At 37.4% G+C, this 72,089-nt stretch overlaps 1 protein-coding gene and 2 non-coding genes across 3 annotated transcripts; all 3 read right to left on the reverse strand.

Moving 5' to 3' along the window:
- Positions 1-3,669: 3,669 nt before the first annotated feature.
- LOC118485570 (vignain-like) lies at positions 3,670-59,825 on the reverse strand. The gene is made up of 5 exons (XM_035981799.1): positions 59,759-59,825; positions 52,826-52,870; positions 52,359-52,541; positions 3,854-4,041; positions 3,670-3,774 (listed from the first exon to the last, which is right to left on the reverse strand). Exons 1-5 carry the CDS (start codon positions 59,823-59,825, stop codon positions 3,670-3,672), a joined length of 588 nt encoding a protein of 195 aa, XP_035837692.1.
- Positions 54,059-54,131, reverse strand: TRNAK-CUU. The gene has a single exon. It is a non-coding gene; the product is annotated as a tRNA-Lys (tRNA).
- TRNAK-CUU lies at positions 56,831-56,903 on the reverse strand. The gene has a single exon. It is a non-coding gene; the product is annotated as a tRNA-Lys (tRNA).
- Positions 59,826-72,089: the final 12,264 nt, after the last annotated feature.

Raw genomic sequence — 72,089 nt, forward strand, 5'->3', positions numbered from 1 at the left:
AATCTGAAAGGTATATGACCAAAATCAGACTGAACTGTTGACAGGACAATTGGTCTATGATCCGATGCACCTCTGTCTAGGGCTAGAACTGCTGCATTAGGCCACTGCTCCCTAAACCCCAAACACACCAGGAATCGATCCAGCTTACTAAGCTTTTGCCCATTGTCTGATATGTATGTGAAATTGCCCCCGCCCATGTTATATTCAACCAACCCAGCGGAAAGAATGAACTGATTAAAAGCTTCAGCGTTTGCTTCAGAGAATTCTGAATTCATACGCTCACTCGCAACCCGCACCTCATTAAAATCGCCCATCACAACCCATAGACCTTGTATTGCATTTCTTACACCCAAAATTTCTGACCACACTGACCGCCTACTTGCAGCCTCATTAGGAGCATACACATTTATATAATTAATTCTACAACCTGAGGGCAACAAATAACCAGAAACCACGATAAAGAATCTATTTCGGATTATGTCAACACACCTGAATATGGACGGGCACCATAGACATGCGAGACCACCTGATCTACCTTGTGAATTTACCGTAGCTAGATGAAACTCGGATCTACCCCATAACTGATTGAACATGAACGAATCAGAATCTTGCAGCTTCGTTTCCTGTATGGCAATGAAATGTAACCCATGACTAGTCTTGAGTCCCCGAATCCATTCCGACTTCCGACTGTTCCTGACCCCCCTAATATTGATTGACATACAATTCATCGAAAACCATTTTGAGCACCTTCATCAACAATAAGCGTCTCTGTCTCCGCCATGAAACCGTTCAGATCCAAACCAATAAGGGCCCCAACCTTAATTGTATCCTCTACCTCTTCATCGAAATCCGGGTTCGGAACGGGTATACTTGAATCTTCCTCCTGCCCGTCTCTCAAACCGTTACCCTCTGGCTCCATGTTACCCGAAATCTCCCGATTAGGAGTATTGAGATCTAAAGGTTCACCGTCATTAATTCAAGAATGATTGAAAATACGCTGTGAAGGACCCTGTGTTGACCCAATGGAGGGTGGACTTCTTTCACCTCTATTTCTTTTACCCAGGTTACTTACCGACATTGGGCCCAAGTCTTCCAGCCCATCATCTGGGCCATTATGATTAGTATCAGCACCATTAACAAAAGGCCCAGAGTTTTGCATACCCTCAATAACCTCACTTGGCCCACCACAATTTATTTTGGTTGACTGATCAGAAGTCGGCGCGTGTGAAGCATCATCATTCCGCACGTGCGCCTCCCCCATCTCTTCCCCATGCAATTCTTGAAAACCCACGTCTGCATTAAAACCCCCAGACCCTTGGACTTCCGACGACTCCTGCTTTCCAACTGTTTGGTCTCCGATAACCGGAACATCTTCCGGCCGACCACTCCTCCGATCATCCTCCTGACTCCGATCTACGTTCTCCGTTTCTTGCCTTAGCTCTCCCTCCTCCAATTCCTCCATATCTTCTAAATCCACGTCTTCCGACTCCATGTCTGAATCCGAGTTTGAATCAAAATCATTATCCTGGGAATCCATTACAGAATCATCATCCTTAGCTGGCTGCCAATGGTTAGTAGACTCCACTACCCAGATTGCGGTTGTTCTATTATTCCACTTAATGACCACCGCTTCTTCTATCTTGGATGCTTGGGACGTAATTACCTTAACCGATGCCAGGGAGTTATCCTCATTTTGCCACGAAAACGACGATTTTCCTACTACTTCCCCAAACAAACCCCCTATGTTATCAAACAGAGTATTATCTCGGATTATGAACGGTACACCAATGATGTTGAGGGTCACCATCCTGCTAAAAGGGACATCCTCCCCCAACCATAAGTGGTATTTTGAGAACATTTTCTTGAAAAAACTGACGTATAGATCCATGCACGTATTGGCCATTACTTTATCCCTGAAAGTTAACAAAAAGGTCACACCACCAGCGAACGATAATCCCACTTCCGTCATACCTTCATCCTCCATTGCCTGTTTCATTTTCCTTAGTGACATGACTTCTTTGGCATACCCGATTACTGACCTCCCAATACAATGGAGGGGATATAATGAACCTTTCCCTTGTACAGTAATAACTTTACTCCCATGACATTCTTCCACAGGTTTCCCTTTAAACAAGTCAGCAAATGACCTACCCTCGTGAATACCCGATGCCTGTTTAGGCTCTTGATCAGCTGACTGTTCAGGGTTTTGGGGGCATTCTGCATTCCTATAAACTCCCGAGTTGTTCTTGTTGCTCTGTTGCCCATTTTTCGTCCTCCATTCACATCGACCCATCACGTCTGGGGAATAGGTTATCTTCTTGTGCTCTTTGTCATACTTAGCCAACGAGACTATAACCTTCATATCAAACATCCTAACAGTATTCATTGACATCAGTGTTTCTTTCATATTCACCACGCCAATGTAACGTACAAATCCAAAACACCTGCCTCTGGAGTCTCTTTTCCGTGCCACGTAAACATCCGATACAAACCCAAACGGTCGGAATGCCCTCCACATGATATTTCTTGTTACTTTATCCGAGATATTTTGCACTAAGAAGGTCCATTCCACACCATCTCCCCTACTTCGGTTGTTCTTCCGGTTGTGAACATCATGCCACGGACCACCATAATCTCGTTCTTCCCCACCGTCTTCCGGCATCGCCATTTTGATTCCAACACAACCAACAGAACAGAAAAAGCTCCTCTAACACCTCAAAAATAACAAACGAAACAATGGCACCTTGACCCTAAGGGTGTTAATGGGATTCGAATCGATCTAGCTCAACTATACTCAGATAGCCGCGACCAATATCAGACCCGCTAAGCCCCGAAGAGATCCAGAAACCACTGTGGGAAGAGAGGGTAGAGAAGGTTTAACCACGTGCTCGGAAAAGAAAGGAAAATGGCCGAGTGGAGGAGATGCAAGGTCAAGATAGAAAGCAAGGTGCAGACCGAACCTACCGGGGGAGATTCGGGACCTCACACGCTATGTCGACGGGCAAGCTCCGGTAACACTCCGGCGACGGAAAAGTAAACAACTAGTTGGGGTCTATGCATTATTCGTTTAGTTCGTTCATATCTATCAAGAGTTTATAGGAAATCACTAAATTATATCACTCGTATGTTTAATGACTTAAATGAAAATGGTAAGAATTTCGTGAAATATTTATTCTCTTATGTAATTGTAAAATTTATAAAATAGTAAAATATTCGTGATAGATAATCTTTACTCGTGTAGTTATTCCTTTAATCAGTTATTCTATATTCAAACTCTTGTACGAACCTATCAACAAGACATAAATTTTCTAGACTTATCAAAATTTAGGATCTTTACCTAGCACTTGTATTCATTTTTTTATATCTTGTTGTGTGTTGGTAAGAAAAATCGTATGGAAATAATATAACAAGGATATTCAAAACATGATGGTGTTCCTAATGAGTAGCGATTTGAGATTGGATAACAAATTCAAACACTACATAAGCTGATATGAGTTTGGTTATTCACTTATTCTAGAGTTCATCCTTGGTCAATGGTGATCCATAAAGGTTTGTATGAGAGCTCTTAACAGGATAAGAAGCTTCCATTGCTATGCCACAGAGCTCATTCTTATCAGGAACGCCACGTTGCATTCATATGTATCCATTATCACCCCATTCGCCTCCCCACTAGTTCTTCATTATCCAGTACTTGAGTCTAGTTTCACTCGTATCATAGCCGACCATTGGTACACCATGATTCAACTCCGTTCCACACTTTTCGGTAAAAACTCCCTGTTAAATCGTGTAAAAACCGCTAATCTCGGTTTTTGAATCATGGTTCAGGATTTAATTTATATAAGTTTCGAATCACCTGTGAGTAAAACTGTAAATCAGAACCTCCAGCATCAATGGCAACAGATACAGGCTGGTTTGCAACTGCTTTCATTAAAGTATCTTCATCATTTACAGGTACATCTTCATGTCCATAAATTAATATAGTTTCATCACCCTCCTGCTTCCATCTCGAATATCGCTTGAGTGGGCTATCCAACAAACCTCCTAGCATGCATCAAAATATCTCTATATGAGTTTTCAATGTATATTGGTTTAAAATGGGTGGATCGTCAACCAAATTTGCACTTGTATCGCAAATGCATGTTCATTTTATAACTAACTAGTAACAAGACCCGCGCGTGTTGCGGCGCGAGTACTTAGCAAATATCGAACGGACTAGTCCAACCGTTATGTGATGCGTTAACCATATGAAAACGCACGTTTTGACGTATCCGATTGAACCCAATGTATCCTATAGTTGCATTGCGATTGGATCAAAACGTAACGTAAATCGAATTTATATCGTACAATCATAACGTATTATACGCGACCCGACTAACTTGAATTTATATCGTCAAGCCAAAAACTCTCGAGGGGGTCAAAGTGGCATTTACAAAGTTGTAACACCTCGCAAAATCACGTCCAATATAATAAAGACACGTGTCATGGACTTTAAACGTGTAAGGAATTGATTCCGAGGGACGAAAATTGTCAAGCAATGCAAATATGTGAGTAAAAGGATCCAAAGTGTCAACATGCCAATCTTGTGCCCTTGATTGACCTCACACGACGTTCGTATTCTTTAATGAATAATTGTCGAACATAGAAAGTCGTTTGTGATTAAAATGAGGATTTTACAAAGCGTAGGGGTTAAAAGTGTCAACATGTTAAAAGTTACCTCTAAGTGACCTTTTAACGAACCCAAAAGTATTGTAATATTTGTATATTTTGCCCTCAAGAATATTGGATAGTAATCTCATGGAGTTTCGATGAAAACAAGACTTTTCAGGTGATCTTACAACTAACCGGGAGCTTAACGGAGTTAAAATGTGACCCAAGACACTTGTTACTTAACTATGAGGGTCAATAGTGCAATAAATGGAAGTTATTTAAACTTATTATGGACCAGGGACAGAAAATGCAAAAACAGCAAACTTTTTACCGGATTTACAGGTCTTCGCGGGCCGCGTAGACCTTAGAGGAAGTCTACACGGGCCGCGACAGAAGTGCCAGCGAGCAAAAAAAGGGACAACTGCATGTTGCAGCCTGTTCCACCGCCATTGCATGGCTGATTTCGATACCAGGGTCTGAGCAAATGGTTTTTCATGCACTAGGGACACTTGGGAACATCTGAAAACAACATAGGGACAAATGCAATGATCCTAGAACCTCTAACTTCCTATATAAGAGCCTTGCTTTCACTTGTTCTTGCACACACTTGAAATTTTACTCTCAAACACTTCTCTGGAGCCTCCTGGACTTCTAGAGATTGTAGACTTTTGCTTTGACTTTCAGTCGCAAAAGTAGACTTTTGCTTTGACTTTCAGTTCTGACCCGAATTAGCTTAGTTTAGATATGCCTTAGGGTTCCTTTAGGACCATATTACATGTTAGTATAACCCTATGAGATTGTACTATATGGTTCCCTTGAAATCTGAATCATTTGCATGTTTCCGTTAAATGCTTAAAAGTTGACCATTATGCCCTTTTGATATAAAAATGAGATTTTTGAAAATGTGAGAGGACAAAAACCTTTATTACTGATTTATAAGTATGTTCTAAAAGTTTGACATCAGTTTCTGGTCTAAATTAGGAGTTATGCAAGATATCGTAAATTGGAAGCTTTTTATTAATTAAATGGCATTGTTCGCATAAATCATGTTTAAACCCAAATTTTGACACCAAACTTGCTACCCACTGTTATAATATAATATTTAGGGACTTTTGGAAATTTTTGTCAAATTTTATACTGATCATATTATGGAGTTCTAGTGTAAATTCGGTATTGACGAAATTGCCCTTTTCATTGATAAAATGAGTTTTACATAACATTTTGATACCAAACCTTTTCCTACTGATTTCATATGGTAAATAAAATATTTTAAGCTTCAGAAACTGATAAGGACTTCAAAATTTTATAAAAATTTCAAATATCGTCAAATACCGACTTTTACGCCTATTAAGCGCATAATATGGTTTAAAATCATATTTAACGCTTAAGACTTATTACCTACTGATTTTTAAAAATAATTTTTTATAGTTTAAAGTAAGCTTAAGTCTTGAACTCAGATTTCCAAATTTGACCCTTTAAGCATATGTAAAATGACCAAAATGCCCCTACGGTGCATAGTTTGGCCATAAGCGATTAAACACACATATGTATGATATGTCGCTGTTATAACCACATAAAATAAATATTTTCACAGAAGGTTTTGGACCAGTCTTCATACTTGTTGGATCTAAATAAAATTCTAATCTGGTCTTCGCTTAATCTTGCGTTTTGATCCGTATACCTTTCTTTAAAACTAACCTGTCTAAGTTGTAACTTAAATAAGACCCGTTAGGAATCTAATAGGTTATTAAAACCTTCATTCCAGATTAGGAGCCTGGTAAAAGCTACTGTACTTGCTGATTTGATATACGGCTGAGATTAAATTTATATTTTAGCTTAGGTAAATACTTTTAACTTATTTTCCCTAATACGGGCTTGGGATACGGTATTTAATAATACTGCTTGGTCGGGTATTGAATCTTTAATCGATTAGTGGTCAAACCATAGAGATAACCCGTTTTAATCTGTTTTGTTTGATCTAAGCCTTTGGGGGGTTAATGACCATATCCTGGATATCCTCGGCTCATTCATTGAAATGGCCACGACTTAAGCACGGGGTGTAGGTGTCACACCCCGATATTTGCACGTATTATCGGTGGGCCCGGTGGGGAGTATCGTGACGTAGTTAATATCATCATAGTCAACAATCACAGTTTAATGCACAGTGGAAGTCTAAAAGTAATAATATTACAAACCGAATGAAAGTAACATGAGTATTACAACGGAATGTAAAAGGATCCACAGGCGGATCAAAACAAAGGAAAATATTGTTCAACAGATTTTTAAAGTGATAAAGCTTGCATAAATCATTATTTAATTCACTCAGGAGTAGCCAGCCTATTCCGCCTAGTACCTACACTTAACATTTTGGGAAATACGTCAGTTTACACTGGTAAATACAATTAACTGACACTTTTTGAAAATGTTTTAAGAAAATTGATTTAAATGCACAAGGCACAAATAATCTTTTATAACTTGGGATAATCATTTAAAAATAAACTTGTAAAAGAATTACATGTTCGTAATACGTTCAGTAGCCCGGGCTGAATACCGGATTAAAGATTAATAGACACACCACATAATATATCCCATGGCGAGTTATTCTCGAACAGGCGGGTACATTATTTTTACATACGCATCGGCAGGTGTATGCCTACACCCCGTGCTTAAGTCGTGGCCTTTTCAATTGAATAAGCCGAGGATATCCAGGACGTGGTCATTAACCCCCCAAAGGTTTAAAACAAACAATACAGTTTAAACGGGTTATCTCAATGATTTAACCTTCATACGATTAAAGATTCAATACCCGACCAAGCAGTATTTTATATACTGTACCCCAAGCCCATATAAGGGAAAAATAAGTTAAAAGTATTTACCTGAGCAAGTTATACAAATTTATCCCAGCCGTATACAATCAGCAAGTGCAAATATCTTTTACTGGGCTCCTGAATCTAGAACAAAGGTTTTTAATAACCTATTAGATTCCTAACGGGTCTTACTTAAGTTTAAACTTAGACCGGTTAGTTTTAAAGGAAGATATACGGTTCAAAACGCAACATTAAGCGAAGACCGGATTTGAATGTGGTTTAGACCCGACAAGTATGAAGACTTGTATAATATGGGTAAACTAAACTCGTTCTGGATTTTGAGGTAAAAATGATAAGGTTTGACCCGTTTCGGTCAATTTATGCAAACTAGTCACATAAAACGTACCGAACGTGAAAATGCATAACGGGTAACCAAATGAGTCATGTACAGGTTCCCTAAGTTAATATGCTTAAAATGTGTTGTGATATCAGTAGGATACCTTCCATTATGCCCAAATCGGATTTAAAACCAATTTATGCCCCGAAGGGGTATTTTGGTCATTTTAAGGTTATAAAACAGATTAAATATTAATCTGAGGTTCTGGTCTGAAATGATCAGTAAAAATATTTATTTTTGCAAGTCATATCAGTAGGGTATTGCATATATGTGAAATTTACCATTTATAACCAAACTATGTACCGTAGGGGCATTTTGGTCATTTCACATAAGCTTTAAAGGTCAAATTTGGAAATCTGAGTTCAAAACTTTTACTTACTGTTAAAGTATAAAAATTTACTAAAAACATCAGTAGGTATTAAGTCTTATATGACAAAAATAGTTTTAATCCATACTATGCGTTTAAAACGCGTAAAAAGTCGGTTTTAAGCGATTTTCAGGTTATATAAGGAAAGCTGAGATTTTTATCAGTCCAGAAGGCTTAAAATATTTTATTTAACATATAAAATCAGTAGCAAAAGGTTTGGCATCAAAATGTTATGTAAAACTCATTTTATTAGCAAAAAGGGTATAACCGTCAATTACCAAGTCAAAGCAAGAACCCTATGTTATGATCAGTTTAAAAATAAATAAAAATCTTCAAAAATCCCAAAATATTATATTACATCAGTGGGTAAAAAGTTTGGTGTCGAAATTTGGGTTTAAATAAGCTTTATGCTAAAAATGCCGTTTAATTAATAAAAGAGTGAATTGCAAGTTTTGTCCTTTATCTTTAGGCCATTTTGCAAGTTTTGTCCTTTATGTTTAAATTTGACGAGTTTTGTCCTTTATGTTTGAAAATCAAGCACGTTTTACCCTTTGGGGCAAAACGTGCTTGATTTTTAAGGACAAAACGTGCTTGATTTTTTAAACATAAAGGACAAAACGTGCTTGATTTTTAAACATAAAGGACAAAACGTGCTTGATTTTTAAGGCCCAAAGGGTAAAACGTGCTTGATTTTTAAACATAAAGGACAAAACTCGTCAAATTTAAACATAAAGGACAAAACTTGCAAAATAGCTTAAAGATAAAGGACAAAACTTGCAATTCACTCTTAATAAAAAGCTTTCAAATTACGATATTGAGCATAACTCCTAATTTAGACCTCAAACTGATGTCAAATTTTTAGGACAAGTTTATAAATTAGCAATAAAGGTTTTTGTCCTCTCACATTTTCAAAAATCTCGTTTTAATGTCAAAAGGGCATAATGGTCAATATTTAAGCAATTAACGGAAACATGCAAATGAATCGGATAATTAAGGAACCATGTAGTATAAACTCAGAGGGTTTTACTAACTTATAATATGGTCCTAAAGAAACCTTAAGGCATATCTAAAACAAACTAAATCGGGTCAGAACTGAAAGTCAAAGCGAAAGTCTTCTTTTGCGACTTTCGGTTCCGAACCGAGCCTAAACTCAGAATTGTCGGGTTGAACATGCTTAGACATATTCTTACATTATTTACCAAGTTATTTTAGTGTTAAAACAGGTTTCATAGCTTCTACATTACTAGTTATTAATTTATTTGCAAAATAGCTTTCTGTTGACTTTTTAATATTAAGTTTGACCCGACAATTGACCAAGTTAGAGTGATAATCAGGGGGGTGCCCTTTTAAGGACTTATTACCCACATAATTACCAACTCATAGCCACTTTCAATTCGAAAAATGACTGGACCATTAGTGATTAATCACTAAGTCAAAGCTTAATTACGACGGCTTTGACTTTTGGTCATTAAGCTAATGAAACTTGAACTAGAGAAGCTAAGAATGCTTACAAAGGCTCTTAGCACGAATTAGGAACTTAACAATGCTTGCTTGAACTCCAGGAAGTTCCAGAGATGAGTTGAGAATGATTTTTGAGAATGTGCCATGAACTAGCAAACAAGAACTCCTTATATAGGATTTTAAATCTCACAAGATCATTCCACCAAAGTCTACAAGTGATTCCTGATCATCCCAGGTGTCCCCTATGCATGAAATACCACTGGTTCAGTACCTGCATTCGAAAACCACCATACAAAGGCGGTGCAACCTGCTATACATGCACATGTCCTATTTTTCTGCATCTGGCAGTCGGACGCGGGCCGCATAAGCTCCTCAAGGAGTCTACGCGGGCCGCGTAGACCTTCTGATCCGGTAAAAACCTTTGCAACTTTGCAATTTCAGTCCCTGGTCCATTTAAACTTTATTTAAGTTCTATTTATTGCACTTAGGACCCCCATAGTTAACTTTTAAGGGCCTTAGATCATTTAGCTAACTCCATTAAGCTCCCGGTTAGTCGTACGATCACCCGAAAAGTCTTGTTTTCTTCAAAACTCCACAAAATTAATATCCGACATTCATGAGATCACAATATACAATTAGTACAATGTTTTTGGGATCGTCAAAAGGTCACTCAGAGGTTACTTTAACATGTTGACACTTTTAACCCCTATGTTTCGTAAGATCCTTATTTTTAACACAAATGACTTCCAATGTTCGATAATTTATTTGTTAAAGAATACGAACGTCGTGTGAGGTCAATCGGAGGCACAAGAATGGCATGTTGACACTTTGGATCCCTTTATTCACATATTTACATTGTTTGGCAACTTTAGTCCCTCATAATCAAATCCTTACACGTTTAAAGTCCATGACACATGTCTTCATTATATTGGTCGTGTTTTTACGAGGTGTTATAGTAGGCATACACCTGACAGTGCATATGTAAAAAGATATACCCGCCTGTTGAGGATAACTCGTCATGGGTTTATATTATGTGGTGTGTCTATTAATCTTGTTCCGGCTTCTATCCCGGATCCTGAACGTAAGACAAACATATAAATCTGTATACAAGATTATTTAAATAATTGTCCCAAGTTATAAAATAATATTTGTGCCTTGTGCATTTAAATCATTTTCATAAACACTTTTAAAAAAGAGTCAGTTAATTGCATTTACCAGTGTAAACTGACGTATTTTCCAAAAAGGTTAAGTGCAGGTACTACGCGTAATGGGCTGGAAACTCCTAAGTGATTTAAATAAAGAGTCTTGCAAGCTTTTATCACTTTAAGTCTCTTGAACAATATTTCTTTTGTTTTGATCCGCCTGTGGATCTACTTTACAACCGTTGTGTAATATTTTATTATACTTTCAAATCGGTTTGTATTATTATTTTAAGACTTCCGCTGTGCATTAAACTCCGATTATTGACCATGATGATATCAACTACGTCACGATACTCCCCACCGGGCCCACCGATAATACGTGGAAACAACAGGGTGTGACAAAAGTTCATAAAAAGTTAAGTGGTTAAAAATTGCATTTCCTAAACTTAAGGGCTAAGAAAGGGTAAAGATAAAAGTTGATAATGTGACAACTGTCAAAAATCCAGGTATCCGTACAATTAATTAATCATGATTAGTCCTTAATGACTGTGCTGAATTACAATTAACTGCTTTCTGATTACTGCCTTATACATACATGTGCATCATACATTGTTTAATGTCATACCAATATTGCATGAAAGCTGTATTGCCTTAAATGATGCATTAAGTACAGTTAGCATAGTTATCTGATAAATCAGGAAAATGCTGACAGAACTCAGCACATAGACAGATAGTGCATTGAGACACAGAAGGAGCTAGAAACTAAGTACTACACTAGTATATAGTGTGTAGGAAAGTAAGGATCATAAAATTGCCTTCCTAGTGATAGTTTAGGTGCCGGAAAGTGCCTAAACTCACCCAAGGTGCTAAATTTAGCAAAAATCAGCAAATTAACACACTAATATTATGCAGAAAAATGGTAAAATGGTCCTGAATTCTTTCCTAAGTGTCGGGAATCAAAAGTGTCACAAAAAGATACATAAAGCACACTAAACTTCAAAGTTTAGCACTTTAACGAACCAGTAACCAACCGAACAACCGGACACTACCCGAAACATCAAATTTACACTAGAAGCACTGTTTTAACATTACCAAGCTAGTTATGGTCCCCGAATACCATAACACCTCCTAAAAATATCTAATAACTAAAACATGTAACTAATACTTGGATTCAAACTAGATTGTAACTAAACTAGTTAGAACCTAGTCTACTACCCCCCCCCCCCCCACCTATGGACAGCCAACAAGGGCCCCACACTAAGATTATATCTTGATTTTATGTTGTCATTTTAGTGAACCTTGTCTCCCCTTTTATAACACATTATACATTAGGTTATAAATGATGGCATGTTATAAGAATGATCATAAGTTCATAACCTTCATACTTCTTCACAAAAACTCACATCCTCCCTCTCCCTCTTACCTACAGCCACAATCATCCACCACCCTACCACCATCATTCAACAATCTCCATTCAATCCACATATATACAAAGGTGCAAGAAGCTTGTTTAAGGAGCTTGGAGCTTTCGGAAGTTGAAGGACCTTCATCGTTTGCTTTTATCCACTTGTTTTCTCCTCTTGATCATCCCTAGCCTTGTGCTAGTGGTAAGCACCATGATCTTGCTAGTTTACTTCTCTTTTAAGTGGTTAAAAGATAATACAAGATGATTATCAAGAAGAACACTAAGAAACAAGAAGATGAAACATGAACATGAACATAAGCTTAAAATTATAGGAAATCATGAAGAAATCATGTTATTTATGTGTTGTTATACTTGATGATTGTTGTTTGCTTGTGTAAATGATGTAGATCATAATATGATCTTGCTAGATCATGATTAAAAACATGATTTAACAAGATAAGAGGATGATTATGTTAAGAAATCAATAGATCATCCTTATGTAAATCATGAACTTGAAGTATAAATTGTTTTTCATGTAAAATGATGATCAAAGTAAGTTGTGATACTTGTAGATCTAGAAATTTTATGGATGATTTCTAAAGAAACCAAGTTAAAAATATAAGTTTTATTTAATTTTGGTTCTTACATAAACAAACCTCAATTTTGATGGGTAAACAAGTGTAGAAACACTTGTGTAACAAGAAGATTTCACAAAGAAACATTTTTAGAAAATATAAATACAAGTTGTAAAGATCCATATTCTTTAAGAATGAAGTTTTTAAAAAACTAATCACACTTTAAACGATAACTAGGCTTACTAAGAACACTAGTAATGTAACAACTCTCACTAAAAACATTACTTAGTATGTTAATTGTCTCTTAAGAAAACCCTAATTGAGAAACCCAAGTAATTCTGCATAAACCCTAAAATTTTCAGAATCATCAGAATCAGGATCAGGGCCCCTAAAACTCAGGGCGGTAAAACCCTAGTTACGATTATCTTAATAACTATCTGTCGAATTCGAATGTTAAGAATCTGTCAACTCAGCAAAGCTACATGCACAAAAGGCTACCCTATGGAGTAGAGTGACCCCTCGCGTCACGCGACGCCCATAGGGGTACCCCTCGCGTCACGCGACCAGGGTCAAAATTCGTGTATAAATAGAGGGGGTTGGCAATCGAATTTTGGCACAAAAACGACGTTAAAATTCAAATTACACACGGAGATATCGCCTGTATACTACACAAACACACACGATTCTCGAATCGCTGCCGCTATCAGGGTAATAACTCGATCGCTATTACGATTCAACGTCCGATCGATTGTAACTATCCAAAGATTGTTTAAGTGCTGCTGAAATTGAGTTTATACTTTGTTATTCATCGTGATTTCGACTTGAATGTTTGAGTGCTGTTCGAACTCGGACTATACTCTGTCATTCGTTGTGAATCCGTTGAATTGTTAAGTATTGCACCTTATTAGTCGTTGTGAGGGTTTAATCTCGTGAATTGTCGTAACTGCTGTATTAGTTACTAACCCGTTTGTGTGTGCATTGTTATTTAAATTAGGTTAATCAAGGCTAATCAGTAGGCTTATACTCTGCTCGTTAAATCTGCAATGTGAGTCATTCTCTTTTTATCAAACTGTTTTACAATACTCCAAATTGTTTTCAGAGTTATAATTACAGTGATTAAGTTTATGTAATCACCAAATTACAGCCGGTATGTGGGGTATTGTGCACATTACTACTGTTGTTATCACTTTAGGTGGGCGAACCTAATTAGTGATATTCGTCACCATTGGGGCAGCCAATGGGGGATATGACCACAGTCACCGAAATGAGTCGAGTGACAAATACTGTGGGTAGTTGGGTTGATATCAGAAACATTGTAATCTCTCTTAATACTGTAAATTATAACAGATGAGTCGTTTTAGTAAACTGAATGATTCACTCAGTATTTCCCCGCTGACAAAACCTTTTTCAAACATGTTTCAGGTGATCTGTTGTGAGCAAAGAAAAAGTGCCGTGGAGCACTACAAGCTTAGAAAAGTGGCTCAATGTAAATAAATAAAGAAACATGTTTTGAGAAATAAAGATTTCCCAGTGAAATCACCTTATTGTAAATTATGGGATTTATCCCTAAGTTATGAAAACGGGCAGTTTTAATATTAAAAGATCCTGCTTAAAAAGACTTCCGCTGTCGTTTAAATTAATACCACGGGATTTCCTGCCTCGCGGCTCTGGACCGGGTCAAACCGGGGCCGAGGGCCGTGACAGGAAAAAGGTGGTATCAGAGCCACTGATTTAAGCTTACTATTGATTTTAGCCTATTAAAGTAATTGAAAAATACTTAGTAATTTCAATTACCATTCTGTGAATATATGTTTTATTAACTGATTAATTGTTAAGTTACAGTATGGGTAAACAAAAGCTTTCTGCTATCTACCACAAATTAGATACTGCACCCACAGAAAAAGGAACCTCTTCCTCCAAATACCCAGCAGATCTGAAAGAAGGGATTTTTGTCCGGAAAGCACAATATGAGAATCCTCTTACCCCAGAGAAAAGAAATTCGATTATTAGAAAAGGCTAGAAACCCCAAGTCAAGAAAGTGAGGTTTAATCCGGAAATCCAGAAATAGGTAATAGTCCACCTTGGGAAGACAAATTAGATGAGAAATGGGCAAATCTTTATATGCTAGCTACTGTAGCAGAGAATGCAAACCTTTAAACTACCAATAAGCCTAGTCCAGTAGAAAATTACTACCCAGTAAATAAATAAATAAATCCTAGTGTGTTCTCTTTCCTGTTGTCTTTTGTACAAATTAGTATGCAATAAAACTTCAATGTTTATTTGTAAAACTTTGTTCCAAAGTTTTAACTTAGCATTTTTGTGCATTTTGCATATATGCTATACAGCATGAGTGAGATATCGGAAGCATTTCAGAATCTCAACCTCTACCCAGTACCAATTGAAGTCTCCCACGACTTTACTGGTTATGTTGCTGACATAGAGGAACCTCTGGAATTCTAAGCTCCACCGCTAGAAAAAGCAAAACCTAAAAAGAGAAGAAGATATGTAGGATGGAGGAAAGTGCGCAGGAGAAAGCCAGCCACTAGGAAACTCCCCAAAGTAGAAAACCTTATAGACAAAGGAAAAGGAATCGAAATCGGAGAGAGTTCTAAGCCAGCGGAGATAGAAATCAGGGAAAATTCTAAACAAAAAGGAATAGAAATTGGAGAGAGCTCTAGACAACCTGAACAAATCACATTTTAAGACGAAATAGACCGTCTACTGGCAAATTGTGATGTCATTGAACCTATCAACGACAATCTATACCCTTACCCGGCCGAAATCCAACTTCCCGTAAATCTAGAACCAGCTATTCCAGACCCACTAATCCACACTCGACCTTTAGGCCAAATGGAAGAATGGTGGACGAATGACTGGCAATTCCAAAACATGATTAATAGTCCTTATTCTTTCCTCCCACAGTTTGATCCAGAACCTATCCCCAATCCTCCAATGAGCAACGAAAACTTAGCCGAACTTCGTCAGTTTAGTGAAGAGCTGATAGGTACAGGGAATAGGATCCGGAAAATGGGGGAACAAATCTCCTGGAAATACGACGAAAGGGAGCGTCGCTACTAAACTGCCAGTTGACCAAAGAATAGTGGGGTTGGGAAGAATGTCTGTATAATAACAGTAGTAGAAAAATATAACTCTGTAAAATGGGAAATAAGACCTTGTAAGATAAACAGTGTGTATGGATGCCTATATAATCTATAAAACAAAATAGAAGTCGAAACATCGACAATTTTGGCTATATATATGTATTGTGAAAAAGATTTATGTGATTACTTGCCATTGTTTTATTTACAATCATTTGATACTAACAGTTATATCTATAATAATTATCAGATGGAAAACGCTAGTAATGAACCAGTTAATGAAGGGAATCAATCTGAGCAAAATCAGGAAAACCAATACATGACTAGACAAGATATTGAAAATATCATCACTCAAGGGATAGCTAATGTTATTCCTGCAATCATGGCTGCTGCTCAGAAACCTGTTGAACCGCAACAAATCATTCCTAGTAAACGTACTCAGGAAGACAATTTTAGTCATAGTGTAAATGGAGGCGGCAATCATGACAATAATAATCCACGACAGGCCCCACTTCTTAAGAAAATGAAAACTGCAACGCCTGGTTGCACTTACAAAGAATTCCTTGCCTGTAAACCAGCAGAATTTGCAGGTAACGAAGGAGTAACTGCAGTACTGCATTGGTTAGAGAAAACCGAAGCAGTAATTGCAATAAGTAAGTGTGCCGAAGAAGATCAGGTCATGTACGCTTCAAATTTGTTCAAAGAAGGGGCGCTAGAGTGGTGGAACACTGTATTACAAGCAAAAGGAAGAAGGATGGCTTATGCTATGAATTGGGAAGAATTTAAGAATCTTGTAGAAAGAAAATTTTGTCCCGAATATGAAAAGGAACAAATGACGAATAAGTTCCTAAGCCATCGTATGGTAGGTGTAGAGTGTCGCGGTTATACTTCGACATTCTTTGAGTATGCTAGAGTGGTACCAACCCTGGCTTCGCCAGAACCGGTACTCATTTCTCGTTACATTTGGGGACTAATTAGTGAAATCCGTAACATCGTTAAGGCTGCGAGACCTCGTACTATTGACGATGCTGTGGAATTAGCTAATACCCTAACGGATGAACTGGTGCGCACAAGAGAGGAAGATCGAAAGAAGGATTTGGCTCAAAAGATTACCCAAGGATTTCGTATGGGTACTACAAAGAAAAGAGGAACAGGGCAATCCTCAAATCCTCATTTTTGCAAAAATTGTAGGAAGAAACACTTTGGAAGGTGCAATGTAACCTGCAATTTTTGCAAATCTGTGGGACATAGCGAAGAAAATTGCAAAAAGAAAACCATAGTCTGCTATAACTGTGGAGAAACAGGACATTACAAAACAGAATGTCCTAAATTGATCAAAACCACAGACAATAAAGGCAAACCAGTTAATAGAACAACAAAGAAGAATGCCCGAGCATTCCAGCTAACCACCCAGGAAGCAGAACTCATTCCAGATGTGATAGCCGGTACGTTCTTAGTTCATGACGTGTTTGCAAAAGTATTATTTGACTCTGGTGCAAACCAAAGTTTTATCAATACTTCATTCTGCCAAGCTCTTAACTTACCCTTAACCACCCTTAGGCAGAATTTTACAGTCGAAACGGCAGATGGGAATTCTATTAACATAGATAAGGTTTTGCAATAAGAAAAGATAGAACTATTAGGTCATAAGTTCTCTGCAAACCTGTTACCTATGAAATTAGCCGGATTCGATGTGGTATTAGGAATGGATTGGTTAGTAGCCAACCATGCTCGAATCCTTTGTGATAAGAATTTTGTAGAAATCCGTACCCCCACAGGAGAGGTAATTTTAATTACAGGAGATAGACCCCAAAAGCCACTGAAATTCATTTCAGTAATGAAGTTGGCTAGTTATTCAAGAAAACAAGAAATGGTGTATATAATTTCTGTAATCATTAACACTAAAAGTAAGGAACTCCAGGACATCCCTATAGTCTCACAATACCCAGATGTCTTTCCAGAAGAATTACCTGGGTTACCACCCGATAGAGAAGTAGAGTTTAAAATTCATCTAATTCCGGGTACTCCACCAATACCCAAGGCACCTTATCGATTAGCACCCACCGAAATGCTAGAATTGAAAAAGCAGTTAGACGAATTACTAAGCAAAGGATTTATACAACCTAGTTCATCCCCTTGGGGAGCACCAGTGTTGTTTGTGAAAAAGAAAGATGGATCGGTGAGGATGTGTATCGATTATAGGGAACTAAATAAAGTTACAATTAAGAATCGATACCCATTACCTAGGATTGACGATCTTTTTTATCAACTTCAAGGCGCTAGGTATTTTTCTAAGATAGACCTCAGATCCGGATATCACCAGCTGAAAGTACAAGAAGAAGACATACCTAAAACTACTTTCAGAACTAGGTATGGCCATTATGAGTTTACAGTCATGCCCTTTGGACTAACAAATGCCCCAGCAGCATTTATGGACATGATGAATCGGATCTGTAAACCATACTTGGATAAATTTGTAATCGTATTCATCGACGATATACTTATTTATTCCAAAAGTCAGGAAGAACATTGTAAGCACCTGCATGCACTCTTAACTTTGTTAAGAAAGGAAAAGTTTTATGCCAAATTCTCGAAGTGTGAATTCTGGTTACAAGAAGTACAATTTTTAGGTCACATGGTGAATCACGAAGGAATTCACGTAGATCCTGCTAAAATATAAGCAATCACCAAATGGAAGGTCCCGCAAACAGCTATGGAAATTAGAAGTTTTCTAGGCTTAGCTGGATACTACAGACGATTTATTAAGGATTTCTCTAAGATAGCTGTACCTTTGACTAAGTTGACCTGTAAAGCCATTAAGTTTGAATGGGGACATAGACAAGAAGAAGCTTTTAAGATTTTAAAGCACAGATTAACGAATGCTCCAATTTTAGCTTTACCCAAAGGAACAGAAGATTTTGAAGTATATTGTGATGCTTCAAATTAGGATTCGGATGTGTGTTGATGCAACGCAAGAAGGTAATTGCGTATGCCTCCAGGCAGTTGAAAAAGCACGAGGAAAATTATACGACTCATGACTTAGAATTAGGAGCCATAATTTTTGCCCTTAAAATCTGGAGACATTATCTGTATGGAAGTAAGTTTACTATTTATACAGATCATAAAAGTTTAAGGTACATATTTGGGCAAAAAGAGTTAAATATGAGGCAAAGAAGATGGATGGAAATCCTAAGCGATTACGACTGTGATATTCAATATCACGAAGGAAAGGCAAACGTAGTTGCAGATGCCTTAAGTCGTAAATATCATGAAAAACAAAAGTGAGTTCGTGCTCTTAGGTTAAATCTACAATTAGATTTAATGGAACAATTGAAAAATGTACAAGCTACAGCAATCAAGGACGATGCTGAAGGAATGAAAGGTTATGTAAAAGAACTAGAGCAAGGAAATGATGGAATTTGGAGATTCCACAAGAAAAGAATTTGGGTACCTAAGCAGGGAGAATTAAGAAATAAGATTTTAGAAGAAGCTCATAAATCTCGGTATACCGTACATCCAGGAAACTATAAGATGTACCAAGATTTAAGAAACAATTTCTGGTGGATAAGAATGAAAAAGGATATAGCTGAATACGTATCAAAATGTCTTACTTGTTCCCAAGTTAAGGCAGAACACCAGAAACCTTCAGGACTACTACAACAGTTAGAAATGCCTGTATGGAAATGGGAACTCATAACAATGGATTTTGTTACTAAGTTACCCAAAACCAGAAAAGGTAATGATGCGATTTGGGTAATTATGGATCGATTAACCAAATCAGCTCATTTTCTACCAATGAAGGAAACCTTTAGCATGGAAAGGCTAGCCAAGTTGTACGTAGATGAAGTAGTATCTTTACATGGAGTCACACTCTCCATTGTATCAGACAGGGATAGTCGTTTCACTTCCCATTTCTGGACTAGTTTCCAGGAAGCAATGGGAACCCGACTCAACTTAAGTACTGCATATCATCCTCAAACAGATGGACAAAGTGAAAGGACGATACAAACCTTGGAAGACATGCTCCGAGCATGTGTAATTGATTTTGGTGGTAATTGGGATAACCACTTACCCTTAATTGAATTCTCCTATAACAATAGTTATCATTCAAGCATCGAAGCTGCTCCATTCGAAGCACTGTACGGATGCAAGTGCAGAACTCCAGTTTGTTGGGCAGAAATAGGAGAAAGTCAATTATCAGGTCCAGAAATTGTACAAGAAACCACAGACAAGATAATGCAAATCAAGGAAAGACTGAAGACGGCTAGAGATTGCCAGAAAAGCTATGCAGACAATCGCCGCAAGCCACGAGAATTTCAAGTCGGAGACAAAGTACTTTTGAAAGTCTCTCCTTGGAAAGGAGTCGTACGATTCGGTAAGAAAGGAAAGCTGAGTCCAAGATACGTAGGGCCATTTCTAGTAATACAACGAATAGGACCAGTTGCTTATCGCTTACAACTACCAGAAGAATTAGCGGGAGTACATGATGTATTTCATGTATCCAATCTCAAGAAATGTTTATCCGACGAATACCTGGTAGTACCTCTTCAAGATGTAGAGGTAAATGAAAAACTGAAATTTGTAGAGAAACCACTACAGATAGAAGATAGAAAAGTCAAGTTTCTCAAACACAAGCGACTAGTATTAGTCAAAGTCAAATGGGATTCAAAGAGAGGACCAGAATACACTTGGGAACTGGAATCAGAAATGAAGCGGAAATATCCTCATTTATTCCAGTAAATCTCGAGGACGAGATTTTTCTTAAGGTGGGGAGGATGTAACAACTCTCACTAAAAACATTACTTAGTATGTTAATTGTCTCTTAAGAAAACCCTAATTGAGAAACCCAAGTAATTCTGCATAAACCTTAAGATTTTCAGAATCATCAGAATCAGGATCAGGGCCCCGAAAACTCAAGGGGGTAAAACCCTAGTTACAATTATCTTAATAACTATCTGTCGAATTCGAATTTTAAGAATCTGTCAACTCAGCAAAGCTACATGCACAAAAGGCTACCCTATGGAGTAGGGTGACCCCTCGCGTCACGCGACGGGGGTCAAAATTCGTGTATAAATAGAGGGGGTTGGCAATCGAATTTTGGCATAAAAACAACGTTAAAACTCAAATTACGCACGGAGATATCGCCTGTATACTGCACAAACACACACGATTCACGAATCGCTGCTGCAATCAGGGTAATAACTCGATCGCTATTACGATTCAACGTCCGATCGATTGTAACTATCCAACGATTGTTTAAGTGCTGCTCAAATTGAGTTTATACTTTGTTATTCATCGTGATTTCGACTTGAATGTTTGAGTGCTGTTCGAACTCGGACTATGCTCTGTCATTCGTTGTGAATCCGTTGAATTGTTAAGTATTGCACCTTATTAATCGTTGTGAGGGTTTAATCTCGTGAATTGTCGTAACTGCTGTATTAGTTACTAACCCATTTGTGTGTGCATTGTTATTTAAATTAGGTTAATCAAGGCTAATCAGTAGGCTTATACTCTGCTCGTTAAATCTGTAATGTGAGTCATTCTCTTTTTATCAAACTGTTTTACAATACTCCAAATTGTTTTCAGAGTTATAATTACAGTGATTAAGTTTATGTAATCACCAAATTACAGCCGGTATGTGGGGTATTGTGCACATTACTACTGTTGTTATCACTTTAGGTGGGCGAACCTAATTAGTGATATTCGTCACCATTGGGGCAGCCAATGGGGGATATGACCACAGTCACCGAAATGAGTCGAGTGACAAATACTGTGGGTAGTTGGGTTGATATCAGAAACATTGTAATCTCTCTTAATACTGTAAATTATAACAGATGAGTCGTTTTAGTAAACTGAATGATTCACTCAGTATTTCCCCGCTGACAAAACCTTTTTCAAACATGTTTTAGGTGATCTGTTGTGAGCAAAGAAAAAGTGCCTTGGAGCACTAGAAGCTTAGAAAAGTGGCTCAATGTAAATAAATAAAGAAACATGTTTTGAGAAATAAAGATTTCCCAATGAAATCACCTTATTGTAAATTATGGGATTTATCCCTAAGTTATGAAAACGGGCAGTTTTAATATTAAAAGATCCTGCTTAAAAAGACTTACGCTGTCGTTTAAATTAATACCACGGGATTTCCTGCCTCGCGGCTCTAGACCGGGTCAAACCGGGGCCGAGGGCCGTGACAAGTAAGTTCCTACAAATTTTTACAAATATTCAAGTTCATGAAGTAGTAGAATAAGCATGATTTTGGCAAGGTTGGTAAGTAAAGGATGATTATTATTATTATTATTGGTGAATTGATTGTGCGGATTTTTACAAAAGAAAATGAAATGCTTAAAAGCATGGAAACCTCCATTTTTAGGGGAAACTATGGAAAAATTTTCTAAAAATATAAACACTTAGAAAAATATTTTTAAACAAATATTTACAAGTGTATTTTAAATCATGAGTTTCCTATAAAAACTTTGCCATAATTTTTGTCACAAAAATATAATTATTGGAGGTTGGTTTTCATAAATAAAAGTAACTATATATGTATTTGGGAAATACATATTTAGAAGACACCATGTGTGTGATTATTTGTATATTTTGTGTATTAGTTATATTATTTTAGGACATGAAACAATATAACGCATCAAAATACTAAGAATTACAATCCAAAATATTACCAAAATTCCAAGGAATAAATTTAAGCTTATATAAATTATTGATGAAACCTAACTATGAAATATAGGACTTACGAAATATTCCGGAAAATTTATTAACAAAGGATATTTTGGTAAATACTATTTTGGACACCAAGGAAGTAAAAATATGATTTTTACAATTTCTACAAGAATATATCATATTTTTGACAAGGGAAAATATATTATTTTTGACAAGTATGAAATATACATTTTCTTGAAATTTTTAGAAGATATATTATTTTAAGAAAAGTATATTTTCTTACAAACACAAAATACAATATTTTGAGGTGAAAAATATAATTCCTCAAATAAATATGAAGACTATCATTTTTGGAGAAAAATGAGTGGATATATATATATATATATATTCTATGTTGGACATGAAAATATATTATTTTTGAGACTTATGAGAAAATACAAATATATTTTTGCCAAAAGAAAAATTATAAATAAATTTTCTAAATAATATTTATTACAATATATATTTTGGAAATATATATTGAATCCTTGTTAAAGAAAATATTCCGGAATAACTAACAGAAAACTAAGAATAAAGGATACTTAAGTAATACCGTAAAATACGTATTCTCATACGCATAAATACACACCGGAATACGACCCGAAAACATGACAAAATATACAAGTATAAGATACCCCATCCTTGGGGAGGAAATACAAGCATAAATACTTGGGAAGTATTAAGTTAAAATATATTGTTTTAACAATTATACCAAAATTTAATAAATACAATTTAAGTTAAAATATTAATTATTTTAACAAATAATTATATACATGGAATAATAATGAAGACACTTTGAAACGTAACTCAAAGACACTAATTAATACTAAGACAAGGCATGAACCGCTCGTCTAATGGACCGTAGTACGCATGTAGGTAATCGTGCGTTCTAGAGGAAGCTTTGAGTTACATCGGATACAAGGAACGCAAAACTGTGAGTTCATGTCCCCCTTTTCTTTAAACTGTTTTTGTTTTATAATTTCGGGGGTGAAGTACATGTTACAAAATGATTACATACAATTACAAATGGTATGGTTAGCTTTGGAAAGTACAATAGATCATGTGAATGGGTAGGCACACTCTTAGGACCATTAATCCTCATTCTAGGACCGAGGGGAATGAGTGATAGATCTATTTGGGTGTAGCGAGCCCCACCCATGAGTCCGTCGAGTGGACCATGAGGTGACTATGTCTTACAGCCGAGGCCCGGTGCAAAATCTGCTAGGTTTGAGTCTTCCTGCACCATGTCACGTATATTTATGTATTAGCTACACATTAATTGATCTGTTTCCTTGTTGCTTTCATACAGGGTTTTCAAGTACATATAAACATAATTACAAAGTTTCAAAGATTTATTCACAAACACACACATAAACTCGCTCAACTTTTGTTGATGTTTTCAAACTACATGTATTTCAAGAAATTAAGTATGGATCTGGCGGGCGTTGGAGTTTACAAGTCATGTCTCTAATAAAAGGTGTCATCCGAAGTCGAAGGGTTTGGGTTATGTATGTTATCTTGGACAAGATACATGGCTCGAAACCTATTTTGTTCGTGTCTTCTGTGAAGTCCAGTATGGAACTTTAAGCTTTGGTTGTCATGAGATCTAAATTTGAAGTCTTAGTTTGATGTTAAACAATGACGGTTATATTATTTTGAAAACTATATATGGATGAACATCTTGGTATTATCATATAGTTGTTTGTTATGGTTGAATGCAATGATATTAAACAAGTCACACCAAATCACGCTTTCGCAAAAGTCAGGGTGTGACAGTTTGGTATCAGAGCTTCGATTGTAGCGAACTAGGATTCCTTCTCGAGTCTAGACTACAATCATTAGGGCTCCCACGAAAATATTTTTCCAACATGTTTTCATTGCATACACGAAACGTCCAGATCCAAGAAAACAAACATTTTTCTAAAAGAAAATACACGAAACACATTTCAAGGTCTATGTTTGTGGTTCAGTCTGAGAGACTGGGTGTTTCAGTCTGAGAGACTGGGTGTTTCAGTCTGGGAGACTGGGTTTTTCAGTTTAAGAGACTAGGTGTTTCAGTCTGCTATGGGGTCCCAACTTAATCTGAGCACAGCTTATCATCCGCAAACGGATGGTCAATCTGAAAGAACAATCCAGACACTGGAGGATATGCTTAGAGCTTGTGTGATCGATTTTGGTGGTAGTTGGGATTCGCATTTTCCATTGATTGAATTCTCCTACAACAACAGTTATCACTCCAGCATCAACATGGCTCCTTTCGAGGCTCTCTATGGTCGAAAATGTCGTTCACCAGTCTGCTGGAATGAGATTGGCGAGGCTCAACTTACTGGACCTGCCCTCATTTTAGAGACAACAGATAAGGTTAAGAGAGTTCGTGAGAACCTTCAGATAGCTAGAAGCCGTCAGAAGAATTACGCGGACTTAAAACGCAAGCCCTTGGATTTTCAAGTAGGTGATCGTGTATTACTTAAGGTCTCACCTTGGAAAGGTGTGATCAGATTCGGAAAGAAATGAAAACTTGCACCTAGATACGTTGGACCATTCAAGATCGTCGAAAGAATCGGCAAGGTAGCCTACAGACTTGAGTTACCTCCTGAACTTGGAAATGTTCATCCAACTTTTCACGTGTCCAATCTCAAGAGGTGTTTAGCTGATGAGAACCTCCACATACCGCTTGACGAAATTCGTGTTGATAAAACACTGAAATTTGTTGAGAAACCGGTGGAAATCATGGAACGTGAAGTCAAGTGGCTTAAACGCAAGCGCATTCCTTTGGTCAAGGTTCGGTGGGAAGCTAAACGTGGACCCGAGTTTACTTGGGAACGCGAAGATCAAATGAAGGCAAAATATCCGCATCTTTTTCCACGAGTTTCCTCTAAATAAATTTCGGGACGAAATTTCCACAAGTAGGGGAGACTGTAACATTTGTGCTTGTAATCATCATGAACAGTTCTATTATCAATAAAATAATGTTATTTGATCCCAATGTTTGTTTGGTTGTGTTTTACATTTTTCACATTTTGACTTTTGTTCAATTTCAAACTCTACATCGCTTTCTGGAGAGTTATACGCTAACTGGTGCTTAAACGTACTCAGTTTAATGCGACAAATACTCCGGAACATCAACATATACTCAACATACCTTAAATAACCTTTTCATAACTTAGAAATAAGTTTTGAAGGCTTTGGTATAGCAAAAACAAGTTAATTCGCTTACAGGGACTAAACTTGACAAACTGCGAAAGTATGCCAATTTGAACTGTAACGAACATTCCGGAACATGTCCATAAGTTAAACATACCATAAATATCCTTTACATAGCTTAGAAATAGGCTTTGAGGGGTTTGGTATGCTAAAACAAACTTTTGGATCATTCAGGGGCTAAAAGTGTCAAAAAGTGCACAAGTTTGCACTTTCGCGCATAACTTACGTTCTGAATACATCCGGACATCCAAAAATTTATGTAAGCATCCTAATATTATGCCTTAGTGTTTGGCATAAGAAAAATCCATTCGTCGCGTCATTTGGATCATCTTTCGCGCTTATGCGCATTCCGTCGTAATTAACCGAACATCGCGATCGTACGGCCAAACGAACCAACATCCGACACATTTTTGAGCATGTTTCATGTCCACAATGTTTAGGCACCATTTTAGGGCCTTAAAGTTGGCTTTACAGGCCTTAGAAGGGCTGAAAATGGCTTAAATACGCAACAGGGACCAAAAGTGTAAATTCTGCAAGTGGTGCAGATCAGAAGCCTCAGGCGGCCCGCGTGAGTTTTGCCTGAATGTTGAGGCGGGCCGCGTGGGACTGTCAGACAGAATAAATGTTGCATTTAATGCAGTTTGGCCTTTCGATCGATCAAGGGGCGATGCCCTTTCACCCAATCAAGAGCCAAGGGGCATTTTCTGACTTACCACAACATTGCGACAAGTGTACTCACGAGATCGTGGCACGATATTCGATAAACGATCCTAACGGTTCCACTTTTCCTATAAATACCCCCCCTTGTTCCAAAAACCCACACAATCTGATCTTAAGGCTCTAAGTTGGAACCATTGTTTCATACCTGAGCTATTTGATCTAGATTAGCACTCGGGGACCCTCCGTAAGTCTTCTTTCGCTCTTTTATTCGCTTTTCGAGTCCGAAAGTCAACGTTTTGTTGACTTTCTGCATTGACCAGCTTATGGTCGATGCGAAGTTCATGGAACTTCATAACGTGAGCGTGATCACGATGGTTATAGTCCGTAGTGACTATACCTACTGATCACCACGTTATCTAGGCTCAGTGACGAGTCGTAGTTTCGGCCAAAATGCGCATTCTTGCGTATTTTGTAACCAAACTACTCGTGAGCATCAAAACCGTTTGTTCTGATGCCAAACCTGTTTTCTAAACTTAGTTAAGCATGTTCTAACATGCTTAGCTCGTCACTTTTAGTTTAGTGCTTATATAGGGTCGTAAGGTAAGCGATCTAAACCATCGCTTATACCTTCGAACCCGACCCATTTGGTCGATCATTAGGATCTGACCAAACACATTAGGTGACCATAGCTATAACCTTCCGAGGTTATGCCTTGTGGTCACGATGTTAGGCGTTCCAAACGCGTTCTACGCGAACGACGCGTTGGGGTAGCATAAGCTACCTAAACGGGTCGTGATGGGCCGTAAGCACTTAGGTTAAGTTTCATTTTAGTATGTAGGCTTTGTTAAACCATATTACACGAGTCTCCATACTCGTTTGGTTTACGAACCCGCATACTATTCGATCCTTCCGATTTAGGTCCGGTATATTAACATAGCTACCTATTAGGTGCCGTTTGATATTCCGTGATCTAGCATTGTTTGATTATTATACAAGAACTCAAAGCAATCTCAGGTGAGTACATAGAACCCCATCTTTTACTGTTTTCCAAACTGTTTTGGGGTGAAACACATGTGCCTATCTGTTACTTTCATGCTTTCCATGTTTTCACATCACATGCCTGCTATGTTGTTAGTACATTATAGTACACGATTTCATTACATTTTATGCTATGTATGCCCACTGTGTGCGTACTTAGTGCATTGATTTACATAACATTTCTGTTGCATATGTTTACTCAGCATATGGACACATTGATTTACATGAACATTTCTGTTGCATATGTTTACTCAGCATATGGACACATTGATTTACATGAACATTTCTGTTGCATATGTTTACTCAGCATATGGACACATCGATTTACATGAACATTTCAGTTGCATATGTTTACTCAGCATATGGACACATTGATTTACATGAACATTTCTGCTTCGTATGTTTACTTAGCATACTTAGTACAATTGTTTACATCACATGCCTTCATTTTGTTATGACATTTGGTTTGTTTAACATGGGACAATACATTCATTAACATTAGCTACGCCGTTCGTTAGTAGGTAGTGGTACCATAGGAATTGACAACTCCCGTTTCTGAAATCCTAGGTTTGATAGGATTGGAAGGAATGACCGAATTCGATATACATAACTTAGATAAACCTTTAATTTGTTTAAGGGTTTATCGCCGCAGTCTCAAGGCTTGGATGTATGCATAGTTTACAATACCGCATAAATGTTAATATCAATAGAGCATGCATTTTTCCACAGAACATAACGTTGATTTAAACCACGTTTTACTTCAATGACTTGTTTTGTGCATTTTACATATGGTTTAAGTTGATACATTTCGCTTACCATACATGATACATTTTGGGATACACATTACATGGTTTACATTGAACATAAACAATTGACATGGTTTACACAATAACACTTGACATTTGGGTTATACATGAACAATTTACATGGTGAATTGGTTTGGGTAAATGGTTTGAGTAACGTGGAGTATGTAATATGATGCAAACATGGTGGATACGCTGCTGGTACTTCCTATATATAAATGTTTGTATAATATTACATATCTTAGCGTTATCTAAATCATTTCAGTTTAGACATATAACATTTTACACAAATAACATACTTTTCATAAAACATTGTCTTACAAAACAACTTATTACATTCAACTCATTTTACCTGGTTACTCGTTTAACCTTCCACTTATCTATACGTATCAATTGATGTTATCGTTTTTCAAACGGTTTACAAAGCGAGACAAATTACAAGGTTCATGACTGACTGTTATTAAACATTTCTTTAAACTCAAGTCATGAATCCCATTTTCACAAAAACTATGTATCTCACAGGCATTTTTATGCTGACGTACCTACTTTCACATGTGTTTTCAGGAGCTATTCCATAGGACGATGATCATGACACTAGGGCGGACTTGTGCCTTAGAGACTAAAACTGAAGATAGACGTAGTTAACTATGTTATAAACTCTTTGTTTTCCTGTTTGAAACGATGTAGCACTCTTGTTTAATAAATAAAATGTAACTTTAATTGCCATGGTCATGAAACAATTTAATTCTGTCATCAACACTCCCCGGCGTTTCCGCCGCGGTTGCATGTTATACGCGGCCGGGGTGTGACAGAAGAGTTGGTATCAGAGCCATTGGTTATAGGGAATTAGGTTATTAGTAATGCTTTGACCTAGACTATAACTTTCTAGGACCCTAACACAAGTTATCTTGTGTTTAGAGTTTAAAACATGCACATCACCTATCCTTAGGTGATAACCACAACGGGACTTCGGTTCCGAATCCGCTTTGAAAATTAATCATCTGTTCTAGGATGATTGATTACTAGGTTTTGAACCCTCTATTATAAGGTTTTGAACCCTCTGTTATATGGTTTTGAACCCCTTTGGATTTTTAAAAATCCCATCAAAGTTTTGGGTTAATAGTGTGAACACGTGCGAACTGGAAGAGTGAATGCCTGTACCCTGGGTTTTCTGTCTAAGGCTAGAGTGTTCGTACAAATCCACATAATCGGACCAGTCACTCTTACCTGGGAACTCTTGGGGTGAGTGTTCACTTATAGGCGAGCATGTCTTCGCGATACACTAATTCTGACCCATTTACTTTGACTAGACATATCATGTCGCTTGTTTGTTTTGCAATGCATAACCGCCATCTTTGCTTTTGTTGATTTTGCTTCATCTCATTCTCTTCATCCAATCATCTAACTCGTTTCATTTCATGTTTTTCTCTTCTAGAATGCCTCCTCGACGCGACAATCAGATAGCTACTGCCGAGCTGGCGGAGATTATTGCGCAGCAGATGGCTGCTCAATTCCCGAATCTCTTTGCTCAATGGAACTAGACCAACAACAACAACAATGGTACATGCAAATACAAGGATTTTAGCTCGGCTAAGCCACTCAAGTTTAGTGGTTCTGAGGGAGCAACTGGGCTTCTTCAGTGGTTCGAAAGCATCGAGAACACTTTCCGTCATGTGCAGTGTCCTGACAATCGCAAGGTCGAGTTTTCTTCGAGTGTGTTTCAGAAGAGGGCTCTTACGTGGTGGAACGGGGTTATGAGAGATCAAGGTGCAGAAGTTGCTCTAGCTCAGACATGGGCTGAACTGAGAGCTCTTATGATGAGGGAGTTTTGTCCTCGTCATGAACAACGAGCGTTGGAGAAAGAATTTGATGTTTTGAAGCAAGATAGTGGCGAGCACAGGGCTTATACTGATAGGTTTGAGGAGTTGAGTCTGCTTTGCCCGACTATGGTTACCCCACTCGATAAGGCCATCGAAAGGTACATCGACGGCCTACCTGACTCAGTACAAGACATCCTTACTGGTAGCAACCCTACCACACTCCGTCAGGCAATCGAGTTATCAGCGATACTGACTGAGTCGCAGATTCGAAAGAATAAATTACATAGGAAGGGTGACAAGGGCAAGAAGCAGTCGGCTGACAAAGAAGATAGCAAGAAAGGTCAAAACAAGAAGGGAAAGGATTCTGGTTCCTCAAGGGGGTCAAGGAAGCGTAAGGCTTCCCAAAACTATGCTGTCACTGCCCAAGCTAACCAGGCAGCTCCCAACCAACCTCCAGCAAAGAAGCCCTATTCAGGAAGTGCACCTTTTTGCAATCGATGCAACAGTCACCATCAGGCACAATATCAGTGCCGTTTCTGTACTAACTGTGGGAAATCAGGTCATCTTGCCGATGTTTGTCGGTTTGCTCAGAATCACGCAGTCCAAAACCCTGTTCAACAAGTTGCTCAGCAACAGGGTCAGGCTGCACGACCAAACTACCCACCAGGTGCTTGTTATAACTGTGGGGATCTGACCCACTACAGAAATCGGTGTCCAAGGCTAGTTAACCAGAACCAGAATGCAAACCAGAATCAGACACAGGCTCGAGGTCGAGTCTTCAACATGAATGCACAAGAGGCACAAGCAGACAACGAAGTGGTGAACGGTACGTTCTTTATTAATAATCAGCCAGCATCTGTTCTTTTTGATTCGGGTGCCGACAAGAGTTTTGTGTCATTATCTTTTGAGACAATGCTTCGCGTGTCTAGAACGAAACTAGGTAAACCTTTGACAGTAGAGGTTGCCAGTGGTGAACCCATTGTTCTAAATTCTGTTCTACACAACTGCCAGTTAAACCTTAATGACCATATTTTTCCTATTGACCTCACGCCAATGCAACTTGGAAGCTTCGACGTTATAGTGGGAATGGATTGGTTATCCAAGCATCGCGCAGAGATAGTTTGTTCTGTGAAGATTGTTCGTGTACCGCTGTCGACAGGCGAGATCCTACAGGTTCGTGGTGAGAAGTCTGCCGGTGGTCTCAAACTCATGTCTTGTTTTAAAGCTCGGAAATATCTGCGAAAGCACTATGTGGCTTTCTTGGCACATGTTACAGCAGATAAAGGCAAGGGTAAGACTATTTCAGATATTCCTGTCGTTCGGGATTATTCTGAAGTTTTCCCTGAAGAGTTACCCGGTCTACCTCCAACACGCCAAGTCGAGTTTCGTATTGATCTCGTACCTGGTGCAAATCCCATTGCCAGAGCTCCATACCGTCTTGCACCATCAGAGATGCAAGAGTTATCTAAGCAGCTTCAGGAGCTCTCCGACAAAGGTTTTATCCGTCCTAGCTTTTCACCTTGGGGTGCTCCCGTTCTTTTTGTCAAGAAAAAGGATGGATCTTTTAGGATGTGTATCGATTACCGTGAGCTTAACAAGCTTACCATCAAAAATCGATATCCCCTACCTCGCATTGATGATCTCTTTGATCAATTACAAGGCGCTTCTTACTTTTCAAAGATTGATCAGCGATCTGGATATCATCAACTTCGGGTGCATGAAGAAGATATTCCCAAAACAGCATTCCGCACTCGTTATGGACATTACGAGTTCACAGTCATGCCATTCGGTTTGACTAATGCTCCTGCTGTTTTCATGGACTTGATGAATAGGGTATGCAAGCCTTATTTAGATAAGTTCATCATTGTTTTATTGATGACATTTTGATATATTCTAAGACGCGAGCTGATCATGAACAACATCTCCGTCTTACGTTGGAACTCCTAAAGAAAGAGCAACTTTTCGCCAAATTCTCCAAGTGTGAATTCTGGCTTAAGGAGGTTCAATTCTTGGGACATATTGTCAACGAACAAGGTATTCACGTAGATCCCTCCAAGGTCAGTGCGATCAAGGATTGGGATACACCTACTACTCCTACTGAAGTTCGTTCTTTTCTTGGTCTAGCGGGTTATTATCGCCGCTTCATTGAGAATTTCTCAAAGGTTGCAGTTCCTCTAACTGCTCTAACTCAGAAGAACAAGCCCTTTGATTGGGGAGTCAAACAAGAAGAAGCATTTCTGACTTTGAAACAAAAGCTTTGCGACGCGCCTGTCCTAACATTGCCTGAGGGCAATGATGATTTCGTCGTTTATTGCGACGCATCTAAATTAGGTCTTGGCTGCGTCCTGATGCAAAGAAACAAAGTCATAGCATACGCATCAAGGCAGTTGAAGATACATGAGAAGAACTACACCACTCATGATCTGGAGTTGGGTGCAGTTGTATTCGCTCTCAAAATCTGGAGACACTATTTGTACGGTACGAAATGTGTGGTTTTCACGGACCACAAAAGTCTTCAACATATCTTTAATCAGAAAGAACTCAACATGAGGCAAAGACGTTGGGTTGAACTTCTAAACGACTACGACTGCGAGATTCGCTACCATCCTGGTAAGGCGAATGTTGTAGCCGATGCATTGAGTCGCAAGGAACGTACTAAGCTTCATTGTGTACGTGTCCAATCTGTTATTCAAACCGATATCCAAGCCCGTATTTCTCAGGCTCAACAAGCTTGTGTTTCACAAGGCTTGATAGATAAGGAATTTCCTTATCACATAACACCTGCTCTTGAACTGAAGGACAATGGATCATATTACTTCATGGACCGTTTGTGGGTCCCAAGCCAAGATAATCTTCGTACCTTGCTTATGGATGAAGCCCATAAGTCTCGTTATTCTATTCATCCTGGCTCATATAAGATGTATAAGGATCTTCGTATTCAGTATTGGTGGCCTGGTATGAAGAAAGACATTGCCTTATACGTATCCAAATGCCTTACTTGTCTTAAGGTTAAGGCTGAACATCAGCGTCCTTCCGGATTATTGGAGCAACCAGAGATCCCAGTTTGGAAATGGGAAAACATTACTATGGATCTCATTACTAAACTTCCGCGCACAAAGAAAGGTCACGATGCCATCTGGGTAGTCGTTGATCGTCTTACCAAGTCAGCACATTTCTTGCCAATCCGTGAGGATTTTTCTGCTGACAAACTTGCTCAAATTTACGTAGATGAAATTGTAGCTCGACATGGTGTTCCTTTGAACATCATTTCTGACAGAGATGCTCGTTTCACTTCTCATTTTTGGAGAACCATGCAATCTGCTATGGGGTCCCAACTTAATCTGAGCACAGCTTATCATCCGCAAACGGATGGTCAATCTGAAAGAACAATCCAGACACTGGAGGATATGCTTAGAGCTAGTGTGATCGATTTTGGTGGTAGTTGGGATTCGCATCTTCCATTGATTGAATTCTCCTACAACAACAGTTATCACTCCAGCATCAACATGGCTCCTTTCGAGGCTCTCTATGGTCAAAAATGTCGTTCACCAGTCTGCTGGAATGAGATTGGCGAGGCTCAACTTACTGGACCTGCCCTCATTTTAGAGACAACAGATAAGGTTAAGAGAGTTCGTGAGAACCTTCAGATAGCTAGAAGCCGTCAGAAGAATTACGCGGACTTAAAACGCAAGCCCTTGGATTTTCAAGTCGGTGATCGTGTATTACTTAAGGTCTCACCTCGGAAAGGTGTGATCAGATTCGGAAAGAAAGGAAAACTTGCACCTAGATACGTTGGACCACTCAAGATCGTCGAAAGAATCGGCAAGGTAGCCTACAGACTTGAGTTACCTCCTGAACTTGGAAATGTTCATCCAACTTTTCACGTGTCCAATCTCAAGAGGTGTTTAGCTGATGAGAACCTCCACATACCGCTTGACGAAATTCGTGTTGATAAAACACTGAAATTTGTTGACAAACCGGTGGAAATCATGGAACGTGAAGTCAAGTGGCTTAAACGTAAGCGCATTCCTTTGGTCAAGGTTCGGTGGGAAGCTAAACGTGGACTCGAGTTTACTTGGGAACGCGAAGATCAAATGAAGGCAAAATATCCGCATCTTTTTCCACGAGTTTCCTCTAAATAAATTTCGGGACGAAATTTCCACAAGTAGGGGAGACTGTAACATTTGTGCTTGTAATCATCATGAACAGTTCTATTATCAATAAAATAATGTTATTTGATCCCAATGTTTGTTTGGTTGTGTTTTACATTTTTCACATTTTGACTTTTGTTCAATTTCAAACTCTACATCGCTTTCTGGAGAGTTATACGCTAACTGGTGCTTAAACGTACTCAGTTTAATGCGACAAATACTCCGGAACATCAACATATACTCAACATACCTTAAACAACCTTTGCATAACTTAGAAATAAGTTTTGAAGGCTTTGGTATAGCAAAAACAAGTTAATTCGCTTACAGGGACTAACTTGACAAACTGCGAAAGTATGCCAATTTGAACTGTAACGAACATTCCGGAACATGTCCATAAGTTAAACATACCATAAATATCCTTTACATAGCTTAGAAATAGGCTTTGAGGGGTTTGGTATGCTAAAACAAACTTTTGGATCATTCAGGGGCTAAAAGTGTCAAAAAGTGCACAAGTTTGCACTTTCGTGCATAACTTACGTTCTGAATACATCCGGACATCCAAAAATTTATGTAAGCATCCTAATATTATGCCTTAGTGTTTGGCATAAGAAAAATCCATTCGTCGCGTCATTTGGATCATCTTTCGCGCTTATGCGCATTCCGTCGTAATTAACCGAACATCGCGATCGTACGGCCAAACGAACCAACATCCGACACATTTTTGAGCATGTTTCATGTCCACAATGTTTAGGCACCATTTTAGGGCCTTAAAGTTGGCTTTACAGGCCTTAGAAGGGCTGAAAATGGCTTAAATACGCAACAGGGACCAAAAGTGTAAATTCTGCAAGTGGTGCAGATCAGAAGCCTCAAGCGGCCCGCGTGAGATTTGCCTGAATGTTGAGGCGGGCCGCGTGGGTCTGTCAGACAGAATAAATGTTGCATTTAATGCAGTTTGGCCTTTCGATCGATCAAGGGGCGATGCCCTTTCACCCAATCAAGAGCCAAGGGGCATTTTCTGACTTACCACAACATTGCGACAAGTGTACGCACGAGATCGTGGCACGATATTCGATAAACGATCCTAACGGTTCCACTTTTCCTATAAATACCCCCCCCTTTGTTCCAAAAACCCACACAATCTGATCTTAAGGCTCTAAGTTGGAACCATTGTTTCATACCTGAGCTATTTGATCTAGATTAGCACTCGGGGACCCTCCGTAAGTCTTCTTTCGCTCTTTTATTCGCTTTTCGAGTCCGAAAGTCAACGTTTTGTTGACTTTCTGCATTGACCAGCTTATGGTCGATGCGAAGTTCATGGAACTTCATAACGTGAGCGTGCTCACGATGGTTATAGTCCGTAGTGACTATACCTACTGATCACCACGTTATCTAGGCTCAGTGACGAGTCGTAGTTTCGGCCAAAATGCGCATTCTTGCGTATTTTGTAACCAAACTACTCGTGAGCATCAAAACCGTTTGTTCTGATGCCAAACCTGTTTTCTAAACTTAGTTAAGCATGTTCTAACATGCTTAGCTCGTCACTTTTAGTTTAGTGCTTATATAGGGTCGTAAGGTAAGCGATCTAAACCATCGCTTATACCTTCGAACCTGACCCATTTGGTCGATCATTAGGATCCGACCAAACACATTAGGTGACCATAGCTAAAACCTTCCGAGGTTATGCCTTGTGGTCACGATGTTAGGCGTTCCAAACGCGTTCTACGCGAACGACGCGTTGGGGTAGCATAAGCTACCTAAACGGGTCGTGATGGGCCGTAAGCACTTAGGTTAAGTTTCATTTTAGTATGTAGGCTTTGTTAAACCATATTACACGAGTCTCCATACTCGTTTGGTTTACGAACCCGCATACTATTCGATCCTTCCGATTTAGGTCCGGTATATTAACATAGCTACCTATTAGGTGCCGTTTGATATTCCGTGATCTAGCATTGTTTGATTATTATACAAGAACTCAAAGCAATCTCAGGTGAGTACATAGAACCCCATCTTTTACTGTTTTCCAAACTGTTTTGGGGTGAAACACATGTGCCTATCTGTTACTTTCATGCTTTCCATGTTTTCACATCACATGCCTGCTATGTTGTTAGTACATTATAGTACACGATTTCATTACATTTTATGCTATGTATGCCCATTGTGTGCGTACTTAGTGCATTGATTTACATAACATTTCTGTTGCATATGTTTACTCAGCATATGGACACATTGATTTACATGAACATTTCTATTGCATATGTTTACTCAGCATATGGACACATTGATTTACATGAACATTTCTGTTGCATATGTTTACTCAGCATATGGACACATCGATTTACATGAACATTTCAGTTGCATATGTTTACTCAGCATATGGACATATTGATTTACATGAACATTTCTGCTTCGTATGTTTACTTAGCATACTTAGTACAATTGTTTACATCACATGCCTTCATTTTGTTATGACATTTGGTTTGTTTAACATGGGACAATACATTCATTAACATTAGCTACGCCGTTCGTTAGTAGGTAGTGGTACCATAGGAATTGACAACTCCCGTTTCTGAAATCCTAGGTTTGATAGGATTGGAAGGAATGACCGAATTCGATATACATAACTTAGATAAACCTTTAATTTGTTTAAGGGTTTATCGCCGCAGTCTCAAGGCTTGGATGTATGCATAGTTTACAATACCGCATAAATGTTAATATCAATAGAGCATGCATTTTTCCACAAAACATAACGTTGATTTAAACCACGTTTTACTTCAATGACTTGTTTTGTGCATTTTACATATGGTTTAAGTTGATACATTTCGCTTACCATACATGATACATTTTGGGATACACATTACATGGTTTACATTGAACATAAACAATTGACATGGTTTACACAATAACACTTGACATTTGGGTTATACATGAACAATTTACATGGTGAATTGGTTTGGGTAAATGGTTTGAGTAACGTGGAGTATGTAATATGATGCAAACATGGTGGATACGCTGCTGGTACTTCCTATATATAAATGTTTGTATAATATTACATATCTTAGCGTTATCTAAATCATTTCAGTTTAGACATATAACATTTTACACAAATAACATACTTTTCATAAAACATTGTCTTACAAAACAACTTATTACATTCAACTCATTTTACCTGGTTACTCGTTTAACCTTCCACTTATCTATACGTATCAATTGATGTTATCGTTTTTCAAACGGTTTACAAAGCGAGACAAATTACAAGGTTCATGACTGACTGTTATTAAACATTTCTTTAAACTCAAGTCATGAATCCCATTTTCACAAAAACTATGTATCTCACAGGCATTTTTATGCTGACGTACCTACTTTCACATGTGTTTTCAGGAGCTATTCCATAGGACGATGATCATGACACTAGGGCGGACCTGTGCCTTAGAGACTAAAACTGAAGATAGACGTAGTTAACTATGTTATAAACTCTTTGTTTTCCTGTTTGAAATGATGTAGCACTCTTGTTTAATAAATAAAATGTAACTTTAATTGCCATGGTCATGAAACAATTTAATTCTGTCATCAACACTCCCCGGCGTTTCCGCCGCGGTTGCATGTTATACGCGGCCGGGGTGTGACAGAAGAGTTGGTATCAGAGCCATTGGTTATAGGGAATTAGGTTATTACTAATGCTTTGACCTAGACTATAACTTTCTAGGACCCTAACACAAGTTATCTTGTGTTTAGAGTTTAAAACATGCACATCACCTATCCTTAGGTGATAACCACAACAGGAACTTCGGTTCCGAATCCGCTTTGAAAATTAATCATCTGTTCTAGGATGATTGATTACTAGAAAATTAATCATCTGTTCAATCGGTGAGCGGGGAGGGGTTGTGGCGGTGAGTATTTACCGATGCGGGAAGAGAAGAGTATGGGGCTTGGGGTGGGGTAAAACGCCCAAGCCACCACCCCGGGTGGGCTTGGGTTGGGGCGTGGCCCTTGGGGCTTGGCTTTCAAGCCGGGCGTGGGGCGGTATGGCCATGCTAGGTGTCTAGATCCCATTCGCTCACCCGCCACGTCATAGCGGAGTTTCAAATTTTGAATTTAAAATTCAAACGGTTGGGGGAAAGCAAACCGCCACCCGGTCACCCAACAACCCCTATATATTGTAACCCCAACCCACTGGTCCCCCCATCCCACGAACCCAACCCCACCGGCTATCCACCACTAGTCCCCCCATCCCACGAACCCAACCCCACCGGCTAACCCGCTATGGCATCCTGGACTCATGAAGAAAAAATGACTCTCGTGACAAGCGTCGTTGACGCTATGAAGGGACGGCCACCGGGCCAAACAAAATATTGGGTGGAAGCGTTCGCAGCCTACCAACATAACGTCGGTAACGACCGCCACAACCTCAACGCGTGCCAACATAAATGGCGCAAGCTACGGCCCAAGCTCGAGCGTTTCAAGGCTTACTACGAAGCCGTTCCGAGCGGCGAGTTGAGCCACGAGGACCGGGTGGCGGTGGCGAATATAGAGTTTCGAGGCAAGGAGCGAAAGGCGTTCGACAAGATCGACCTTTTTGAAATTTATTTAACGCTCTAGGTTTGTTATTTTGTAATTTTTAGAAATTATGGAATTTTTAGGATTATGTAATTTTAAATTTTAATGAAGTTGTAGGTTTTTTTTATAAATGTTGTGTGATTTTTTATAAATTTTTTATAATTTTTTTATTTAATATTCTGCCACCGGTGCACCCAACCCAAGCCCAACCCACGCCCCGCCATACCCCGCGGATACGTAACCAGGCGGTGGGGGCTCACATTCCACGTGTCAATAAATGCCCCAACCCAAGCCCCACCATACCCCATGGTCTAATGTTTGAGTGTAAAATGAGAAATGAAATTAGGAGTTTACATGGCATAATATTATTGGCTAGAAAAAATGCTTTATCATTCCCCATTTAGACCGCCCGTAGTGGGGCGTGTTTTTTAAAAATTTTTCAAAAAAACGCCCTATAACGCCCCATAAGCCACTACACCCGGCGTTATAGGGCGTTATAATCGAAAAAAATCAAGCCGGCGTGATTATTAAAACGCTTGTTCGATGTTGACCAGCCAATCAAATGCCACAACGGCTATATTATTTATTTATTTATTTTTTTAAATCCTTTTCCTATATATATATATATATATATATATACAAACACAATCAAAACTCATTCATTTTCAACCAAAACTCTCAAAAACTCTCTAAAAAAATACCACCATTTTATAAAAAATGGATTCTCCTAGTTCTTCATCCATGGTAAATTTTTACTACTACGAGTATTTTGCGGATGGCGATTGTTCGACCGATGAGGAGCTTGAGCAAGAGGCGGTTACGAGTGCATGTCAACTAGCGGTGAGATATGTCAAGCATTCTAGTCGGCCCCAAGCAGAAAAAAAATAAAAGAGGTTATATTGAAAGAGACCGACGCGCGGCACACGATCGTTTGATGAAAGATTATTTTGATGCGGCGCCGACATTTTCGAACGAATTTTTTAGGCGTCGTTTCCGAATGAGTAAGCGGTTGTTTCTACGCATAGTCGACGACTTGGAAGCCAACTACGATTATTTTAAACAAAAACCAGATGCGAGAGGGGCACTTGGATTTACCGGTATCCAAAAGTGTACGTCGGCATTACAAATCCTTGCTTATGGTAACACTACCGACATCAACGACGAGTATCTAAAAATGGCGGAGAAAACAACACGAGACAGCTTGGAACATTTTTGTCGCGGTACAATTCTTATACTTTACTTTTATTTTTTTTAAACGACGAGTATGCTTAGAATTTTTTTTTTTTTTGAATCTTATGTTTGTCTATATTTTTTATAAAGGTATAATTGATGTGTACGGTGCGCGATATCTTAGAACGCCTACATGGGAGGACCTTCAAAAGATCTACGAGGTACATAATGCCGAGCATGGTTTGCCTGGTATGATCGGGAGCATAGATTGCATGCATTGGCGTTGGGATAACTGCCCGACTGCATGGCGAGGCCAACACACACGTGGTGACCAAAAAGGACCCACTATTATTCTTCAGGCGGTTGCTTCACAGGACCTTTGGGTTTGGTCGGCTTACTTGAGAAATCCTTGTCGTGCATGGAGCAAGCAAAAAATGAGAGATGCTATGTACGCTTGTATAATCATGCACAACATGATTTTGGAAGACGAAGGAAAGGCGATATGCCAGAATTATGTGCCAGAAGCCGTTCAAGAGGAGCATCCACAGGCGTCAATGGAAGAAAGAGTGAATAATGCGCTAGAGTTGCGTTACGAACCGTACCATTCCCAGTTAATGGTTGATTTGGTACACCGCGCATGGTCGGTTCGGTATGTACCACCTGAGGGAGAGGAAGAAACGGAGGACGAGGAAGACGAAGTTGGCGAGGGTGAAGAAAGCGAAGACGAAAACTAGTGTGTTTTTTTTTTTAATTTAATCGGATGTTTTTTTTCTAGTATTGTATTTTTTTTTTAATTTAATGAAGTATTTAAGTTTAAAAAAAATTGAGAAATGCTTGAATGGGGGTTATTGGCATAATGCCCCACTACGCCACTTTTGCTATAATGCCCCATTGCTGACTAGGACGCCACGTGTCGGATAATGTCCCATGATGGAGGCATTATAACCCACTACCACTACACATGTTCTTTGAGAACACTCATTCCACCCTAAAGGATTATACTTTCCTACCCAAGTAGTTACATAACATTCAATTCAGATAGCTTTTTTATACGGATATAATAATATGATATAATGGTACGTGACACCAGAAAAATCGGCTACTTTCATATTATGTACTCTGATCGAAACACATAAGTTGACGGGTGAAAACATGAAAGTTGTACAACTTGAGAAAATGACATAAGCACCGACACATGGAGCTTGCCAGAGGTTGTTTTCAATAAGTTTGATTTCCATTAAGGGGGTGTTTGGCCTAGTTTTTATTTTTTGGCTTATGCTTATATTTTAAACTAGCTTATAGCTTATTTTCTATCATTTGATAAGCTCTTTTTAATGTGTTTGGATTAGCTTATAGCTTATTTATATCATTTGCCCTTACACAAAGAAGGTTTCTTTAAATAAGCTAAAAAACCATCATCAAATAAGCTTATTCAAATTAGCTTATATAAGCTAATAAGCATAAGCTTAAAAAGCTAAACCAAACATCAAATTAAGCTTATTTTGTAAAAAAAGCTAAAAAAAGCTATAAGCTTTGTTAAAAAAGCTAGGCCAAACACCCCCTAAATGTATTGACGTCTTCTCTAGTTTGAACTAGTTGAAAGTTTCATTTTATTTAACTAACAAATATAAAAAAAATTGAAATAAATAATCTAATTTTCTCCCGTAACATGACTTTTCAGGTTTGTAATGAGTTAAAAAATGATCTTGATTCTATTAGATAACGTTACACATAAAAATATCTTAATGCTTATTAATTTATATTATTGTTAGTTGAAACATAACGTCTTTAGTTTATAAGTATTTTTATTATATGTTTAATTTTCTTCAATAAAATGTTACATACGTTATTGGTACGCACTCAAAGAGTATACTCACAGGCTAGAGCACGCGTGTTTGTGTAACTTTGAACGAGCAACTCATACAATGTCTACCCTTATTTTACAGTCAACTTATAATCACCAAGTTATAAAATAGTTTTAATACTTATAAAGTTATCATTTTTATTTTATTCTATACCGATGGATAATCAAATACTCTAGAAAAAAACAGAATGATATTAATTGTTATGCAACTAGTATTGGAATCCGCGCTTCACTACGGGTCGTAGAAATGTAATGGCGTTGATGTATTTGTTACATGATGGATTGATGCGTTATTATAGACCATGCAAGTTTTAATTTAAATAATAGTGAAAACAAGCAATCAACACGATTAAGTAAACATGTCTAGAGTTAAAAGTCGACTTTAGCTATAATAAAGTAAATAAAAAATAATTAAATTCGTTACCTTGTATATTGAAGAGTTAATATAGACCATGTAAGCTTTAATTTAAGTGATAATAAAAATAAGTAGGTAACACGATTTAGTAAACATGTCTAAAATTAAAGTTAGGTATAACTTTAACAAGTAAAATAAATATATAAAAGATAAAGAACAAATATTTGTTATAAATATAAAAATTAAACTTTATTAAACTTCAGGGCCCGTATGATAACTTTGTATGATAACTTTATTAAAGTTCGAGAGATCAAAACACAAATCGTTTATAGAAAAAGAATTATTATTAAACTTTCGTATGATAAATTTATTAAAGTGCGGGCGTATTAAACGTAAATTATCTATAAAAAATTATTAAAGCTCGAGTGCTATTATAACTTTGTTAAAGTTTAAGGATAGAAATGTATATTACCCTCGAGTGCTATTATAACTTTGTTAAAGTTTAAGGATAGAAATGTATATTACCAACATGTTGGTGTTTAGTAGAATTATACCTTAAGCTTTGAGGGTTTCCCAAAAAAAATATTAATGTTTAGTAGTACCTTAATTTATATAATATTAATTTTAAACATTATGGTGCTTCCCAAAAAAAAAAAATGTTAATGTTTAGTAGAGTTGTACCTTAATTTATATACTATTAATTTTTACATTATGGTGCATTAGAAGTGATACTCTAAGCATATATTCTTGGACAATGTTTTTTTTTTTTACAAAATATACTATTAATTTTTAACATTATGGTGCATTAAAAGTGATACTCTAAGCATATATTCTTGGACAATGTTTTTTTTTACAAAACAACTAGCTTGTGTGGGTTATTGTTTTGGACCAACTCTCTTTAATTGTACCGGTACCCACTTTTCCCGTTTTTCGGTACCGGTATCGGAACGGTACCAGTAACGGTACCGGTATTTACAGGTAAAACACCGGTAAATACCGGTACTGATACCGAACTCGTATATTCGGTACCGGTACCCACTTTTCCCCTTTTTCGGTACTGGTACTTTGGGTACCGGTACCGGTTTGATACCGAACGGGTATCGTGTTCATCCCTAATCAACATCAAGTATTTGTATTTCCCTCCACAAGACATTTGGAAACACAATATGATCGTTTGGATATCTGAATTGATACAAAGATGTAGTAGTTAATCCTTAGGTTTGTGGTTTTAAAACGCAAAGAGCGGGTCGATAGAGAAGTATAAAATAGATTCACCGCTTGTAAGGCCCTAGCAGGATAAAATAGATTCATTATGTCGTAATTTGTAAGGCCCTAGCTGTCACACCCCAACCAATGGCGGAAACATCGGGATGAGACGAAGTGTGAAGATTGCAAGAGACTTCATAACGCTATTTGTGACAATATTTAATAAACTGGTTTCATTTCATAAGTAAATTGTCAACAATACAAGAAATACGAATAACAACAAGTTCAAAGGAAATACATAACAACATAATCAAAATTTATACAACATATTAAACCTAAACGTCTATATGTGTATCTAGGCATCAACTCTACTTCTTTTCATAGCATCATCATCCTCAACCTGTAACATGTTTAAAATAAAGTTCAATGCAAAAGCAAAGGCGAGTATACAAGTTTGGTACATACATAGCATAAGATAAAAGTGTGAACAATTCCTCATAGCAAGCATGCGATTCAAGATAAACATTAAATATGGCATGTGTCTAACATATCAAACCAAGAAAACGCAACTTGCTCATGACATAACCAAAGTTTCAGTAGAGGCGGGTCGTTAATCCTATAGCGCTACATATGTCAAGGTTTGGCTCGTACGAAGTTAATGATAAGTTCCACACATAAGAATCACCCAAATTTAAAGTATCAAGTCATCACATATACAAGCATGTTATAGGAATGTTCATGTGTTTAGACAAAAGTTCATGTGTAAGTTTCAATAGGTAAACATGTTACACCCCAAAAGTGGTAAAAGTAAAAAGGGGAAAAGTACGAGTATACTCACAAAGTTTGCATATGTTTTCCGATTATCCAATTGTTGACGAGTAGAGATTTAGAGTCCGAATGTATAAGGGTTAAAGTTCAAGTATGTTTAGAGTCGAGATTCGGTGTTTAAAACAACATAAAAATAAGATATGAGAATAACATGGAAAATAATCATTTAGTACATATGATGCTTGTTCTTGACACTAGGAAACTCGAAGGAGTTTAGATGTTTTCATGGAACAAGGTTCCATTAGAATCGTGACAAGTTATCATAGTCTAGGATGATGTAATCTAGTACCCCGACATATGAACACTAGTTCATCATCAAAGATTCGATTATTCGAATAATATATTTAGGTTATATAATATATGTCCAATAGTTCAAGCATGAGGTAGAAGATTAAAATCTTCATTTTGGTACCTCCAAATGTCATAGAAGTCATGTAGGAGGTAGGAAGATCAAGTCTTCCATTTAGGCACCTCTATGTGTTCACCACTACACTTGATGTAAAAAAAACAACCAAGGAGGGTCATGAACATACAATAAAGAATAAGAAATATACACACTAACTAAGAGAATTCATCAAATCATGTGAGGATTGTATGTTTGGACAACCCAAGTTGTTCCATAATCACTCATGTATCAAAGACAAAGTTTGACATGACTTGTGGGTTAAAAACCCTAAACAAAACACCAAGTTTATGAGGTTTAATCCTCTGATTTTAAATGTCTCAACCTTGTTTTTAAGCTTAACGAACCATGGGATAAGTTGTAAGCATTAGGACATAGGTATGAGATGTGTTGGACACAAGTTGCATAGGTTTAAACAAGTTTTTGATGAACATAAAAACAAACAGAAAGTTTATGGACTATTTCGGGGCATTTCCAGGTCTGATTTCTCCAAGGAGAAGTCTAGGAATCGAACCCCATGATTATACAAGCAAGTAGGAAAAAGAATCGAGTGAATCGGATAAGAATTGAGTGAGTTATGCTCATTTTCGTGAAGGGGTGTCAATCTACTCGAACCCTTGCTTTCAGCTACGGTTTGGTGGATGTTTTGTGAGTTTTTAGGGTTGCAAAAGTGGTAGGGAGGCTGGTTATAAGTGGTATTTATAGGGGGAAGGATTAGGGTTTCAATGGGTTGGGCTTTGGAAGTGTTTAGAAGGGGTTACACCTTGAAACTAGTCCACAAAACCCAACTATATGGGCTGAATTTTGCTGAATTGGGGCTGCCATATTTCTTTATTTTTTTATTTTTTTAAAACATTATAATGAGTAATTTTGTTAGTTAAGTTGTGTAATAATGTACAACAATGTTTCCCCTAACTTGTAACAAGGTGAAATATGAAATAAAAATGATTTAACTAGGTAAAAAGTGTAATGTACAAGTTTTATTTACGAAGCAAGTTCCGTATTTTACAACGATTACAATGAAAGAATGGTTATAAGAACACAAGATTTCCAAAGATAGAATTTCACGTAAGGTTTCTAAATGTAGGAAGTTTGAAAACGCAGGGCGTTACAGTCTCCCCTCCTTTAGGAAATTTCGTCCCGAAATTTATTCAAGAGGAAGGCTTGAAAGAGTTTTTGGCATAAAGGTGATCATTAAGAATTGAAACTTGGGAAGTTTGAAAGTTTTGAAAAGTACCAAATTTTGGAGAACATCAAGGTAGATTTGCAAGGGGAAGTTTTTAAGGATAGTATAAAAAAATCATACTTTCGTAAAACCTGTTTATTGAGAGGAACGAAAAGGTTTGTTACTTTAAATAAAGCAATAGAGAGATACTAAGTATAGTTACACAAGAATCAAGAATAGGGAGGCTATTTTATAGGTAATGAGGTAAGTTAGGACTCAAATGTTTAAACAAGCTGGATTGCGAACGAGTTTTGTATAAAATAATACGAGTATAGAATGAAAGAATGGCTCTTAAAGAGTACAAGTATGTGAATAGCATAAGTGTTGGATAGATAAACGTAGTGTGTTAAGGATGAAGTCTCGTCATGAATAATCGGATATAATGCGTTTGTGAGTTGCGTGAAGTTGTATTAGGTCCAAAAGGTCTGCAACACACTGAATTTCTCATGGCACGTTTTACGAAAGTTTGGTAACATGGTGAAAACACTTATATATAGGAAGTACCAGCGGCGTATCCACCATGTTTTAACCACATTACGTCCGTTTCGTTACTCGGGGTCATGTTACGTTCCGTGTCTTACCATACACAGTAGTACACTCTATGGTTCTCATACGCCTATCACTATAATCCCGTGTGCACCCGCGATTATACTGATCGTCGCACGATCCACATAGCTTGTACTAGTTATGTATGAATCAAGGTATACATGAATTTGAAAATAAGAATGTGTACGTAGAAGAATGTCGTATGTAAGCATGTTTATGTTTAAGCATGTATGGGACCTACGTAAGCGAATCCCTCGGATTACGCTCGCGTATAGGTACGAATGTACGAATCATGAGTAAGGATGAAAGTATGAGCATAAGTTTAAGTATGAATACGCATGAATGTATGAGCATAAACATAAAACGTGTAAGTAGTATGTGTACAAGTAGAAGCGTAAAACGTATAAGTAGTATGTGTATGAGTACAAGCATAAAACGTATGAACATAGGTGTAGGTATGAAAAATAAATATTGCGTATATGGTGTACGTTGAGACATTGCGGAGAAAAAAAAGGTTAAGTATGTAGATACGAACGATATAAATGATGTTATCGCGAGATATCGTCTAAAATGTGTATGATGATGTGCATGTATAGTTGTTTAAACAAAACGTTGAGTTTGTCGAATCAAAATTAGATTGAGCTTGGTTTGAAAGGTAGAATATAGTTTGTATATGTAAAGGAACATAAAGTACTCATTGGTCATGCTTAACGTATTTTGTAATGATTGAAATGCTACTTTTGTTTAAAAAAAAAAAGAAGTTCACGTATGTTGAAAATTGTCGGTCCCCATGAAGTCTTCTAGCCCACGTGTTTTGAAATTTGGATGACGAGTTAAGCGTTGTAGAGAAGGTTTTTTTTTTTTTTTTTTTTTTTTTTTTTTTTTTTTTTTTTTTTAATAACGGGTTTGTTTCATTTGCACCAAAACATGAAATTTTGAACTTTGAAAGTTCTTGTGAAAACGTCGACCCTTAGAAAAGAAATTTAGTAAAAGAACTTAGTGATAGTTTAAAAATAATTTTAACAAAGGATTTATTGATGTTGGAAAGAGTATTTGGTAAAACGATCATATAACATCTATGAGGTCTTATAAGTAATTGAGAAAGGTTAGTTTGATTTCGATTAAGAGTGGAAGTCTCTAGTATGATGATATAATGTGAACGTGTTTCAGTTAATAAATCAGATGTGAAGTTCATGGGCAAGAGATTCATTAGACCGATTGAATTGATAGGTAGATTTCGTAAGGTTTGGAAATTCGTGTAGTAAAACGGTAAAGACATGATTAAGAATCTCGTGTATATGATTTGAGTGAAAATGGATGGTAGAATAAGAAGTACGTTTGATAAACAATGTATTTTGAAATCGGTATAAGTAGGTATTTTGAATAATGATAAATGATTTAGGTATAAAACATGATCGGGTTTGCATAATAAAATATTTTGAAAGAGAAGTTTTGGGTAACGGTCACCTAAGTAAGGGAATCACCCCTAACTCGTTGGTGAGGTCGTTTTAAGGGAAGAGGGGTGGAGTCAATCGTCAAGGTAAGGAAGTCACTCCAATCTCGATGATACCTCTCCACTAGTTGTTACAAGGAATATGAATTTAAATTATATGAAAATCATGCATATATAAATGTATCGAAAAGGTTCGATATGTTGTGCGTGTGAAAAAAGAAATCAAAGGTAAACTCGAGGTTGAAAGATTGCATCGTATAAAATGAACAATAGAAACACATGTTTGACCAAAGTTTGGAGTGTTCCAAACGGAACTTTGACTAACTAAAGTGGTCGAAAAGTCTTTTGAATTTGAGGAGCATGCTTTGGCCTAATAGGTAAAATACTCTCGCCGACAAGTCGGTTAACGGTATTTACCCTTCCGGTTACTACATGTCCCAAATCAATCGAAATTTCGAGACTTGGCGGGATTTATGAAAAAATCAAGGAGTGGAACTAGTCGACAAGGTGCGGGTTTCACCCCTATCTTGACGATTTCGTATCCTAAGTGTGGTTGGTACTCGTCGGGTCAAAATTTAAATTTCGACATGTTGACGAGGGTCCACTAGAATTTGAAATTTGAGATTTGCCATTTAGATGTGGATTTCACTCCTAGCTCAATGGCGATATCTCGTGTAAAAAAAGAATAGGTAGATTGAGAGTCGTTCACCAAATTGTGGGTTTCACGCCTATTTTGGTGAATTCGTCTCGAGTGTTTACGAATTTAGAATAGTCGAGTAAAATGCATGAGGGAAAGAGTATGTTAAAGGAATAAACAAACAAATTTAAACGCACAATGAAGCATATTAAGAATAGCACATAATGAATGGGACAATAAAACATGTATTAGCACATAATAAAGCAAATATAGCATGCCAAGTGTTAACACATAAGCGACATATATGCTTAAAAGATAAAAAAAAGGAATAAATAAGAACAAATAAGGTAGCATGCAAGTAGTTTCAAGCAAAACATAAGAATAAATCTCTAAAACTATAGACTAGGCTAAAGCATTCCTACTTTCCCTAATTCCCTATAGTTATGGCTCTGATACCAATCTGTCACACCCCAACCAATGGCGGAAACATCGGGATGAGACGAAGTGTGAAGATTGCAAGAGACTTCATAACGCTATTTGTGACAATATTTAATAAACTGGTTTCATTTCATAAGTAAATTGTCAACAATACAAGAAATACGAATAACAACAAGTTCAAAGGAAATACATAACAACATAATCAAAATTTATACAACATATTAAACCTAAACGTCTATATGTGTATCTAGGCATCAACTCTACTTCTTTTCATAGCATCATCATCCTCAACCTGTAACATGTTTAAAATAAAGTTCAATGCAAAAGCAAAGGCGAGTATACAAGTTTGGTACATACATAGCATAAGATAAAAGTGTGAACAATTCCTCATAGCAAGCATGCGATTCAAGATAAACATTAAATATGGCATGTGTCTAACATATCAAACCAAGAAAACGCAACTTGCTCATGACATAACCAAAGTTTCAGTAGAGGCGGGTCGTTAATCCTATAGCGCTACATATGTCAAGGTTTGGCTCGTACGAAGTTAATGATAAGTTCCACACATAAGAATCACCCAAATTTAAAGTATCAAGTCATCACATATACAAGCATGTTATAGGAATGTTCATGTGTTTAGACAAAAGTTCATGTGTAAGTTTCAATAGGTAAACATGTTACACCCCAAAAGTGGTAAAAGTAAAAAGGGGAAAAGTACGAGTATACTCACAAAGTTTGCATATGTTTTCCGATTATCCAATTGTTGACGAGTAGAGATTTAGAGTCCGAATGTATAAGGGTTAAAGTTCAAGTATGTTTAGAGTCGAGATTCGGTGTTTAAAACAACATAAAAATAAGATATGAGAATAACATGGAAAATAATCATTTAGTACATATGATGCTTGTTCTTGACACTAGGAAACTCGAAGGAGTTTAGATGTTTTCATGGAACAAGGTTCCATTAGAATCGTGACAAGTTATCATAGTCTAGGATGATGTAATCTAGTACCCCGACATATGAACACTAGTTCATCATCAAAGATTCGATTATTCGAATAATATATTTAGGTTATATAATATATGTCCAATAGTTCAAGCATGAGGTAGAAGATTAAAATCTTCATTTTGGTACCTCCAAATGTCATAGAAGTCATGTAGGAGGTAGGAAGATCAAGTCTTCCATTTAGGCACCTCTATGTGTTCACCACTACACTTGATGTAAAAAAAACAACCAAGGAGGGTCATGAACATACAATAAAGAATAAGAAATATACACACTAACTAAGAGAATTCATCAAATCATGTGAGGATTGTATGTTTGGACAACCCAAGTTGTTCCATAATCACTCATGTATCAAAGACAAAGTTTGACATGACTTGTGGGTTAAAAACCCTAAACAAAACACCAAGTTTATGAGGTTTAATCCTCTGATTTTAAATGTCTCAACCTTGTTTTTAAGCTTAACGAACCATGGGATAAGTTGTAAGCATTAGGACATAGGTATGAGATGTGTTGGACACAAGTTGCATAGGTTTAAACAAGTTTTTGATGAACATAAAAACAAACAGAAAGTTTATGGACTATTTCGGGGCATTTCCAGGTCTGATTTCTCCAAGGAGAAGTCTAGGAATCGAACCCCATGATTATACAAGCAAGTAGGAAAAAGAATCGAGTGAATCGGATAAGAATTGAGTGAGTTATGCTCATTTTCGTGAAGGGGTGTCAATCTACTCGAACCCTTGCTTTCAGCTACGGTTTGGTGGATGTTTTGTGAGTTTTTAGGGTTGCAAAAGTGGTAGGGAGGCTGGTTATAAGTGGTATTTATAGGGGGAAGGATTAGGGTTTCAATGGGTTGGGCTTTGGAAGTGTTTAGAAGGGGTTACACCTTGAAACTAGTCCACAAAACCCAACTATATGGGCTGAATTTTGCTGAATTGGGGCTGCCATATTTCTTTATTTTTTTATTTTTTTAAAACATTATAATGAGTAATTTTGTTAGTTAAGTTGTGTAATAATGTACAACAATGTTTCCCCTAACTTGTAACAAGGTGAAATATGAAATAAAAATGATTTAACTAGGTAAAAAGTGTAATGTACAAGTTTTATTTACGAAGCAAGTTCCGTATTTTACAACGATTACAATGAAAGAATGGTTATAAGAACACAAGATTTCCAAAGATAGAATTTCACGTAAGGTTTCTAAATGTAGGAAGTTTGAAAACGCAGGGCGTTACAGTCTCCCCTCCTTTAGGAAATTTCGTCCCGAAATTTATTCAAGAGGAAGGCTTGAAAGAGTTTTTGGCATAAAGGTGATCATTAAGAATTGAAACTTGGGAAGTTTGAAAGTTTTGAAAAGTACCAAATTTTGGAGAACATCAAGGTAGATTTGCAAGGGGAAGTTTTTAAGGATAGTATAAAAAAATCATACTTTCGTAAAACCTGTTTATTGAGAGGAACGAAAAGGTTTGTTACTTTAAATAAAGCAATAGAGAGATACTAAGTATAGTTACACAAGAATCAAGAATAGGGAGGCTATTTTATAGGTAATGAGGTAAGTTAGGACTCAAATGTTTAAACAAGCTGGATTGCGAACGAGTTTTGTATAAAATAATACGAGTATAGAATGAAAGAATGGCTCTTAAAGAGTACAAGTATGTGAATAGCATAAGTGTTGGATAGATAAACGTAGTGTGTTAAGGATGAAGTCTCGTCATGAATAATCGGATATAATGCGTTTGTGAGTTGCGTGAAGTTGTATTAGGTCCAAAAGGTCTGCAACACACTGAATTTCTCATGGCACGTTTTACGAAAGTTTGGTAACATGGTGAAAACACTTATATATAGGAAGTACCAGCGGCGTATCCACCATGTTTTAACCACATTACGTCCGTTTCGTTACTCGGGGTCATGTTACGTTCCGTGTCTTACCATACACAGTAGTACACTCTATGGTTCTCATACGCCTATCACTATAATCCCGTGTGCACCCGCGATTATACTGATCGTCGCACGATCCACATAGCTTGTACTAGTTATGTATGAATCAAGGTATACATGAATTTGAAAATAAGAATGTGTACGTAGAAGAATGTCGTATGTAAGACTTCACCACAAGAGCTATATGAGTACAAAACTTGAAGCTTCAAGCCTTCAACCAAACTTAAATACCCCATCATACGGATTTCGACATCAAATAAGATACTAAAAGATGGTCAGTCGACTCAACCTCAGGGGCGGACCTACCCTTTGGTCAGGGTGGGCTGCCGCACCCCTTGAAAAAGAAATTTTAGTGTATATTTTAGGAAAAAAATCTTACCGCACCCCTTGAAAATATGGTTGAACACCTTATCCGCATCCCCAACAAATAATTTCTGGGTCCGCCACTTTTCAACCTGGATGCCGCACCCGGAGAATAAAGAATTCTACAGAATTATTCCATGCCGGCAAAGCTCCACCTTTGACGGGATCATATTTATCGACACCCTCCAACAAAAATGGTTCAGCTTTGGTGGGGCCCACCGATTCCAGAACGACCAAATGACATCCTACTCTGTTAGGGAGGCCTTCTTTAGGATCTGATCACAAATAAACAAAACCAAAAAAACCTTACTCCACCTACAATTTCCACTTCCAAACATCTTTTGAAGCTGAATGGATTTAGTGATCTGACGCAAGAAAAAAATATTGTGAAATCGTTGTATTACCATTTAACAAGATTGTTTTTATAACAACAAATTAAAAAAAAAAAACAATTTTACGACCATAAGAATTTACTACATGTTTATTCTGAGTATTTAGCAAAATATAAAAATAAATTGTATGGTCCACTGGTTAAGTTGGCAATGTGGGGCTAACCAACTTGGTAGAGACACATTCTTTTTAGAGGGGACATCCGGGTTCAAACCTGGGCAAAAAATTAAAAAAAAAAAATTGGATATTACATCATATACAATTTAAAATAAATGTGTAATCTTTTTCGGAATAGTCTGGAGGGGGGAAGCCTATTATTCTATCAAAATTGACTGAACCACACATATCCAGAATCGAGTCAACTAAGTACATAACGGTATGGTAATCCGTATTAGATTTTAAAGAAATTTGGTTTTGGATTTACCAATGATTAGTAACATGATACATGAGGATATGAGACCAAATGGAATATTTGGTGTAGTTTGTAACCAATTCATGTCAAGTATTAAATAGCTTATCGCACGGTGTTTGGTGATTAATGCTTCTATGAGACGTGCGTATAGAGAAGAAATGTATATTTCCTCAATCGTCTTAAATGATTTTACTTGTTCATACTTCATAGTATTATTCACGACATTATAATCTGAATGTTTGTGGGCTACCCTTTATACACGTGGGCTATATTGATCCACCTAACATGTTGAAATGGTCACTTGTCATGTGATCTTAGTAAATTTATGTAATTAAACTTCTATTGGAAAAATAAAATCTTTGTGATATCCATCTACTTTTTTTTATATATTTATTGAACCATCACTTTATCCCAATACCCATTTCAACTTGGCATTCATCGTCACAATCACAACAATATTTATATTTTGACAATACCTTTCAGTATTAGTTTTGTAATTCTTTACTATAGTTTTGTGGTTTCAATAATCGAATTAGTGAGAGTCTTCTATCATCTTAATAAATATAATATAATGATGTGTAGAGATATAACAAAAGTACTCTTAAATCAATTCGTGGTTTCAAGAATCAAATCGGTGAGAATCTTCTGTCATCTTAATACATATAATGTTGTGTAGAGATATAACAAAAGTACTCTTAAATCAATTCGTGGTTTCAAGAATCCAATCGGTGAGAGTCTTCTATCATCTTAATACATATAATGTTGTGTAGAGATATAACACAACTACTCTTAAATCAATAAGCATAAATGCTTGTAACTATAGTAAATTATTTAGTTACTCCAACAATATATATTCTCGATGACAAGAAGACTAAACATATAAAATATAAATTATATGATTAAACTGTGTATTTTATTTTTAGAAATATTCGCATGTTTAATTACTTTATAAAATTGAAACAAACAGATTTGAAAAAAAACCGAATTAATCGCCCACCGTGGGGCTCGAACCCACGACCACAAGGTTAAGAGCCTTGCGCTCTACCAACTGAGCTAGACGGGCTTGTTGTTTTAAATCTATATCAGTTGACCTATCATTTCTTATATTGTTAGGTTTAGTTGGTATAGAAATTCTCCATTTAATTCTCATTTTAAAATTGTTTTAAGAGTAGTTAGGTCTTTGAAAAGAACTCAACAAAAGTATTTTGTTTTGTAAAGAAAGTTCTTTGTTTTTAAAAGGCTATTTTAGATTTAGATTCTGGTAGGTATTTATCCGGTAGAAGTCCCTAAGCGGACATCAAGATGATAAAGTGTTATGTTTTTCAACCAAATGGTTATAACCTTATGGGTTCAAATTCTATGGAGTGCATGTAAACTGATTGTAGAAATAAAGTAGATATAGAGTAGAAGGTGTTGTGTACTCAAATTAACACAACGAAGAGATAATCAATTGTGAAGTAACTACGGTGATTCGATTCTTTCAATTGAAATATTACAATGAGAAATTAAAACAATAACAAAGAACGAGATGGGAAACAAATTTCAGAAGAGAGATGAGAAGACCAGGACCAACTTCTAACAATATTCATTCATGCCCTACATTCCCGTAACCATCTTGCTTATATCTTGAATGATCCCTATCGATCAAACACTAGACACTAACTGGGCCATTCAACTTGTTGGGCTTTTTGAATTGGGCTGCTGAGATGGGCTCATAAGATTCATAACAGAAGGTGTGTGTTTGGAGGGTGGTAACTTGTTTTTGTAATTTCTTTTAGTAGTGCATTAATATATTGGAAAACTAAGAATATTTTTTTAACAACAAACTTCATTATGAAATATGGTTTCGGACTAGCAAGAAGCTGAAAAACTCGGCAACATTACATCCCTATATTAAAAATCCTTCCATCTCTCCCAATCTAACCCAAATTTAGATCTAGTTTTAATCCACAAAAATGAGTTTTCTTTTATAACGCCGACCATATGAGAGAATGTAGCATAATGATTGTTGAACTCCTTTTCATAGTTGGCATAAGAACTTTTATTGTCTCTTGATCTTCTACAGAAGAAGAACATATGAAAATGTAATCTATTTCTTGTGAAAATAATCTGGATATTTAGTATTTTAAAGGGAACTTAAAATCAGTTGTATTCTTCTAGTGGATGTTGTATGTGATAAATGATCACCAACTTCACAAGGCTATTATTTCTATTGCTGTAATACCGGTTTTTCATTGCAGAACCAACTTTTTTTTTTATTGATTTATAATTTTATAATTTTATAAGATATGCTAATTGAGTAATAGTTCTAGTATTATTAAAACTGTTGTATCTGAAATTTTTATTATGATTAGATAAACTGAATCTTATAGGGAAATTACCTCGAAATAGAAGGCATACGACGAACAAGTTGCAACGTGAACCCTTTTTAGGTATAACACTTAACACATAAATCAATCTATTTTTGTTACTTAATAGCATTCTTAAAGTTTGTGGCTCTTTTTGGTTCCTATGTATTTTGTAAGAGAAAAGGGTTTAAGTATTTGTTTGTATCAGTTTGATGATGATATAAAAGTTTTCTTTCTTGTTCTTTGTAGACTTTGTTGATACACATATTTTGACAGATCCTTTGTTAACTGTTCACATTGGTAGTAATGTTTTTATTTTTAGTCATTGTGTTAAACAAGCCCAAAAAATTTGTCCAGTAACGAACATTTGTCATGTCTATTGTATTACTTGTCCTTTTATAAAGTATAAACACTCACTAATTCCGATTTCCAATTTGTAAATCTATTCTTTAGATAACAGTCTCTATCTTAAAATTGTAAGTGAAACAAAAAAAAAAAGAAAAAAAAAAAGAAAAAGGGGACATGAATAAGAAGCAATACATCCGGTAGAAGTTTTCTTAATCTACATAAATATCAGGTAAATATAAGGTGTGCTAAACGTACTTCTTTTACACTATTTTTTTACTTGTTGTACGTCTAGCCCACCCATCAATATATAACACTGCGGAAGCATAATGTTTCTTTAATCGATTACAACATATTTTTTCCAGTCAAGGCACATCAAAACTCTCATAGCGACATGGGTTTGGAGTGACTTATTACATTGTGTTTAATGATTATGGCTTCTTTCGGTTGGGGTATAGAGAAGTGTGCTTCGCTCTGTCACATGAGAGGCTTCTGATAGCTTGCGGCATCGTCGTTGGTAGTTGAGACATTGTTGAAATAGATAACGTTGCATGATTATAAATACCAAGAACTTTTTTATTCACGGGAGTTACATTGATCGGTCACACATGCCGAAATCGTGAAATTTCATAATTCATAAGAGATTTTACCCTAGAAGTAAAAAAGAAAACCTACCTATACAATGTTTTTTTATCCAAACCACAACTGACAATCAATGTCATACCCACGAATGAGGAATCAATAGGTCACAAAGGAAAAATTTGGGTATTTAAGGTCACAACTTGAAAGTATAGCATTTATTTAGTATTATGATATACATAAGTAGATAACTAAAAACTTTAAAAATAACTTTAGCAAGACCAAACCCCAATAAATAAATGTAACATATGGTAATGTTTTCAATTACTTAACCGTATACAAATATTATATTTTAGATGAGAAGGAATAAATAGCCGAATTAATATAATAACAAGTTCACACGAGCAGAACAATAAAAAAAATATTTTATAAAATAAAACAGAAGAAGTTAGCCGTTACTAATTAAAAAAAAAGTTGAACAACATAGACACGCCCACCGTGGGGCTCGAACCCACGACCACAAGGTTAAGAGCCTTGCGCTCTACCAACTGAGCTAGACGGGCTTCTTGGATGTTTGACACACTTTTAAAACTATTGTCCCTCTTATAACATATTTGTTACAACAGCTTCTGAGACTATTGGATGTAACAAAACGTTGATACCACTTCATATGACAAGTACTCCTGGATCATGTATAATAGAGAGTTTATGACGTCTATATTAACACGCTATGGACATGAGAGTTGTGTTGATGAAGCCGAATGATTGATCTACTAATCGTGTGTAGCTATTTGTAACTGACGCAGAAACGATATCCAGGTGTCAACGACATTGAATAGTGGACCAACATTTGGCTGGACATTATTTCCTCCACTGCTTCATCCATGTTTCCCAGGTTCCTACAATCTTTTGTCAAGTGTCGTCTTGAAAGAATATCAGTTTTAACTCGAACTCGTTTTTGACAGGCTGTACAACCTGTCCAACCAACATGTTTTCAACTAAATATAACCTTCCAAATTTTGTTTACTAAAAACATATATTATCTGTGTATATTGTTATCTTGATTAATATAACCTTGTTTGAATATAACTTCGTTTTCGATTATTTTTATGCGGGATGTTGAGAAAAACATACACGTGTAATATATTTAAAAAAAAAAGTCTTCACTCTTTCATAAAATTAATAGTATGATAGTATCGTGTAATAGAATGTTCTAGATTGGTAGGTTATTTGTTTGAAGGCAAATATATTAAGATATAAACAACCCAAATACCAGCTGGAATTTGGGAAGGGAAACAATAATGTGAAGACAAGAAGAGAAAAATCAAATTCATAATATATGATTAGATTCATAGATTGTTCTAGATTGTTAGGTGTCGCGTATTATGGACTCCATCTCTCAACTTGACTGTTAAGTTTCGGTAAGCATATGCGGCATTTATGTTTTCTAATTATGATTACCACAACGAGAAATGTTAATATATAATTTAACGGTAAATTTATATACCTTTACGGTTTCACCTACTTTTTTTTTTCAAATTAAAATTTTGTTTCATTACAATCACCAAGACAAATTACATAAGGATAGCAGGTAAACAAGCAACATACTGCGCCACCATCCCCTTCTGAATAGAAAATCCTAATCTACTAAATTCAAAGACTCGCCCATGAGGGGTCGAAAACTTGTTGTGGACCACATGTTGAACTCTAGCCAAGAACCGAATATAGGCTGAATATAGGTTGCGTAATTTTGAATATAGGCTGAGTTTTTTACGTATACAACTGTGAGTCTGTGAGTGATTTACATGGGTAAGTTGCGTGATTAATTCTGCATTTCATAGGCTCTGCACAGAAAAAATATTTGTACAGGAACCATCCTCTCTAAATATATGTGTATGCGCTTGGATGTTGGAGTTTATTATATAACTATCGAGTATCCTTAAGAACTAGTTTAATACCCGTCCGGTGGACGGGTTACGTTGAACAACGTAACAAACAAAGCTAATCTATATTAAGTGTACACAATTTTAAACAACATTAAAAACAAAAGTACCATTCTTTAATTTATAAAAGGAAAACGAATGTCAACAGGTTACAACCACAAAACGATAGAAAATGAAACTAATAGGGTAGTAAAACGTGACATGGTGTCAGTTTAATGCAAAAAACGGTAGGCAAAACATATGCATGGTAACGTACAACATGGGCGGAAAGTGTAGTAACTTTCAAACATGGTTTACTGCCTCAATTTTTTAGGCTTTTGGATCGTCCTCTTTCACCTCAAAGGGGACCTCTTTTCGACCTGCTGACTTGATGCCTCGTGCCCATCTATATACTTGTCCGGTGAACAGGTATATTAATGGTATTTTAATGACATAATGACTTAACAATACGTAGCACATGATACAAATAATAAATTAACAATACCCTGCAAAAGGACAAAACAATGTTATCAATTGACCTCCATACACATAAAATTCATGTCACAAAAAATGAGATTATCATATACTATAAAGAAGACTGAAGACCATTTTGAGTTAAGAGTATATTATAATAAAAAATAGTGTGACCCCACTCATTTGACATATATGTATTTCAACTCCGTAAAATGTCATTATACTAAAATTAAGTGCATGTAGGTTTGATTGAAGAAAAGTTTAAAAAAGATCCAAATAATCATGTGCATACCGAACCTGTGCCGATACCAACGTTATCTTATAAAGACTTACAGAAAAGCAAATATTCGCAAATTAATGTGGTAAAAGTCAATTAAAGGACCCAATATGTTATTGTAAAATGCTAATTAGCCATCACAATGAGAAGAAGGAATCATGCTTATATTTGTATTAAATGCAGAATTATAACATAAGAAGAAAAAACTATGCATAATTTGTATTAAAAACAGAACTTTTCTTACAAGGATATGAGTGAAAGATAACACGGCAAGTCAATGGCTTGTCCTCATCTTGCAGGCATAGCAGCACTGATCAAAAGCGTCCACCCGGAATGGTCTCCTGCTGCTATTAAGTCTGCTATAATGACCACGGCAAGTCAAGTGGGCCGAAATGGACATGCCATCATAGACGAAAGAGAACTCCCTGCAGACGTGTTTGCCATTAGATAAAGATTAAGATCTTTAACAAGAAAAAAACATGAAAAACAACAAAAACCATTTAATTAAACAACTTTTTAATCACAAATAAAGATTGCCAGCAAGATTTGTAACGACATTTGATAATGCCAAAGCGGATGAAGCACCTTTGCCATCCGCAAACATATCTTATTCCAAAAAAAAATCTTATCCTAAAAGAAGCTTAGCAAACTTTTCCTTCATTTATTCCATCTCTACACAAACAAAAAAAAATATATTTTCTCCAAACGTGTCTGTATCAAAACATGAAAATGATCAAAAACTTACCATAACGCTTCGCCTTAGCCCGGGTAACGTGTTCATCGTCACTTACAATAGGTTCTTGTTTATCCATCGTTGTCGGGTTTGTTTCCAATTTGCAAGTTTTGAGGACTCCCCTTTACAACTGATGTGAACATACTTTCCTCATTGCAACCTTCAAGTCTTTCTTGAGCTTGCCAACCAATTCTATTCCTTTCACCAAACAACAATAACTATTAACACTTCATCACCATCCCTGAAATCAACTAATAAATATACACATTCAGCCACTATAACAAACAAATAAAGAATATACATGCTAAGGAATATTAGTGATATGACACTTTCATAAAGACACCAATATGAACCTTATACATGAACACAAACAAAAAGAACAATAACACCACATACATAAACAATAACAAAAAGAGATATAACATAATAGATTCAGGGATACTCCTCACACATCTGACAACAATAACTTTACAAAATTTTAGCATTAATCTTACCCATTATTTCATGGTACTCCATCACTTAGCTTGACAAATAAACTGTTACTTTATCCGGTTGTACTAATCTAAGAGCAACTAATAAACAATGAACATCAATTAATATGGTAAACACCAAAAATCATAGTTTAGAATGCGCATATTGGGTTAGAGGTGGCAAATTTGACCCGTCTATATATGAACGGGTCAATTCAGGGTATTTTTGTCTCTAAAGGGTTGTAAAAGAAAAGAATATTTCTACAGCTCTACATCACATAGAAGCACACCTCACATAGAAGCACATCTCCCTACTATGACCAACCTCCTTTCTTGAAATCAAAATTCAAATAAGTGAACCATCTATCTTCTTAGGGGGTGTTTGGTGTTGCGTTTTCAAAATAGATTATGCGTTTTCAAAATAGATTTTGCGTTTTCAAAACTGCGTTTTGAAAAAGCATGTAGATACATGCTTCTCCAAAACTGCGTTTTGGAGGCAGATAATCACTTTTTCATCCAAACACTTTTTTAGATTATTTATGTTTTACAAACGCAATAATCAAATAATCACTTCAAAACATAATTCCAAACACCCTCTTAATATGTAGTTATATATCCGAATCAAGAATTAGCAAACAATGCCAATATTTAAATGAAAATTATGGGTGTTGAGAAATAGAAGAAAATAACTACAACAACATGTTATGTTTTTCTTTCATTGTAAATCTTTGCTTTTACCTTCTTCTGAATTGCCGTATACTTTATCAAGTGAGAGGCAGCTATCAGTAACATAGAATCAATTTTCTCCACTGTTGGCCTATCCTCAACAACATCTTTATGAGGACACAACAGCCCGGTCTCGAGAAATCTTGTCATAGAACCTGAAATGACATCAAGTATTAGATCAATTATATATGAAAGTGTTTCTTCCAAGGCAACATACAAATTTTTGTGCTTTATAATTTGAAGAACAAAAAAAAGGTTTTAACCCCTATGAAATCACTTTATTTAAATCAATTATCCCTGAGTTAATGACAACCTCATCAAACATTGTTGCAAATAAAAAAGAATCACCTAGGCATATGATCGAACACCTGGCATGTAAAACCCAAGCAGGATCAATCAATGATATCAATAATATCTTGTGAAAGCGCGGAATTCAGTCACAAGACGATTCAAGATTAAACAATAACAATCAATGATAGTTGAGAATAATCGAAATCACAAACCAAAAGATTCTTGCATTCAACGATGAACGTAGACTGATACAAGAACTATCACAGGGACTCGCAACCGGCTACACGACCAACAACCTCAACTCTAAGGTTGAGGTTTGTATATATACTAAACACTAGGACCGAAATCTAGTCCCTAAACACTAATGGGTTGCGAGTTAACCCTAACACCCCTAATCGGCCCATTACAAACATTAAGAAATAAAACAAAAACAACCCTTTTAACCCCTGTACTATATTCACCTGCATGAATAAACCTTCAGGTTCCAACAATCTCCCCCTAGGTTTATGCATGCAGGTTCTTGATTCTTCAAGTGTTGCTACCACCTCCCAAACGATCTTGAAAACCACCAAATCCAACTTTGCGAATGTGAATAGCGGACGCAACAGCGGCAGTCCAACCCTTCGCGATATCTTCATACTTTTCAGTTGCTCGAATCTGATTTTGAGCTAAAACCTCCAAATCTTCAAGAGCAATGTTTAACACATCCACTTGATCGACTAAACGGAAACTGACATCACCATCACAGACGAACACTGCCTGACCAAGACGCTCATCATAAGCCCAAAAATGCAGAGACTTCAGAGCACCTTGTGGAATCTTCTTGACCAACGGTATCACCTTCTCTTTGTCTGTTACCGGCCAGTGAACCACTTTCATTCGCTTTTTGGTAAATGAATCCCGGACACCCTTAAGAGGTTTAACAATTGAGTCAGCAGTGCGCATTGATGGAAAGTTATTTTGAACTTCCCTCTTCAATCTTTCGAAAAATATGTGTCCAGGACCTCCAGGGTTATCATCAACATAAGGAGCATTAGATAATTCTGTCAGATCAACCTTTGTAAACGATTGAAACTGGCCAGGATGTTTGTACCACTCCACCGGACCAACTTTTCTCTTGATCCACCACCTATGTCTGTCATGGTCATAACCCCAGCTTACCACTCCCGATCGATTGCCAACTTTATCATACAAAGTCTCACCAACATCCATCATATGATGAGAAGCCTGAGCATCAACATCATCTGGATTCAGATTCTTGTTTTTCAAAATCACCAACTCTCTTTTTCTTTTAATTCTTTCTGCCTTTGCTTTCTCTGCTTCTGGATCAGTAACTCTTTCAAAGTATTTCTCCATCGCAGCATTCTTTTCAGCATTATCCTTTTCAAAGGCCTTCTTTCGGTTCTCAACATCTGTTGGATCAGAAAACTCCTGTCCAAACTTTTTCTCAAGCTTACCACGTAAATCATAGACCATGGAGAATAACAGACTCACATCTCCTTGCAATTGCTCAATCTGTTGATCCTTCTTTACTATGACATCTTCAAGTTGGATGATCTTTGCTTCTTTGTGAATCGAATCTTGTTCAACAACAACCAATCTTCTCTTCATCTCTCTCATACTAATAAATTCATCTTCATCACTAGAATCATCATCAAACGGCATTCTCAACGGTTCCTCAGGCCTTTTACCACTAGAACTGCTCGGCACATCATGAGCAACATTGGAGGGGCCGGCAGAATCAGAAACACCCAGCAATACATCACCAGCAGGCTCTGAAGCAACACTTGCAGCTTGAACTTCAACAGTAACATCGGTGGTTTCCATATCAAAAATATCTGTGGAGGGGTTGGTAGCATCAGCAACACTCTTCTCAAAATCAAAATCATACAGACCCTCATCATCTTCATCAGTGTTCAAGGATTGATCTTTGTTCTTCTCAACATACATACCGAGTCGAGGATCCCTCCTTTTCCGCTTAACTGGAAGGGAATCAGGATCCTTTGGGCGTTCACTTGACTCTTCATTTGGAACTGAAAGATCAGAAGGAGGCTTTCCCATCGTTTCAGTCACTGTCTTTAATAACTGAGCCAAAGCTTCAGTAGAAATCACAGGTGGGGCAGTTGAAACAGCATCAGAAACTCCAGCTTCAGGTGGAAGCTCCATATCCACATGAGAATCAAATGAAATCTCAACACCTTCCTCATCAGAATCAATATTCACTAACTCATTTTCAGATTCTCTTTCAACATCTCTTTGAACATCATGCTCTTCAGCAACGATAGCAACAGCAGGCCCAACATTTACTTGAATTGGTTGATCTATGACTGGTTCAGCAGCAACATCTTCAGTTTCAGCGAACTGACCAAACTTCTCTAAGGGAATTTTTCCTTCAAACTTCCTTTCCGTACTCTTCTTTGGAGTAAGCGCACCAAAACATGCGGGACCCATTGGTTTTAACTCCAATGTGTTTCCAGTTTTCACCAACTGCGGATAACTTGCATTGAGGATCATCTGTATAAACCTTGGATACATAAGAAACTTATCCTTCCTGACTCCCAGAACATTTCTTTTCATTGCTTCCAAAACATACTTCGAGTAGTTGAATGGCTCATTTGTTATTACACATACCAAAGCAGCAGTCTGTGTACTATTCAACTGATCAGTACCTCCCCGATTCTCAGATATGCACAAAAGAAACATGTGCACTAACAGCCTCCAGTACGGATGTACAAACTTCTTGATCAGAGGGGGATATTTGCCTTCATAACTGAGTCTGGGTAGAATAGCCTCAACTGTACCAGCTGGAACCTCAATTGAATCAGAGTCTTGATCATTAAACTGCAACACCTCACGAATCATCTGTTCTGTTAGAGTAATCGTGATTTTCTGAATTTTAGACACAATAGCTCCCTTTCCTTCAACCACCTCGATCTTCGCATTCTTCCAGAAATCTTGAATAAGGCCTTCGTAAATGACTGGATTGTCTCGTAATGCGTGAACAATACGGCAGCTGTTTAGACCTTTCATGAGCGAAGAGTATAATCTCCGATGTTTCTCTGGAGGAGGTGCCAAATATCCTGCCTGATTATGAGTTGCTATAAATTTCAAATCCATTATCTGCATAAACCGAAAGTGTGTCACAAAAATACACAATTATCAAAAATCAACTCGAAACAGGATGTTTTTGACTCGAGATCACGAGTCGCAATCAGAAGTTTTGAGTCGCAACCAATGTCACAGTTGAGACCATGAGTCGAGACCATGAGTCGAGACAACAGATCTCGAGTAGTTACGATAAGGTTGCGACTCGCAACCAACAGTCTCGAGTCCTTATCCACGAACACTTTGACTTTCAAACACTTAGGATCAAATCTCATAACACCATTAAAAAGATTTGAAGACCAAATTATGTTAATTTTTAGGGTTCTTCAATTTCTTCAAATCTTCAACTGATCATTATCAGACCTGCAAAACTTCAAACAGATCATCAAATACCTTCAAAACTATGAGTCGAGACCGGAAAGTTATGAGTCGAGACCAGAAAGACTATGAGTCGAGACCGGAGAGCAGAGGGTTTTCGCCGGAATTCTTGAGAGAAAAACCTTGAAGATTTCGAGTGAGTTATGAGGTCTCGACTCGAGACCTTTCTTTTATACATCAGCCCATCAAATGGGCTTGGGCCAAACATTGGGCTTGTTGGACCGAGATAGTTTCAATGGATTTTCTTTAACATTTTTTAAATCAGATTTAATCAAGTTAAAAAGCATTCATCAACACATTTAATTTATAATCCATTCAAACTTTCTGAGCATGATTTGTTGAAAAACCTAAAACCAAAAATAAATAATTAAATATACATTATTTATAAACAAAGTAGGAAAACAACAAAGATTACTCAGGGATCAAATCACGGGGTTTCGGGCCTGACAACATTTATCAACACTGATCTATTCCCGAATGATCTAGGCGATTGAAGGTATATTTTTCCACCTAAACTCAACTTCCCTGACCTATTCCATACAACTGTCTGTAACATATTTTATCATGTTTTGATTACTTAACAATGAGCACTCAAACAAATACTAATCAAATCCCGGAAATATAAGCAGCACATTCTATCATGTATGTAGCATCCCTACCACATATTTCACAAGTCCAATCCAGATCTCTGAAAGCTTAACTGGGAATAGATTGAGAAGAGAACAGAATAGATCTTTTGCAGAGATGGTATAATATACAGATCAAATGAGTTTTTCTCAATTTGATATAGGTTTAATTTGGGTTTCTTTTGGGCACTTGAGGGCCTCTTTCGGGTGTATAAATGATCTACAGAGCGACAACGTACAGCTAGGTCAGCATGTATCTGGATGCAGCAGAAGCTGACGTTGCCTAGCACCTCCAGGTCAGCATGTATCTGGATGCAGCAGAGGAGGTACACGACTTTTTCAGAGAAGATTTCAGAGTCAGATCAGAATTGTGTGTATCGGGACAACATACAGACATTCAAATAGATATGCACTAATTCCAAGTGATTTTCTTTCCTGAGGTCATAGACTACTTTAGTTTTAAACAGAAACAGCTAATGTTTTTAGTCTAAAGAAGAGAGCCTACCAACACATCACTACTAGAGTCAAACAGTTTCGATACTGGTCTTACATGTGTCAGCCCTTGACCATAATGTGAAAGTTCATTTCATTTCCCAGTCATTGCAACGCTTGCTTTCCCCCTTCTACCCCTTTTTTTTATTTTTAATTTTTTAATGTTTTTGTATTTTCGATTTTTTTTTCTCCCCCTAAATTTGTGCATAAATAAAAAAACTACCTACGAATAGAAAAACTTTATGAACAAATTTACTTACGAAACAAAAACATGCTCAGTCAGTAAAACGGATCATTTTCAGAAAATCCACAAGCACTCTGAATTTCGAGCTGCTGACAGGCTTGGTGAACAAATCGGCCGCATTTGCATCTGTGTCAATTTGTTCAAGAGTGATAAGGCCTCTGTCAAAGCAGTCTCGGATAAAATGGACTTTAATATCAATGTGCTTGGTTTTGGAGTGAAAGACAGGATTCCGAACAATTTGAATTGCAGCATCATTATCGCAGTAAATAGTAGTGTTAAGATAAGTCAAACCATAATCCTGCAATTGATGTTGCATCCACACCACTTGAGAACAAGAAGCAGAAGCAGCAACATACTCAGCTTCAGCTGTGGATATCGCCACTGTTTGTTGTTTCTTGCATTGCCAAGAAATGAGCCGATCACCCAAGAATTGGCATCCCGCAGATGTAGATTTCCTGTCACTATCAGTACCTCCAAAATTGCTGTCAGAGAAAGCAAACAAGTCAAAATTGGAATCCCTCGGATACCACAGGCCAAACCGAGGTCGGCCTTTAAGATACCGAAAGATCCTTTTAACAGCAGTAAAATGAGAAGTTTTAGGATTAGCCTGATAGCGTGCACAGTTGCAGACAACAAACATGATATCCGGACGGCTGGCTGTGAGATACATCAATGACCCGATCATAGACCTGTATTGACGTTGATTTACAGACTCTCCTTCTTCATCTTCAGTCAATAGTGGCCTCTTGATCGGAGTGTCGCGCTCCGATCAAAGATAATATTTATATACCCTAATTACCCTTAACAAATAGCTAGTGGTAGCAAGGGGTCGAACCACGAAGAGTATGTGGTTTGCGAATGGACCTTGAATGAACTGTAGAAAATGTCACTTTTATGAAGCTTGCCAAGATATGTTTTTATGTATTTTTGATTAAATTGAAAATGTGAATTATGAAAACTAAAAACAAACAATTGCAATGATGTAAATAAAGGTTTTGACAAAATAGAGTAAACAAGGTTCACACCCGGTTCGGTTATTGCAATCCTAGGGTTCCTACACGTTTTAGATTTAATTCACTTGAATATGTTATTAACGGATTTCTATCATCAAAGCTTAGGTGCCAATTGTTATCAACGCATACACGGACTACAATGCACTTCGTTACTTCGGACAAATAAAACCTTTTGAATGACAAGGCATAATTGCACAAACTTATTTCGCAAAGTCAAATTTCATAACTCACTCGACAATTCACAAATATAGTTCAAATGCAAGACAATTATCAATCAATTCAAATACAATTCAAGTTGTCACAAAATCAAACTAAAACATTGTTCAAACCCTAGACTTACAATAACCTACACCGGGGTGAAACCTCCAAGAAACTAGCCGCTCATGGTGTAAACGGTACGATCAACGGATGCACAAGACTTCAATTGGTTCATCTTGGGGCTTGAGGATGGATGGTGGAATGATTAGGGTTTAGGAATGGTTGGTGGTGATGGATGGATTAAAAGTGGAAGAATGGTTGTGATAGTGATGAACTAGGGTTTTGATTCGGATGGTGATTTTGTTGTTGAGAGGATGGATTATGGATTAGAGATGAAGTGGTAGTCAAGGATGGGTGAATGATGGCTCCAAGAATGTTTTTCAAACTCAAAATAAGTTGTAACTCCCGTATTGAATGAGCTTCGACCAATAGGAATCGAAAATAGACCCCCAAATGCCAAAATTCGCGTTTCACGAAACTAACACCCGTCGCCGACGGGCCTGACCCCGTCGCCGACGGGTCCCCAAAATTCCACTTTTGGCCGACGGCCTAATCATCTGTATACGGGGATTTCAGCTTACGGGCTTATCCAAGGGGCGTCGCCGACGGCCTGGACCCCGTCGCCGACGGCCCCTTAAAAACCAACTTTCTGATTTTCGCTCTTTGCACTTCCGGTTGATCCGTAACGCATCCCGGTGCTCCGGTTTCCGACCCAATGACCCGTAAAGCTCCCGAAAAGCTCCTTAAACTCCATCACACCTGCAAAACACATTCTTGATTAAAAGTAGGCTATTCGAGACTAAAACTTACGTAAAAACGTTAAGTTAAACAATAACAAGCACCGGTTTTCAACCGCGTATCACATCCCCACACTTGTCTTTTGCTTGCCCTCAAGCAAATCTGTTTTTCACTTTCACGTGGGTCAAACAACGAACATACATCCCATTCCCGAGACAAAGGTTAAGGTCTAATGTCATACAAAAGTTCAAACTCTTTACAATATTCAAAGTATTTAACGGTGACGTGCTTTAGATACACAAATGGTTACCCAAGATTAACCCGCCCGTAAAACTAACAAATCATGCATATCCCTCACAATGTGCTCTCCACTCGGCTTAAAGTTTGCTAACATGTGTAATGTATTAGCTTTTCAACAATTAATCGCTCAAAACCAAATAGAACACGTACCCGCATAAGCTTGCAACTCAATCATTCTCCACTATTGAACACAAATACTAAGCACAAGTCAAAAGGTCTTTGAGGGGTTGTAACGGGGCTAGGCGAAGGGTAGGAATAGGAGATTTATAAGTGGCTATGGTGATGAAAAATTCGAATTTTATTACAACAGACTATCCTAAACAAAAGCAAACTATAAACATCCAAAATGGGCAAAAACTTTCGCCTTTTATTCAATAAACTACTAGCACATCTTTTTGTGTTTTTCTCACTGCTTTTTCATCATCATTTTTTTTTTTTTTATGAATCACAACTATACAAACTTAATTTCCTATAATCGAATTTTCATCACACGGGTTAAAAACAAAAAGGCTTATGGTTATGGGTTAAGTGGGTGATCAAACGAAAGGTCTAGGCTCAAAATGGGCAACTAAGGGACTTGTTTGGGTAAGGATGGATAAATGGTTTAAAAGGAAAAGGTTTACCTAATGCCTTAATCATTCTCGTGCTTGTATTCGGTCTATAGTCTCGAATGTATCAAAAGTTGCAAGTTCTACAATACGCGACTAATGGCCCACTCAACAAAGAAACATGTAAATGTGAATCACTGATGTATAAAGGGCTCAAACCTCACATATAAGGGTATGATATGTGATATGCATACATTGCTAGTTCCTTAGGCGAATTATTCTCAAATAACCACCCACTAAATACCCGATATGCTTATTAATTTGAACTTGACCATGACAAAAGACCAAATGGTTTGTGACATCCCTCGTTGACTTGGTTACTTGTGCTTTTGAGATTGCTTTGAAAACAAGACATTTTTGAAAAATTTTTGAAATTTTCCCCCATCCCTACACTTGAGGTAAACATTGTCCTCAATGTGTAGTATTTAAATGAACGGGTCAAAATCGAAAATTTTTACTACTCCCCCATCCCCACACTTGAAGTACATATTGTCCTCAATGTGTAAGAACTAGAGTTTGTAAAGCACAAGGGATGTGACACGGCTAACCTCCCCAAAATTACACCCCGGAGAATAAAATACAAATTACAATCCACTTATTTGCTAACTAAAAATCAAAGGTAAAAAGAAACGTATGCACCTGGTTTTTCGCTAGTTCCTTGTGTGCTCTTCATCTTTTCAACCAAGCAGTTGTCTCACGAACATAGTGTACCTACAAATCTTAACCCTTGTGTAGAAGCATGCTTCTCACAACCATCAAAATTTGTTAATTACCTAGTTCTACAACTTTTATGAAATTATTACCAAGCCATACGTTATTGTACCTTTGACTTTATGTGGAAAATATTTTACAACAACAATAAACCTAACTCACTTTCGTAGGAATCACGGTTGCATTTAGCTTATGCAACAAGCCCTTTTAAACCTCCCGATAGCTCGGGAGGACGAGTAGGTCTCGTGAGGGTTATATAGGGAACACACCCACAAAGTTCATTTAACTAGGCAATAATTAAATAAAAACAAAAAGAAATAACGGAAAATAATATACAACAACAACAACATAAAACATACCATACCTCTACCGCTGATATCGCTCGTTTGGATCCATGGGCGGGTTGGGTTGGTATGGATAACCAGTGAGGGCCTCGAACATCTCCCTATAGTTATCTAAGGGGCTTTGCTCCCCTTGGGGTGGTGGTTGGTACGGGATTGGAACGAAGCTAGACCCTACCGCTTCAGGCCAATGCGGAGTCGGATCGGATGGGCCTTGAGGATAGGGAAGATCGGAGTAATTTGTCCACCCCGAGTGCTCGGCGTAGGGGAGGCCGGCTTGGTAGTCTCTATGGTGTCGCTCCTGATCATGCAACACTTTGGCGTTATTAAGCGCCATCTCTTGAGAGACATACATGGCACTCCAACGGCGGCGGTTCAATTCTTCTTCTTGTTGTCGACGCGCCGTTTCCGCTTCTTCCCATGCCCGCCTTCGGGCTGCTTCATCCTCCTGTTGCTTTGCTAACTGTTCCATATGTGATCTTTGCATGGCTTGAAACAGTTCTTGCTCTTCCATGAACTTATTCATTCTTTCACGTTGGGCTCCTTGAGCGTCCCAATATTCTTGCATTGAAGCTCCGTAAGACCCTTGCCAAACTTCTCTCCTTTGATTGTATTCCCGACCCTCTCCTATACACGCGGAGACATTATCATATATCTCCTGTTGCCCCCTGTCAAAGTTTTTGTAGGAGGGTACCCGTCGTCGGGTCACAAAACCTGCCACCTCAGCGTTTATCTCCCTATGTGGCCGCATATAACGTTGCCTTGGCCTTCGTGCCTCGGAGGGTTCAGCTTCCTCCTCTTCTTCCTCTTCTTCCTCCATCTCCACATCTTCTTCCTGCACGGGTGGTGCCCCGGAAGTACGAACCTCAAACTTGTTCCCCAAATCATCGGTCACCACATACCTATTTCCCGAAAACTTGACCTCTATCCTCCAATTTTTCTTCATGTAACCCCAAGTAAATTCCTCCACTGGCTTAGAGACCCATAGCGCTTCCAAGGGCAAGCAATTCTGCTGCACAAGCATGGCACTAATGAGGCGTGCATACGGAATAAACCGCCTCTGAGACGACTCCCTGGTAGCCCATGTGTTCATCATGACTATGTGCCTCCATGACAGTGTCGGGGTCCCATACAATAAGGCATGCGCCACCCTGCAATCACTTACTCTCACACCCCCACGATCACCAAATCTTGCTAAAATGTTCTCAACCGAGATCCCTTGAAGGATCTTTCCCTCGAGCGACATATGCTTCCGTTTCATGTCACCCCCTGGGTGGGTTGGCAAAATAACATCTATCAATTGATCTATGTCGTTGGTGTTCAAATGATTATCCAAAAAATTCTCAATGGATGGATAATCATAGGCTTGTACCCCCAAAGAATCAAACCCAGCAATACGATTCATAGTTTCGAAAGACATCGTCATGTTTCCTCGAGATGTCTTCCCCACTAACTTCCATTGCGAAGGGGATTCATTCTTGTTTACCAGCTTCAAAGTGGACAACCACTCACATACTTCCGACAAGTAAATTCGGTGAGTATTGTCTTCACACCAATCCAAAACGCTCTCCCATCCCAACCTCTCAAACATTTGTACAATCCCGATGTTCCGGAATTCTTCTACATTCACGGTCCGTTCACATATCACTCTTGTTGGAACCGACGTGTTCACCCCGTTTGTCATCTTCCATTTCCACAACTTAGCTTCCAACTTTCTATCTTGGTAGCTCGACAACTGTTTGTTCTTCTCATCATCCCAAATTCTGGCATTTTGACTATCCCTGAACTTTGCCCATTCCCAATCTTGTCGGTATAATCTTGGATCATTTTCTGCAACAGTGCTCGGTTGTTCCCATTTCTTCGGTATTAAACCGGAAGAAGACCCAATCCCGGATGATGAAGCTTGACCCGTAGTCTTTTGTCTCTTGCTTCCTGCCATGACTACAATCACAAACAAACAAATCATCAATATAGATTCAACCTTCATTAACTCCCAAACTTTGAACATGATGTATGATGTTGACAATTTAATTAACAAGTAT

This window comes from Helianthus annuus, chromosome 13, assembly GCF_002127325.2.
Source record: "Helianthus annuus cultivar XRQ/B chromosome 13, HanXRQr2.0-SUNRISE, whole genome shotgun sequence".
Taxonomy (NCBI): Eukaryota; Viridiplantae; Streptophyta; class Magnoliopsida; order Asterales; family Asteraceae; genus Helianthus; species Helianthus annuus.

Coding starts and splice junctions, on each gene's coding strand:
- LOC118485570 (XM_035981799.1), bottom strand. CDS start 59,825: ATGGATAAACAAGAACCTATTGTAAGTGACGATGAACACGTTACCCGG. Junction 4,042..52,358: donor TCTCCGGGTGCGGCATCCAG/GTTGAAAAGTGG, acceptor GATGCATGCTAG/GAGGTTTGTTGGATAGCCCA. Junction 3,775..3,853: donor ATTTACAGTTTTACTCACAG/GTGATTCGAAAC, acceptor ACGATTTAACAG/GGAGTTTTTACCGAAAAGTG.